This window comes from Lactuca serriola, chromosome 9, assembly GCF_051521515.1.
Source record: "Lactuca serriola cultivar US96UC23 chromosome 9, Lser_US96UC23_V15, whole genome shotgun sequence".
Classification (NCBI taxonomy): Eukaryota; Viridiplantae; Streptophyta; class Magnoliopsida; order Asterales; family Asteraceae; genus Lactuca; species Lactuca serriola.
The window spans coordinates 41,850,314-41,911,261 of record NC_136416.1 but is presented as its reverse complement, the minus strand read 5'-3'; the positions used below and the strand labels follow the sequence as shown (position 1 = coordinate 41,911,261).

Sequence of the window (60,948 nt, the reverse complement as noted above, 5' to 3'; positions counted from 1 at the left end):
AATAAAAATTGTATTGTGGTAGGTATCTCATGGTTAGTATGGGTATAACGAATGGTCTTAAGGGTAATGTTTGTTAGGTTCTTACGTGTGATTTTAAATGCCAAATTGGATAACGCAAGAAGACACTTTACAAAATGTAACCACTAAATTAAAATTATATTTGAATCGACTAATTAGAATTAGTCAATATCAAGAGTGCTTCATAGGTTTTTCATAACAGGACGAATAATTTCATTTTTATAAACTCATTAATATAAGAGAAAATTGCAAATATAACCAAATTCCTTCATTACTTTGTGGAAAATTGCAAAAAAAAAAAAAAAAAAAAAAACCCCTCAAATTACAAAAATAGCCGTCAAAATCTCAGATGGACTTAGTAGTCCATCTGTGATTTTACTTGTCCATCTGCGAACATAAAAGTCGCTAAGACACATTTGTACTTTAGCAACTTGTACGTTTGCAGATGGGCTCAGTGATTTCCCTTTTTTCAGGGATATAAAAACATAATTTTTTTTTTCTTTCATTTTTCAAACGTTCTTTTTGGAGGATTCTCTCTCTAGAGACATTATGGACGATTTCGTTTTTCAAATATTTTTCAAAGTTTTTGTTGGAGAATTCATTTTATTAAAAATGTTTTAAGCAAATATTCCAAATAAATTAGAATTAAATTGATATTTTTTGCAAAACTTTATATATAATAATGTTTTTTCGTAATTAAACTCTATCAATTTTATAGTAAAAAAAAAAAAAACACAAAATCACAAGTAGAATTAGAGGAAATCCCAAATGAACTTTATTCATCTGTGATTTCAGTCAAAAATATGGGTATTTATACGGAAAAATAGAAAAATAAAAAAACCACATACGAACGTACAAGTCGCTAAAGCACGACTGTGCCTTAGCGATTTGTACGTTTGCAGATGGAATGCTAAAATCAGAGATGGGCTTAATCCATCTGCGATTATGACTATATTTGTAATTTTTTTTTTTGGCTATTTTCCCAAAGTAGTTAAAGAATTTGGTTATATTTGCAATTTCTATTAATATAATGAGTAGAAAAATTACTTACTTGAGTTTTTTTTCATAAAAATAAACATTTTCAAATATTTTTTCAAAATTTATGATTATGCTTATTTTATAGATAAATTTAAAACTTTGTCTTTTTTAAGTTTTTTATACGTAAAAAAGATTATGATAAAAAAATTAATAAGAAAAAAAATCACAACCAATAATTCGGTGACACTTGATATATCAGAGTCGTGAGGGCACTTGGAACCGATTTTTCTTCTACTGTTCACACACATAAATACCCCTCTAATTTTACCAATTTTTACCTATATTTTATGATAGTTACACAAATGGTTTCTCGTTTATTAAGATAAAATAATTTCCGCCATTCAATTTCACAAATAAACAGCAAAAACTTATAATAAGGAATTTTATTGTTTTTCAAGTTATTATCCGAACATGTTAATTAAAATCGATGAAAATTTATAAAATCATATAAAAGCAAAACATATTTTATCTAATAAAAATTAAAAATAAGCTCAACGTGCAAGATCCAGCCGATCTGCTATTCTGTATCAATTTGGCGACGATAGATTTTTGATTCCTCAAAAATCACCACCACCATCCGTCCATCTCCGACCCTATTTTCGCCGCTTCCATCCCCGCAACCGCCTTCTTCTCCTCTCAACAGATCGATTCTGACTGCTATTCACATCAGAGGGATCTACAACGATGGGGTTTCTACTTACAACCCTGATTTTCGTTGTTATTGGAATCATCGCGTCTCTTTGCGCTCGAATCTGCTGCAACAAAGGGCCATCTGCTAATCTGTATGTTTCTCTGATATTATCCAATATCACTTACTCTCTGGAATCTGTTAATTTTATGCTACCTATAAGCCCGCTTTCATATCTGTCAATCCCTGTCCCGTAATATGATGTAGTCAATTGGTTTGTTCATCTTCAAAATCCATGATAGATCGTTGTCTGTACACTTAGAAATGTTTGGCTTCTGTAATCAACGTGTACTTATTTTAGGGATCGAGTATGTAGTTTATCAGATTGCTGCAAATAACTCATTCAACTTGTGCTATTAGTTTCGATTTGTATCTTCACAATACTTTACTCTTGATGTATTGATAAAATATTGGGTTTGCCACTAATATCAATTACATGTAATTATAACGCAGGTTCCACCTCACATTGGTGATCACTGCAACAGTATGCTGTTGGATGATGTAAGTTTAACACTTTCATTCTTTGTAGCAATTGGAAGTCTGTACATGTTAAGACATATATATATACATTACTAAGTACTAACAAATCAATTAATGGAATCAAGCATAATAATTTGGTTATCTTAATCCTTTTTTATATACATTTGTAACCATAAACCCTCCTTATCAGTTATCACATCCTTATCCTATAAAGAAAAACTGATCTTCATCCTAAAGCTATATAATATATCCAAATCCTAACATTATAGCATATGTAAATTTTTAATCATTGATTTGCTAAAATGTGTTTTTGTGCAGGTGGGCTATTGTATATCTTGCACAGATGAATCCTCTCATTGTCCCAATTCTGAGTGAAAGTGAATGAGGTTTTTTTAACCTCTTTGGTTTATAATTTTGTGAATTAAGGATTGAATGGAATAGGAAATATCAATAAGCCACACATTCTTCTCGGGATATACATTTGTTGTAAATTATGTTTGTATTTTATTTGATTTTGAAAAGTGACTGAATGTTTCTCTTAATGAAATAAGCGTCAAGCAATTGATTGTACTACTATTATAATTGCTGTAGGTTGTTTGTTTGGTTAATATTTTGTTGAATTATTTTGAATGAACTAACACATTATCCTCCTCATTTTTACACTTTCAATTCTTTTGCAATACGTGCTTCTGCTGTATGTATGTAAGAAATTATCTTTCTATATAAATATTTTGAGTGGTGATGATGGGATCTCTAACAGGAAAGGAAATGTTGGGTGGATTTGTCGCTGTGGTGTAGATATGGTGAGGGTTTACATATGTTTTTTTTGGGTTGATTTTTTTCGCATTTTTTTTTTGTGTAAAAATAAATTAAATAAAATAAAAATTAATTTAAAAGACTTCTAAGTATTAAATAATTCATTAGTTGATCAATAAAAAAGATTTATGAATTTTGATAATTTAATTAAACCTTAATTTGAAAATATAGAAATAAGGGTTAAAACGGCAATCAGCCGTACTTGTTTCCTTCTGTCTTAACTTGATCTAAGAACTAAAATGACAATAATTTTATGGAGAGGGGGTTAGTTTGAATCATAAGAGTGTTGATCAAACTTCTTTGTCAATTAAGGTTCCATTTAAGAGAATAAGTAGAGAAGAGACCTTAGTTGCCAAATTTCTCAAACTTTTAGAATGACTAGCCACTAACTCTTCCTCATTCATTAGACTGGTCGAAAGAAGAGAGGGATGAGAGGAAATGGTGATTTCATGAGTGATTAAGAGATTGAAGTTAAACCAAAGTGTTTTTGAAGGAAATTGAAGCTAGGTTTTCACCATTGAGGTAAGGTACAAAAAAAAAAAAAACTTCACCTCAACCTCTTAGATTGAATTTAAGGTTTGTAGCTCTATATAGATCTGAATTTTATGTGAAATTGGTCATTAAAATCGAATTTCTAACTCAATGTAAGCGTTAGTTCATGAATCTAAGCTCCGATCTAACTTTATGATTTGTTCAATTTATCATTAATAATTTATGATAAAAAAACTATTAAGATACAAGTTCATATAGTCAGAGTGGTCCTCTAAGCTACAATAAACTCATAGTTAGATAATAAAAATAGAAACTTTATTATATAAGTAAAACGATCAATCATACATAAATAATCTAACTTTACAAATCAATCTAACAAATCAACCCATAGTATCTAGGAATCATCTACGTCAAAGTTGAATTAAAAAGGGTTTAGCCCATAATCTCAACTGAAATACAGAAAAAAAATCATTGATTTATAGCTAAACATGATATCTAAGACAAATTGAATGATAAATTAACATTTCCTAACTTCGATCTTCAAAACGATGCTCCTATTGTGTTCTTCGGCCTTCAAATCGACCAAAAATGGTTCTTGGACAAATATTTATCGTACCAAAGGTTTCTCCTTTGCTTCACACTAAACTAGGGTCGTAAAATCGGATATTTATAGACTCTCGGACTTAGCAATGAGAAGAGTAAGAATTCGTGACGCTAACCTAATCTTCTTTCAACTTTGTCACGATCTTATTGATGTTCGAATCTTTTTCTAAATTTGGGCATGGCGCAACATGTATTTTAAAGGGTGCAACACATCTTTCCGATTTTCTGGCGCTTTTTCATTTTTCGTCTTTTTCAGATCCAATTTGTTCCTTTTGCTCCAACAACAAATTTTCCTATTTTTATTCAATTCAAAGCAGTTTAAGTATCTTTTATCTTTAAATATAACAATTAAACTCTAAAACCTAAGGTATTACTTGATGACATTCTAGTATGCATTCAAACTTGACTTTAAATACTTAATAAATTGAGACACTTATTAGGATATGAATTATTTTAATATAAATAATGATATTAAGACTTATTTTTATTATTAGTAATCACCGGTTAAGTTACAATTTATTATTTTATTTTTTTTTGGGGGGGGGGAGAGAGAGAGAGAGAGAGAGAGAGAGAGAGATCAAAGTATAAGCAGGCTCAAACCCAACGTAAATCCAACCCGGGCAGGTTTGGGTTCTGATCGAATCCCAAAAGTGTTGTAACTTGAATTTAGCCCATCCTTGAAGCCTTTGGTTGCTTCCATAGCTTTTGTATGAGCTTGAAAAGAATAGAAAATTTGCTAAATAAGTTAACCAACCTTGGAAAGATATTTTGGTTATTATATAACATTTTTATGTTATATAATAGATGAAGGGTAGAAGTACTATATCCTTAAAGGAGCAAGGAAGTTGGGTTTATTGCTTAAGGTAGGTTTATTGGGAGTACATGTCTATATAATTAATTTGATTTTGTTTGTCTTATTTTGATTTATATATGATTGTTTTGTTTCATATCATATAATATGATCTTTCTTGATATATGTGTGCCAATGGTATTTATTTTCATTCATAAACCCATTTTTGAGATATCTATAGTTTTGATAAATCTATGCATAGTTTTGAAATGGTTTTGAAGCATCCTATTTGTACATGTATATGGGATTAGGTTGAGTTGAGCGGCCACAAGACTTTAGGATCCCTTATTTTGAATAACCAAGATGTGGGTCGTGAGTATGATTCTAGAAAGCTCGCATGTGTACAAAAAATGTTCGCTACCTCGTGTGTTGCATTATTTGATGGTTCACCTTGCCTAGTTTGGTTTAGATGGACAAAACTTGAGGCTTTGTGCTTTGTGCTCACTATTCATCAGTCCAAAGTATTTAACAATCACTATTTTTAGGAGTTCGGACTTATAAGATTGACTCAGGTTAGGATAGATGCATATGCATTATTATTATTCGTTGTTTGTAGAATTATTCCATTTTAACCTATTGAGTTAATCGTTATGTTATACAAAAAGAAGTTGGAGGTGGTGCTAAATGCATACTTTCCATGAGTCCATATTTTGTTTGGTTTTGGAAAAAAGTTAAATATGATGTTTCCTGCATACTATTCATGAGTTTGAATATTAGTTTGTTTAGATTATGATTTTATTAAACTCTACGCCTAGGGTTATGTATTATTCAAGCTTTTGTTGGGAACTATGGGTTAATAAACCCTTTGATTTGGATTGTGGATTATTAAACCTTTTGTCTGGAGTTATGGCTTAATAAATCATTTGCTTTGAATTATAGAATATTAATTCCTTTTGTTATGGATTGTGGTTTATTCAAGCTCGATATTGGATTTTGGAGCTATTACATTTTTAGGTGTGAGTTATGAATTACTAAACTTTTGGATTCGGTTTATAGATATTATATCCTTGAATTTTGAATATGGGTTCTTATACCCCTTCTCTTTTGGATATTTGAGTCGTTAGCACTATACATATTGGTTTATTACGTATTATGGTATTTTCTTGGTTTTATATTGATTTCAGAGGTTTCATTCTAGTGTAATGATTGTGATCATTACTTAAAGTGAGTCAAAATTGGGTATTCTCACTATTCATTTTCATTGTCTAACTTATTTTGATTTGTGCTCAGATAGAATGTAACACCCATTTTCAGGTACTTCCATTTTCAACCCTAAAAATGAAATTTTGATGCAAAATAGGTCCTTACGATGGGCGTACATGAAGTGTATGTTGGGAGTAAGTCAATAAGGATCGTGAATTTTGTTGTGTACATTGGGGGTACACATTGAGTACGTTGGGCGTACGCATTAAGTACGTTAGGCGTACTCGTGTTGTTCCCAAAACCCTAAATTTTTATGGTTGTGTCCCCTATTCAAGCATCTTATTCCCCCTTGGACCTTCTTATGGATAGCATACATCCTTCATAGCTCTGATATCGGAACCCAAACTGTAACACCCTATTTCGAATCGTTTCCCATTTCGGGATGGTGATCAAGAATTGGATATTAGCAGACTTGAGACCCTTGAAGAATAGATATTTATAATCATTTGGGGTGGATGATGTAATTTGGATGATCCGAGTATTCAGTTTTTGCTTTGGAGCCAAAGGGTATTTTGGTAATATGTCAGTTCGGGCTTCTATGGAAAACAGAAGTTTGTTCGGGATATGGTAAGGCAGGTATGAGTTGATTGAAGTGTAGAGCTTCTCGTTACCTTTTCATGGATAAAAGGATCGTTGGAATCGGATTTATAACGAATAAGTTATGGCATTTGGAGTGTTTAAGGGTGTAAGGGGAAGCCCTGGTACGCGGGGCATACCTAGTCCTGGCAATCCTTCGGACCATGATGGGCAGAACCTGGTCCGCTGATCCTCCCCCTCTTATGTTGTAGAGGCTTCGGTCTCCATTGTAAGGTAAAGGCTGACCCTGCTCCTCGCTCCATCGGTTCAAGGTTATTGCCCACATGGGAGTGGGACCTTGAATTGTCGGACGGGGGTTGGGGTTTGGAGCTATAGGGGGTAGGTTGTTAACTTCTGGCTCAGAGATGGAGCTATCCGAGAAGCCTTCTGCATGGTGATCATCCAAAGGGATCGGGTGATCATCTTCTGGCTCTTTGTCGAGCCATCCTCCGTTTCCTTGGTTTGGATAATACGGATCGTCGGGGTAGTGGAAGCCAACCATGCTATCTACGCGAGAATGGGGAGAGAAAGGTCAATAGACGTACTTATCTAGGATACTTATGAGATGGATCGTTATTGGTCGACCCAATACTTGCGTAGTGCATACCAATTACATGTAACCGAAGCAAGATAGTCCTTCGAATAAGCAACCCTAACTTCAGATCCCCAATCAAACAAGAACAAGAAACGAAGCAAAGGTCACAGATTCTGAGTCTATAGCGCCCTAGTCACATGTAACCGTGGTGTATCCACTTGGAAACTATTGTCCTACCAGTAACGACCCTTTTTGTTATCACATATGTAGTTAGTAGAATGCAGAATACTTTTATAGTATTCTTGTTCTAACGTTCTTGTGGTAGTGTTGGTAAGTTTTTAGACTTGTTTCAACACCACAATCACTCTTAGGCACATGCTAGTCACTCCTGGAAAAATGTAGTTGATCAGGCTAGATCTACCTAGATGTGACTATATGTCTCTAAGCTTAATTGTGTTGTTCAACAATCTTAATACTTTTGTTCTGTTCTAGTATGATACAGACCCTTTTGTAGTGATGAATGAGTGTATATATATATATATATATATATATATATATATATATACTTAATTAAATATTTTAGTATTTATAAGTATATATTCTTGGTCAGAGTGTTTTAGTCCCGAAGTGTTTATAGTTCATATATCTTTTATAGGTTGATATACTTGATTCACTATAAACAAAGGCTCTGATACCAATCTGTCACACCCCAAAACCGATAACGGCGGGATACATTCTGGGGTGGAGGACGTCATGCACAGTATCATAACAATTGCATAATAGTAAAAACAAGTGACAACAACCGTTGCATTTATATAGTAAATTTAATTACAAACGTGTTCTATAATGTTTAATCGACACCAAAAGTATAACAAAATAAAAGATGGGTCTTGTATGTGCTCCATCTTCTCCAAAAGCTGCACCTGTACCTGTCGATCTTTGACCTGAGGATACAAGTTATTTTGAAAACGAGTACCAGCATAAAGCTGGTGAGTTCATAAGAATTTAGTGTCGTTTTTGTGTAATAGTGTTTACATACTTATAGTGTAAGAACTGAAATTTATGTTTATGAGTAGTAGAAATCCCTAGATAATCCTATATTTTCCAGAAAAGTACATTGTAAGTTAAATCCTTTGAGTTGTGTGTAAGTATTATCATTGAAAACCTTCAGTTGTAAAAGTATAATAAATTTCGTATGAGTAACATAGATGAAGAAAAGTTATGCCTGTTAACAGTAGTAGTGGTGCAAACTTCCATTAGTAATAGATAGTTACTTAGTTCGGGATGTTAGTTTAGACTTAAGTCTTATTGTATTAATTTGGATAAAGGTGTAACCCCTCATGTAACCAGACTGGATGATAATAGAGAACCCGATGACCTTCCTGGTCATGCATAGTGTAGTGATGTAGTGCCACCCCTGGGCCTAGTCGGCTCAGATTGTAGTTAGCAGTCGGGATGTAATAGTGTGCGCCCCGTATAGATCTATACATGTAGTGTTGCCGTCCTTCCGGAAAGCCCTGGTCACATGATGTAAGTGCGGTAGAGTGTCTTATAGAGGGATAGTGTGTTATAATCTGGATTAGTGTATTTTTTGTATTTTAGTATAGTAGTCTTTTTGTATAGTTCATAGAGTGTTCTCTTATACGTGTATTAACTTGTAATAATAGTAGTTATAGTGAGTATAGTAGTAGTAGAGGTAACGAGCAGTAGTCTTAACTATACCTATTATAGTTAACTAGAGTGTATGACTTCCTGCCTTTGAATAACAAAGGTATTGTATGAGATGAAGACATTCATATCTAACACAAATATATATGATATATAACTAAGAAATCAACGACAGTCGGACGGATAACAGATACCCTAAGACCACATCAGACAAGAACAGGAAATAAGGCGAGCTATCGGTCCTAAGTCCTTCAAGTCTTACTTATATAAATATATTAGTGTAGATATATTTTAAAAAGAAAAATGATTTAAACACAGTTTTGAAAGTAGTTTAACAACAATATAATCTTAAAAATGCATTTGATAATCAACTAAAACAGTTTTATTGGTAAACAGCTAAAAGTGTAGAAAAATCCCTTTTTGATGATAATTGGTGAATCACATATGATTTAAAAATAAAAACTTGTAGAATTTTACTTGTATCCCCCCCCCCCCCCCCTTAAAACATGCAAAAACATTTAAAAAAAGGTTCATTAAGGGGGTATGAACTCACAGTTTATTGTAGGGTTCGAGTATGCGATTCGTATGAGTGTCGAGTGTCAACGGATGCTCTAAACGTACGTAGCCCCTAGTAATTACATGGTGACACATATATAAGTTAGAGATAGGGTGTTTCATGACTAAACATGATGGGAATTCCCTCCTAAGGGCTTGGAATCACTAAGACTAAGTGTCCCATGTTCTATACCCAATGATCTATGCAAGTTTAAGGCCAAATATGAGTATTAGGCTGTGTGTATGGCCATAAAGGTGAGTGTGTGGTTGGGGTATACGGCCAGACTTGTGAGTGAGGCTGCACACTAGAGTGTGAGGCCGTACAAGGTGTGTGTGCGTCCGTACACTCCTTGCTTGAATCCCATGAGTCGATTATGTGGCCTTACTCTCAGTTTGGAGGGTATTATGAGTGTGTGTGGCTTCTTGATGAAGGTGTGCGGCCACACTCCTTCATAGGATGAAGAACATGAAGAACATTATGAGTTTGAGGCTTGGATTCAAGTGTTTTACCTCTATGACAAGCTAAATGATGGTGTTCTCCATGTTTTGGGAGCCTTCTAGGTGTTTTGGGGTGGTTTTCTAGAGAGAGAAAGTATAGAGAGAGAAAGGATGCAACCAAAAGTGAATGGAAGGGTGGCCTCCACTTTATATAGGGTTGAGTGTGAGGCTGGAGGGGTTTGCTGCTGGGTGTGCGGCTGGCTTGGCCGCACACACTAGTGTGTGGCCGCACACACCTCTCTTGGTGTGTTTGGCTGGATTTTGTGATGCAACACCCTTCCTAATCCTTCCTAAGGTCCATATCTATGATGTATTAATCCTAAAACACCAGCGCGGACTCAATATACTATTAAAAGATGCTAAATTCAAGTGAATTATAGATATATGGATCGGTTGCTCAGTGTAAAAGTGTCAGGTTGTCACATCCTTCCCCCGTTAGGGGAATATCGTCCCGAAATTATGGTTCAAGCAACTAAGCTATTACATATTAACTAAGGAAAAAGATGAGGATATTTAGGTTTCATTTGATCCTCGCGCTCCCAAGTGAACTCCGGTCCTCGCTTGACATTCCGACGAACCTTTACAATGGGGATGCGACTTTGCTTCGTTCGCTTGACTTCTCGATCCATAATTTGCACAGGTTCTTCCACGAAGTTGAGTCTCTCGTTGATTTCGATCTCGTCGAGTGGAATTACAAGAGTCTCATCGGATAGGCACTTTTTCAAGTTCGAGACGTGGAAGGTAGGATGTATGTTACTAAGCTCGTGGGGTAGGTTAAGTTTGTAAGCTACGGGACCTATTCTGGCGAGAATCTCGAAAGGCCCTACGTACCTTGGGTTCAGCTTTCCTCGCTTTCCAAAGCGTATCGTGCCCTTCCAGGGTGAGACTTTCAAAAGGACTCGGTCTCCCACCTGGAATTCCAAAGTTTTTCTTCGTTTGTCTGCGTAGCTTTTCTGTCGATCCCTAGCGGCTTTTAATCGTTCGCGAATCTGTACAATCTTCTCGGTCGTTTCTTGAATGATCTCCGGACCTGTGAGGGCGCTGTCAGGAACTCGTCCTTTGGCTAACTGAGTGTCACCCACCTCAGCCCAACACAGAGGGGATCTGCACTTCCGACCGTAGAGGGCTTCAAATGGAGCTGCCTTGATGGTCGTATGATAATTGTTGTTGTAGGAAAACTCCACAAGGGGTAAGTGTGTATCCCACGCTTTACCAAAGTCAATCACACAGTCTCACAGCATATCCTCTAAAGTTTGGATCGTCCTCTCACTTTGTCCGTCAGTCTGCGGGTGGTAGGTTGTGCTCATGTCCAGCCTCGTCCCTAATGCTTTTTGCAGTGATTGCCAAAATCTCGAAGTGAACCTACTATCTCTATCATAGATAATAGATACAGGTACACCATGCAGTCGTACTATTTCCTTAATGTAGGTTCTTGTGAGTTTCTCCATCTTGTCTGTTTCTTTGATGGGTAGGAAGTGTGCGGACTTGGCCAGTCTGTCGATGATGACCCATATAGTATCCAGCCCACCCATTGTCTTGGGTAGCTTAGTTATGAAATCCATAGTGATCCGCTCCCACTTCTATTCCGGTATCTCCGGTTGTTGGAGAAGACCTGATGGCTTCTGGTATTCGACCTTGACCTTTACGCAAGTAAGGCATTTACTCACAAAGGTAGCAATCTCTGCTTTCATGTTAGGCCACCAGTATAGCTTTTTGAGATCCAGATACATCTTATCTGAACCTGGGTGAACGGAGTATCGAGTGTTGTGTGCTTCCTTCATGACCAAGTCTCTGAAACCACCGTGGCGCGGAGTCCAGATTTGGTCCATGAGATAATAGGCTACGTCACCCTTGACCTCCAAGTTCTTATCCATTCCACGCAGGGATTCTCCCGCCATATTCTCAGGCTTTAAGGCTTCGAGTTGAGCCTCCTTAATCTGTGCAGATAGATGTGAATGGATAGTTATTGTTAATGACTTGACTCTTCGACCAGAATACTCTTTTCTGCTTAGAGCGTCTGCTACTACATTGTTTTTTCCCGGGTGATAACGAATCTCGCAGTCGTAATCATTGAGTAGTTCGACCCACTGTCGTTGTCTCATATTGAGCTCCTTCTGGTTCAGTATGTGTTGGAGACTTTTATTATCAGTGTATATTATGCTCTTCGTTCCATACAAGTAATGTCTCCAGATTTTCAGAGCGAATACAACCGCCCCTAACTCGAGGTCGTGAGTGGTGTAGTTAACCTCATGTGTCTTCAGGTGCCTTGAGGCATAGGCGATGACCTTACCTCGTTGCATCAAGACACAACCAAGCCCTTGATTCGATGCATCGCAGTATACCACAAAATCTTCTGTCCCTTCGGGAAGGGATAATACCGGTGCGGTGCATAGAGCTCGTTTCAGGGTCTGGAATGCCTTCTCCTGTTTTTCTTCCCAGTCAAATGTTACGCCCTTCTGTGTTAATGTGGTAAGAGGTTTTACAATCCGAGAGAAGTTCTGAATGAATCTGCAGTAGTAGCCAGCGAGGCCCAGAAATTGACGAATTTCTATGGGCGTCTTCGGTGCTGACCAGTTCTCGATAGCATTAATCTTGGATGGGTCCACGTGGATTCCTTCCTCACTAACCACGTGTCCTAAGAATTCAACTCTTCGGATCCAAAATTCGCACTTAGAGAACTTCGTGTATAACTTCTCCGATCGCAGGGTTTCTAGGACTCGTCGTAGATGATTCCTGTGTTCTTCCTCGCTCCAGGAGTAGACGAGTATATTATCAATAAAGACGATGACGAACTGATCTAAGTATGGACGACACACCCTATTCATCAAGTCAATGAACACTGCGGGTGCGTTAGTCAGTCCAAAGGGCATCACTACGAACTCGTAGTGCCCATAACGAGTTCGAAAGGCTGTCTTTGGAACATCCTCCTCAAGCACTCGTAACTAGTGATACCCGGACCTAAGATCAATCTGGGAAAAGTAACTCGCCCCTTGTAATTGGTCGAATAAGTCGTCTATACGGGGAAGAGGGTAACGATTTTTGACCGTGAGTTTGTTCAGCTCCCTATAATCGATGCACATACGGAACGATCCGTCTTTCTTCTTCACGAACAAGACCGGAGCTCCCCACAGTGAGAAGCTCAGTCTTATAAAGCCCTTGTTGAGCAGCTCGTTAAGTTGACCAGATAGTTCTTGCATCTCGGCAGGCGCTAAATGATAGGGCGACTTAGCTACGGGGGTAGCTCCTGGGACTAGGTCTATTCTGAATTCAACCTGACGTTTGGGAGGTAAACCTGGAAGGTCCTCTGGAAAGACGTCAGGGAAATCACATACAACAAGGATGTCTTTTGGATCTCTCGCTTTCTGGCTTGTGTCGACATCGTGTGCAAGGAAGGCGTGATATTCCTTGCGCAAGTCTTTTTGGGCTTGGATACTTGAGATGATACGAAGGTTCGTACTGGGTTTGTCTCCGTAGATCAACAGAGTTTCGTGATTTGGTGGATTCAGGCGAATGGCATTGTCGAAGCATAGAATATCAGCACGATGAAGACTCAACCATTCCATGCCAACAATGACATCGAAACTCTTGATCAAGACTGTTATGAGATCGATTGGGAATGAATGATCGTCTAATCTGAGGGTACAACCTATGTAAATTTCGTTAGAGCTTTCTGTCTTTCCGTTAGCCATTTCTACGTTGAATGTTTCTTTTAGTGGTTGTGGGGATTGTTTTAGTAAGTGTTTAAAGTTTTGGTTTATGAAGCTTCTTTCTACACCACTATCGAATAAGACACGGGCATAAGAGTTGTTGAGAAGGAACGTACCCGTGACCACTGCGGGATCCGCTACTGCTTCGTTGTGGCCAATAGCGAGTAGTCTTCCTGTTCCTCCCGCATTCCTAGCCTTCGGACAGTTCTTCTTGAAATGGCCCGCTTCACCGCAGCCATAGCAGGTCTGACTCACTCCCGAACCGGGGACTTGATAGATAGGTTTGGGTTGGGATCTGCAAAACCGGACGGTATGCCCTTTCCGGCCACAGTTGGTGCATTGCAATTCACGGCAGGGGCCGTTGTGATGAAAGGGGCAATTGGGGCACTTGGGCAGGTTCCCAACATAGGTTTTTGCTGGTGTAGGGGTAGCAGGAGTGGTGGCAGCATGGACAGCCACAATTTGTTTATGTATGGAGGAGGGTTGAGTTTTCTTGCCCTTCTTCTGATCCCAATGCTTCCTCTTTTTGTCGGTTGACTTGGGCGTTGCAGTGGCAGTTGTGGTTGTTGTAGCTGGAGTGGAAGGAGTTTCATGATCAATCAACCTGTGGGCAAACTCCTTGGCGCTATCAAAGGTTGCAGGATGGGAAGATAGAACATTTCCTTGATACGGGGGCACTAAACCCCAGATGTATCGCTCGATTTTCTTGCTCTCAGAAGGGATCGTGTTAGGGCACATAGCCACCAGGTCGCAGAACCTGGCCGTATAAGCCACTATGTCTGTTCCCTTCATTTTGAGGTTCCAGAGTTCCTCTTCAAGCTTCTGTACTTCTCCTCTAGGGCAATACTCCTTTTTCAGTAGGTCCTTTAGTGTGTCCCAGCCCATGGCATTAGCTGTTACTAGAGAGAGTGAACTGACGTGGCCATTCCACCATGTCAGGGCCCTTTCAGTGAAGGTGGCAGCAGCGAACTTGATTTTGCTTTCTTCGGGGCATGAGCACATTTCGAAAACAGCTTCGGCTCTTTCGATCCATTGGGACAAAGCAAGGATTCCTCTGGTCCCATTGAAAAATGTGGGCTTACAGTTCATGAAATCTTTATAAGTACACCCCTATGTACGAGAGGGAATTTCACCATGTCTGGAGTTGGTGCCCATTTCGGCTCCACTAGCATCGCCAGAATTCATTTGGGCCATGGCTTCCGTCACAGTTGCGGTCACAGTTGTTTGAAACAACACTGGATCGAACTGCGGAGGAGGAGGTGGTGGTGGTGGAGTTTGAGTTGCTGGTCTGCCTCTGTTTGGGCGCTTTCGAGGAGGCATCTTTCATTGAAAGTTAATAGGGATGATGACAATAGTAAGATTTTATTGCAAGTATGATAAGAGTGTTCCATGGACTAAATCAACATAGTCCGAAAATCAGAGAGAGAGTTATAGCAATAGAGTAGTTATCTGCAAATTACTGGTATTAATAATGTAATACAGGTTCGGGAAAAGTGACCTACAAAAGGTCTTACATCAAACCAAAAGGAAAATGTTGGCAGTCTAGAGGCCTAATTAGAGTGCTTTCAAAGTTAGGATTGTTTACAGACAAGTGCTCTACTGAGCATAGAAAGGAAAAGGCTAGTCCTTAAACGAAAGTGTGAGATACTTCGACATCTTCTACTGGCGACGGGTACTCATTGGGCGAACCCTCAGATCTGCTAGTTGGCGCATAACTTCCTGAAGATGTCGTTCATGAGTTCTCTGACGTGCTCGGAGTTCCCTAGATTCAGCTCGGGATGCAGCTAGCTGTTGCTGCAGAGCCTCGTTGGTCCTCCTTGTCCTATCCATAGCTTCTTCAAGTTGGCGGATGCGAACAGTGTTGAGATTGGAGTTGGTATCCACTTTTACAACTCGGCCAATGGCTGCTTGACCTTGCTCGACGTACCTGGCAATCCTTCGGACCATGATGGGCAGAAGCTGGTCCGCTAATCCTCCCCCTCTTATGTTGTAGAGGCTTCGGTCTCCATTGTAAGGTAAAGGCTGACCCTGCTCCTCGCTCCATCGGTTCAAGGTTATTGCCCACATGGGAGTGGGACCTTGAATTGTCGGACGGGGGTTGGGGTTTGGAGCTACAAGGGGTAGGTTGTTAACTTCTGGCTCGGAGATGGAGCTATCCGAGAAGCCTTCTGCATGGTGATCATCCAAAGGGATCGGGTGATCATCTTCTGGCTCTTCGTCGAGCCATCCTCCGTTGCCTTGGTTTGGATAATACGGATCATCGGGGTAGTGGAATCCAATCATGCGATCTACGCGAGAATGGGGAGAGAAAGGTTAATAGACGTACTTATCTAGGATACTTATGAGATGCATCGTTATTGGTCGACCCAATACTTGCGTAGTGCATACCAATTACATGTAACCGAAGCAAAATAGTCCTTCGAATAAGCAACCCTAACTTCAGATCCCCAATCAAACAAGAATAGGAAACGAAGCAAAGGCCACAGATTCTGAGTCTATAGCGCCCTAGTCACATGTAACCGTGGTGTATCCACTTGGAAACTATTGTCCTACCAGTAACGACCCTTTTTGTTATCACATATGTAGTTAGTAGAATGCAGAATACTTTTATAGTATTCTTGTTCTAACGTTCTTGTGGTAGTGTTGGTAAGTTTTTAGACTTGTTTCAACACCACAATCACTCTTAGGCGCATGCTAGTCACTCCTGGAAAAATGTAGTTGATCAGGCTACATCTATATAGATGTGAAAATATGTCTCTAAGCTTAATTGTGTTGTTCAACAATCTTAATACTTTTGCTCTGTTCTAGTATGATACTGACCCTTTTGTAGTGATGAATGTATATATATATATATATATATATACTTAATTAAATATTTTAGTATTTATAAGTATATATTCTTGGTCAGAGTGTTTTAGTCCCGAAGTGTTTATAGTTCATATATCTTTTATAGGTTGATATACTTGATTCACTATAAACAAAGGCTCTGATACCAATCTGTCACACCCCAAAACCGATAACGGTGGAATACATTCTGGGGTGGAGGACGTCATGCACAGTATCATAACAACTGCATGATAGTAAAAATAAGTGACAACAACCATTGCATTTATATAGTAAATTTAATTACAAACGTGTTTTATAATGTTTAATCGACACCAAAAGTATAACAAAATAAAAGATGGGTCTTGTATGTGCTCCATCTTCTCCAAAAGCTGCACCTGTACCTGTCTATCTTTGACCTGATGATACAAGTTATTTTGAAAACGAGTATCAGCATAAAGCTGGTGAGTTCATAAGAATTTAGTGTCGTTTTTGTGTAATAGTGTTTACATACTTATAGTGTAAGAACTAAAATTTATGTTTCTGAGTAGTAGAAATCCCTAGAAAATCCTATATTTTCTAGAAAAGTACATTGTAAGTTAAATCCTTTGAGTTGTGTGTAAGTATTATCATTGAAAACCTTCAGTTGTAAAAGTACGATAATAAATTTCGTATGAGTAACATAGATGAAGAAAAGTTATGCCTGTTGACAGTAGTAGTGGTGCAAACTTCCATTAGTAATAGATAGTTACTTACTTCGGGATGTTAGTTTAGACTTAAGTCTTAGTGTATTAATTTGGATAAAGGTGTAACCCCTCATGTAACCAGACTAGATGATAATAGAGAACCCGATGACCTTCCTGGTCATGCATAGTGTAGTGATGTAGTGCCACCCCTGGGCCTAGTCGGCTCAGATTGTAGTTAGCAGTCGGGATGTAATAGTGTGCGCCCCGTATAGATCTATACATGTAGTGTTGCCTTCCTTCCGGAAAGCCCTGGTCACATGATGTAAGCGCGATAGAGTGTCTTATAGAGGGATAGTGTGTTATACTCTGGATTAATGTATTCTTTTGTATTTTAGTATAGTAGTCTTTTTGTATAGTTCATAGAGTGTTCTCTTATACGTGTATTAAATTGTAATAATAGCAGTTATAGTGAGTATAGTAGTAGTAGAGGTAACGAGCAGTAGTCTTAACTATACCTATTATAGTTAACTAGAGTGTATGACTTCCTGCCTTTGAATAACAAAGGTATTGTATGAGATGAAGACTTTCATATCTAACACAAATATATATGATATATAACTAAGAAATCAACGACAGTCGGACGGATAACAGATACCCTAAGACCACATCAAACAAGAACAGGAAATAAGGCGAGCTATCGGTCTTAAGTCCTTCAAGTCTTACTTATATAAATATATTAGTGTAGATATATTTTAAAAAGAAAAATGATTTAAACACAGTTTTGAAAATAGTTTAACAACAATATAATCTTAAAAATGCATTTGATAATCAACTAAAACAGTTTTATTGGTAAACAGCTAAAAGTGTAGAAAAATCCCTTTTTGATGATAATTGGTGAATCACATATGATTTAAAAATAAAAACTTGTAGGATTTTACTTGTATCCCCCCCCCCCCTAAAACATGCAAAAACATTTAAAAAAAGGTTCATTAAGGGGGTATGAACTCACAGTTTATTGTAGGGTTCGAGTATGCGATTCGTATGAGTGTCGAGTGTCAACAGATGCACTAAACGTACGTAGCCCCTAGTAATTACATGGTGACACATATATAAGTTAGACATAGGGTGTTTCATGACTAAACATGATGGGAATTCCCTCCTAAGGGCTTGGAATCACTAAGACTAAGTGTCCCATGTTCTATACCCAATGATCTATGCAAGTTTAAGGCCAAATATGAGTATTAGGGTGTGTGTATGGCCATAAAGGTGAGTGTGTGGCTGGGGTATGCGGCCAGACTTGTGAGTGAGGCTGCACACTAGAGTGTGCGGGCATACAGGGTGTGTGTGCGTCCGTACACTCCTTGCTTGAATCCCATGAGTCGATTATGTGGCCTTACTCTCACTTTGGAGGGTATTCTGAGTGTATGCGGCTTCCTGATGAAGGTGTGCGGCCGCACTCCTTCATAGGATGAAGAACATGAAGAACATTATGAGTTTGAGGCTTGGATTCAAGTGTTTTACCTCTATGACAAGCTAAATGATGGTGTTCTCCACATTTTGGGAGCGTTCTAGGTGTTTTTGGGTGGTTTTCTAGAGAGAGAAAGTATAGATAGAGAAAGGATGCAGCCAAAAGTGAATGGAAGGGGGGCCTCCACTTTATCTAGGGTTGAGTGTGAGGCTGGAGGGGTTTGCTGCTAGGTGTGCGGCTGGCTTGGCCGCACACACCTCTCTTGGTATGTTTGGCTGGATTTTGTGATGCAACACCCTTCCTAATCCTTCCTAAGGTCCATATCTATGATATATTAAGCCTAAAACACCAGCGCGGACTCAATATACTATTAAAAGATGCTAAATTCAAGTGAATTATAGATATATGGATCGGTTGCTCAGTGTAAAAGTGTCAGGTTGTCACACCAGTCCCGTAGCTCGTTGGACCCTGTGGTCCGGTCATAGCTCGTCGGACCCTTCAGTCCAATCTGTATCGTTGGACCCTTCAGTCCGCTCTATATCGTTGGACCCTCCGGTCCGGTCTATACGACATATGGCATACATATAACAAAATGCACATAATCTCATACTTACACATAGTAGACAAGACCCTCCGGTCTACACATAAATACCACTTTAGGTAATGTATAGTGAGAAGACTCACCTCGGGTATCTCGGATAATCTCGCACACGAAAACACTGATCTAGCCCCCGCCTAATCACATAAACAGTACTCTCAAGTAAATAATGGATCTCAAAGGCTTGATTAAATCCATCCCTACAATCCCACAGAAGGGTAAAAGACCATTTTACCCCCCCCCCCCGACCCAAAAGTCCAAATGTTGACCAAAACCCTAAAAGTCAACGAAAGTCAACAGGAGGCAGTACGCAGCGCGTACCATCTCTGTACGCGGGGCGTACGCCGGCGATCCATAATCGGGGTCTCAACTCCTTATGTTGCGCGTACTGAGAGTTACGCCCAACGTAAGTCTCAGTTTCAGCCTTTTCTTGCATTTTGGTCTTAAACGGTTAAGACACTCATTCAACTTTCAGATCTGACTTTCCCTAAGCCTCTTATTCCATAAAGTCAGAACCTTTAAGCCTTTGCATGGCTGTAAAGGTCCCTAATCACTCTAACACCTTTCCTTCTTCCTCATAAGGTCTAGATCTCATGCATGGCTCAATATTAACGTCCAAGATTGGATTTTTATGAACATACAACTCATATAACCTTGAAATATGGCAGATCTAGGCCAATGGAGACTATTTGCTCATAAAGTCTCCACCTTGGGACCAAAAACCCTAAAAATTGGTCCAAGAAGCACAAATCACAAATGAAAAGGAAAGTTTTGAGCTTTTTACCTCATAAAGAAGGTCCAACCCCTGAAGAACTCGGATCTACTCTTGTTAACCAACTTCTAGCTCCTAAAATGGCCTCCTCTTCTCTTTCACCACCTTGAAATGGCACTTTGAAGCTCAGAACACAAACACACAAGCTAGGAACGAAGGATAACTCTCTATTAGGGTTTCACTCGCTGAAATGGTGGTCGAGGATAAGGCCTTAGCATTCCTTTTATAGTGCACAAGTCACAAATTAGGGTTTACATTTGGGCCCGCTACGCCCAACGTAACCCTGGGTATGCCCAGCGTACCTAGGCGAGTCCGCGTCCAACTTAAGCGCATGAGTACGTGCAACGTACTCCTTAGTACGCCCAACGTACTCATTTGACTTAACATTTCATTTAAAGGTTTAACTTGACAAGTTGGAAAATGAGAAGAGTTTAAGAGACGCACCTGAATTTCGGGATGTTACATGGTGCAAGGTTGTGGATAAAGGAAGAGCTTATGGATCTTGATTATGTGCTTCATTTCTAGCTTGTTTGAGGTAAAAAAAAATATTTGATCTTTTCATTCTTGGCTTAGATCTATGTTGTATGAGTTTTGGTTCTTTTTTAGCTTCAAGAATGAGATCTATTGGTTTGGTACCACTCCAGGAGCTATGAGTTGCCACTCTTGGTGTTTCTGAGGTTCTAGATGCATAAAGTTGCCTCCTTTAGGGTTTGGAATCCCCCATGCTTGAGATGGTGTCCATTTGGTGAAAGTATAACGCTTAATCTTGAAGATTGGTTCTTTGGGGGCATGCAAAGTCACCAAGTCAGTGACTTTGTGGTTCTAGACACTTGTGTGGACTCACATTTGTGTTTTGGACTTCTGGAATTAAGCATTAAGAGCTTAATATCGATTTTGGCTTAAAGGATTTTGTAACGCCCGTAGATCCGGGCTAGTCAATTAGAGGCAATAGGAGTCGAAAAACGACTTTTCAAGAAAATAATCTCGTTATAGCTGTTCTTGATGATCTAGTCATCTAGCGGAGTATAGATGACGACCACGGACTATTCTAGACAGTCCAGTGGAACACTAGCAGGCTCGCAACATGTAGGTGTTTATTCGAACTGTGTGTTTAACCGAACTGTGTGTTTATTCGAACTGTGTGTTTATTCGAACTGTATGAACTGTGTGCTCACCAGATATACTCCATCCCAATGATAGTCCTTTGACTAGGTCACTTGTGTTAGATGTTTTAGGGACGTAATGTGAGGATAACGGGAATGGGTAATTGGGTTGATTGTTTGATGTTTAAAAATAATAATTATATTATTGTGGGTTGAAAACCCTATGTGCTCACCAGGTTTCCCAACCTGACCCACTCAGTTTATTTATATCACAGGTGTTGATATGAAGTGACACTACACTGAGAGATTTAAAGAGATGTAGATCACTAGTGTAAATAATTGTAAGTTCTGTTTATGCTTATGTTTCTGTATTAACGATGACATCCCAAACGTTTTAAAATGAAATAAATACGTTTCTTCGAAAATGTTTTAATAACGTATTTACCATGTTTTTCTGGGAACAAATTCCGCAACATTTTTATGAAATGAAGTACTCTGATTTTTATAAAGCATAAACAAACCGGTCTTTTTTGGTCGTGATTTTGGGGATGTCACAGATTTGTATGCTATCAGTACAAGTCTGTACGCGCAGCGTACAAGCCAAATAGCGAGTACGCCCCGCGCACTCAGTTAGGTGGATTTTTGCATTTGGGCTCTAATGTGTGTAAAACCCACTAGTTTTAAACCTACTTTTAATTATCAAATAACACACAAAAGGCAGTGAACCTATCAATTGTGGTATAGCTAAATAAGCAGGGTATCGAACACAGGGAACGACAAATTAAACTAAAAACTAATTTAATCTAAGTTAATTAAAAAGCAGGGGTTGTTCTCTAGTTTTACAAGACTAGAAACTTACTAATTATTACTAATTTAAAGCTAGAAAATAACGATTTAACTAGATTCAATAATTGGAAAGGAACTTCTGTTTAGTTCAACTCGGTTAACTCTATGGTTGACTTTCAAGGTAATAGTGCAATGGATTAATTCTTTCGTTGGTTACCGATTCAAGTGATTAGGTTCATGTTCACTACCCTAATCCTTAGCAAATAAACTAACTCAAACAGTGGCCAATTGTCTAATTTAATTATATTTACTAGATTAATTATTCGGGTTAAGTTAGACTTGCAATAGTTAACTAATTTAGTCTTTTTAATTAACCTCTTGTTTGATAGTCATCTTACAAGCTTGCACATGAATTTACTCAATTTTCTTATTAATTCTAGTTTCATATTCATTAATCCTAGACATATAACTATGTGGTCACAATATATCATATGAGGGCAATAATCAATAGATGTTCATGCTAATCAATTATCTTCCTATTAACAGAAAATTAATTATTATTCACACACAAGGTTCTTTAGCAAGCTAAAATAACAAAAATTCACCAACTTAGAATTAATCCTACCAATCAATCAAACCATATTGTCAACTTTGTATCCCCAAACAGAAGTCTAAAGGTTTTAGCTCATAATTAAAGTAAATAACAGCAAACAATCAAAGTCAAATTGCTTAGTCATGATGAATAAACAAAAGAATAAATGGAATGATGAAATTTTTCCTTAATTACTCTCCGGAATCGAATTCTAGCTTCCTTTGTCGTCTTCTAGGGTTTTTCAGGCTTCTCAATCGTAGCAAGATACTTCTGAATCGTCCCAGAACTCCCCCCTCTCGATCTGTGGAGTTATCTTTAAATAAGCGATCCGACTCGTCGAGTCAAGTGGTGACTCGTCGAGTCCCTCTCATATTCCCCGTATTGCGATAACTATCTGCGATCCCGAGTCATTATCCTTCTGATTCCTCGACCGGACTCGTCGAGTCGCTATCTGACTCGACGAGTAGAAGCTTTTTTTTAGTGTTTTTCCTTCTTCATTCCACTCTCGAGCTCCTAACTGCTTCTCTTGCTTCCTTTTGCTTCCGAGCTTCATATTTGGACTGAAAAACATAATTTAACACTTTTAAGTACCTTTTGTCCATAATATGCGATAATTTAGCTAATATATGAATAAAAAACTATACTAAATACACACTAAATATGCACATATCAAAATACCCCACACTTGTCTTTTGCTTGCCCTCAAGCAAAACTGAATTTTAACACATTAGAATTATGTATAACAACTCCAATCTAACCCAGCCATTATGCCAAGACCGCAACGCATGCATTTGTGTCTAAAAATTTTCCTAAAAACCTCCCATACTCTAAATACTCACAATCCTCATAAACATTCGCCCACTCACCCCGAACTATGCTCATTTTATGCAACCCTCCGAATCCATCCTCAAAAAACCTCTTTACCCTCAAGGTATTTTTAATTGAGCAACCCAAGCATACATATTCTAGAAAATTACAATTTTTCGATACCACTATGAAATTTTTTTTTTGAATTCTTCACTTCCTTGATAATTTGATCTTTGATATCTTTGAATTCACCAACTTGTATTGACTTTTGGCATCTTCAACTTTTTTGGATTTCTTCGAATTTTGATCTTTTGATCTTCACTTTATTTGCTCCAAAATTCTTCAAACTTTTCTTGTAATTCTCTCTTTTTTTTTACATGTATACCTCACTTTTTCTTTCACTCAAAACCCTACATGCTTAAGCAGGGGCGCTCAATCTCAACCTTTATTGGCTAATGATAAAAATTTTCCTGGATACATTTCAGGTTTAGGCTGCTAAACATATTGCATCCCTCAAGCTGAGCAAGGTCGTGTTTTTGTCTCATGATTTCACTAGAATAAGGAAGCCACAAATGCACTAGAACGTATATAGACTCAACTAAACATTTGGGTTATCATGCAATTATTAACACAATCCTAACATCGAATCCTAAATTTTTTTTTTACCAAAGTTTTCTAATTAAGTCCTAAATAATACTTTTGGTATGCAAAATTTTTTAAAATTGACTATTATGTAACCAACCCCCTACCCCACACTTATGTGATGCAATGCCCTCATTGCACATGATGCATAAAAACATAAAAAGAAACTAAAGAGGGAATTGGAACAAAATCCCCTGGGATAGCAGTGGATAGGTTGATCACTCTCATTTAAGCTCCAACTTCAATCAACTTTAGACATGGTAACATCTCATCCATGCCTTGGGTGTCTCGTCTCGTGTGGGTCGCTCCAAATACGCGGAAATCAGTGTAAGATCTTGAAGAATGGATATGGAAGAATAAGTGAGCAAGTGGGACAAGTAGCAGCATCAAATCAGCAATCCGTCGGTATAAAAATTGAACGACTCGTCGAGTCTTATGGTGGACTCGTCGAGTACCAGCGCGCCTTCTGAGAATATGTAGAAATACAAGGCGACTCGTCGAGTCAGCTTAGTGCACTCGTCGAGTAGGCCACTGAACGAAAAAAACTTGGTATTTTGCAACTGTTTTAGCCTCTAAAAACGTCTCTAACTCTTCCCCATGTTTAGACTCAATTACCCATACCCCCTAAGGACCGGACTCGACACTTTGACGTTAAAGTTCCACTTCCTTGACTCGCTTTCACTCGTGATAACATCCAAGCTATAACTCTAAACCATCCTAAGCAAGCAATCCTAATCCAATCCTGAAAAATAACTAAAGCATACAATCATTAAACATAATAAAATCTCAAACAAGTCATACACACCAAATAAGAATAAAAACAAAATAAAAATTGTTTAATTAAAACACAAAAATCAATCTTTGTCCTCCTCATCATCATTGGCGGCTCCACTTCCTCCGGCTCCACTTCGTCTCGCAGCAATCACCTCATCCCAAGATGGAATAAAGGGGTAATTTCCACCATCAATATGTGGGATATTGAAGTGGTCAAAAAGTCGTATATGGGATTGGTTGCAAAAGTTCAGCCCCCTCGCCATTTGATCCTGCATCCGCCTCATCTCCACATTGTATCAATCCATTGGTACGTCTTCATTTTCGACCGGAATCACTGGCGGCTCGTCCTCCACATCCCGCTCTCTTCTTGATCTTACCCTCCTTCCCGGTGCTTCGGGACCAACAACGGGGTCATCATTTGGGATGGCATAATGGCCACCACCATAGTCTTCAATAATTCGTGCTCTTCGGAAAAGAATGGGATTAAACGGAGGTGTCGGGATCAATGTCATGAAGTTCCATGCACCGCGGTTCATCAACCCGAATGAGTTAGCCAATCGGGTGACAAACATCCCACCATTAATACGGGAGGTTTTGCGATCCTTGACCGCACCCTCCGAAAGGTATGAAGCTATACACCAAGGGATGTTGCAAAAAACGCCGGGTGTAATTATACTCCATAAATAGAAGACGTCAAGATTGGAAACCTTGTCATCATCTTTTCTTTGATTGATGGTGGAGGAAATAAGGCGGTGAATGAGGTGGTGAGTTGGGGATCGGATGCTCCCTTCCTGTGCAGACTTCGGGATGTAAACTTTATTTCCAATGGTATTCCACCAACCCGAGCTTGTAACTCCATCGGGAAATGCCATATGTGCTTGTGCTAAAAAGGCCCGAAAGATGTTTGTTGAAACCAAGGGCTGATCGTAGATCCCTAGTCGGCAAGCAAGATCCACTACCGAGCATTGACAAAATTCTCCCCCAAGGCAAAAACTAAAGCTTGTTGGGTGAAAGACATCCACTCCCCCGGTGAAAGACACCGTGGAGAAAAATTCCAAACAAAGCTCTTAATAGACCAGCTCTTGTATACGGAAGACCCGGCTCCACCCGTCGCAGATCATTGTTTGGCCTTCATGTTGGAACTCCTTTAAAAGGTAAGGAGCTAATTCCTCCTCATATCGAACACTTTGCAGCCACTCCCAATCAATCCTGTTTGGCACATAAACCTCCTTCTTCTTAATATCAGATAGCTTCTTCTTCCATTTCCTAATTGTTGAGGCGGACTCAATTTGCAGGAAGTTTAGCCATGGAAACTCCCCTTGGTTGCCACTTGAAGTTTGTCCCCTTCTAAACATGATGTCTGCAAAATAAACACACAATACCCAGAAAACACAGAATATAATTAAAAAAAATGTCTGCTTTCTGTAACTCGACTGGACTCGTCGAGTCCAGGCCCGACTCGGCGAGTCGCGCAACCTGCACGAGTCGGTCGACGGGTCACTACAAATTGGACCATAAAACCTGTAAATTTTTTCAAGGGTTTTGTCTCAACACTTAGTATTGATGTATTAAGGCCAAAATAGACATTCAAAACAACTTAATTCATGAAAAATCAAAAACCTAGAAATTTAATACTTCTCAAAAACGGGTTTTTCATGCAATTACTACCATGGATGGCCTTATAATCATGCTCTTAACAGAAAATAGGAAGAAATTTGTTACCTTTTTGGATTGGGCTTGAGAAATTTGAAAGAACTTGAAGAAGAATGATGAATGCTTGAGAGAGAATGAAAATAGCGGCACCCGACGAGTGTGGTTTGTGAAAACTGATTCTTAGGGTTAAAACCCTACTTACCCAATGTAAAAGTAATTTCAAAATATTTTTTTTCTGTAAATAATACCGACTCGTCGAGTCGTGGTCAGACTCGGCGAGTCTGGTCGCGAAGTCAATTCTTTTCTGAAATCCATGCGGACTCGTCGAGTCGTGGTCAGACTCGGCGAGTCGCGTAAAAAAATGCATAATTTTCAAAATTTTGTTATGTATTGTAAATCATTTCACCCCACACTTAGCTTATGCACACTCTCAAGCAGACATGCCCAATGATTTGGAAGATTAAGATTTAAAAAAAAACGAAGGGAAAATAAAAAGAAAACTAAAACGTAAAAGAAAGCAAACTCTATATAACGGGTTGCCTCCCGCCAAGCGCTTCTTTTTGAGGAGTCATTAGCTAGACTCCTTCCCATCTACGTTTTGTCATCTTCGAGCATCGGGAATGCACGCCTAACGTTTTGTGATTTGTACTTGGTCTTGTAAGCGTGGATCTTTTTCTTGTAAGCCCTTTTTAATGCATCCCTTTTTCTTTTCATTGCCTCATCTTCAACTGCTTGGGCTTCCCTTTTTCTCTTTTTCTTCTTTACCCCCTTCTTTTTCACCAACTCTTGAACCTCCTTCTCTTTAAATTTAATAACTTCATATTTCATAATGGTCCGTGCTCTAGGTTTAGTGGTGAATAGGTGATCAGCTTCCTCCTTCCTTTCCTTTATCTCTTCGTTCGTTCCGGTGCTTAACCCATCTTCAAGATGAACCGGATGAAGACATGCTACATCGGCGTATTGGACTCTCCTTTCCTTTCCTCTTTCTACTGTTTGTTCTTCTAAAGAATCCTGTATATTATTGAAATCCAAGGTATGTGAAGGACTAGTAACAAGCAGATCTAAGTCGGCCAAGTGTTTGGCCAAATCGACTGGACTCGTCGAGTCCATTAAAGTGACTCGGCGAGTCGGTACGAATTCCATAAATTCTTGGGTTTTTTCTGAGTGGGCTCCTTCCAGTAGCTTTTCTAATTCATCCAAGTCCTTGTTAACATCTCCTTCTTCTTCAGAGTGTATCACAAACTTGCTTGGGTCTTCTTTCATCAAACGTGCAAGCTCTTGTTTTAATATCTCATCATCCAATTGGATCATTGAGACTTCATCAATCTTTTCCTCTTCTTGCTTGATTTCTGGAATAGCTTTAAACGTCACAGCCTCATCACCCACTCTCAATGTCAATGTAGACTCACTTATATCAATTAAAGCACACGCGGTGTTCAAGAAAGATCTCCCCAAAATAATTGGAATTTCGGGGTCTTCTTCCATATCAACAACCACGAAGTCTACTGGAAAAATAAACTTGTCAACTTTTATAAGGAGATCTTCACAAACGCCTTTTGGATGGATTGTTGTCTTGTCCGCCAAATGGATCTTCATATTCACTGGTTTTGGTTCTGGTAGATTCAACTTCTTATAGAATGACAAAGGCATCATATTGATGCTTGCCCCTGAGTCAACTAATGCTCGTGTGAAGACTTTATTACCAAATTGGCACGGAAGCACAATATTTCCTGGGTCACCCTTCTTTTTAGGCAGTTCACTCATCAAGACTTCTGCAACTTCTGCCAAATCCTTCCTAGGTGCAAAAAGGCCCTTAAGCAAGTTGAAGTATTTAGGCGTTTGAAGTATTGTTTCCACAAATGGCACATTAACTTGTAAAGTGTTAACATGATTCATGAAGGTTCTGTATGCTTCAACTTTTTCTGCAGGCATGGCTTTGGTTAGGTATGGCAGTGGAGGCTTATAAGGTTTCGAAGAACTGATAGGTTTCTCAATTTCGCATGGACTCGTCGAGTCCATAGGAGTGACTCGGCGAGTCGGGTCGGGTTTGGCTGGCTCCGATTCTTCTACCTTTTCTTCCTTCCTCTTGGAGATCCTTAGTGCTTCTGTAAGTTTTTCTTCACTGCTGGAGGTTATTACGCTCACGTTCTCCATTCTTGGATTGGGTTCGGTATTGCTCAGAAGTTGACCCGGTCTTCTTTCATTCACTTGATGTGCAAGCTGTTCCAGCTGTTTCTCAATGTTGAGAATGGAAGCTTGCTGATTCCTCAACATGTTTCTGGTTTCTTGCATTGCTACATCGTGATCATTATGTCTTTTCTCGGACGCGGTTATGAACCTTGTGAGTAGATCTTCTAAATTTGCCTTCTTTTCCGTCACCGGCTCTTCCTTTTGATAGAATCCCCTCTCCCTCTGTTTGTATTTCTCCTCCTTAGCCTTTTTATATTCTTCGTATGGGAGCCATTCCTTCTTCGGTTTCCTCCAGTCTTCATCGTATCTATCGCCACTGGAATAGAATACTTGAGCCTTTCTATTTCCATTCTCGTCTCAATCACAATCCTTGGTAAGATGGGGGCCGCCACAATTTTCGCATCCTACCCTAATAGCATGGATCGTTCGATCCATTTTCGTCATTCTTCGGTCTAGGCTATCGAGTTTAGCTATTACCGCCGCCATGCCATCGTTCACCGAGTTTACTGCTCCACGACTCACTTCATTCCTCGGATTGTGGTATTCTCTAGAATGCTTAGAGAATTCTTCAATTAATTCCTTTATTTCTGGAGGTGGCTTTCGGGTGAGCGGGCCTTGTGAATCGAGTAGTTGCCTTGTGGTGACATTAACTCCATCATAAAAGATGGAGACCTCTTGTTGGCTATTAAGATCATGGTGTGGGCAATTTCTAAGTAGGCTCTTGTACCTTTCCCAAGCTTCATAAAGAGATTCACCAGGTTGTTGCTCGAAGTTGGCAATGGCTTTATTTAGCTTGGCTATCTTGGAAGGTGGGCAGAAATGGTCAATGAACTCTTCTTTCACATTGGCCCATGTGGTGACCGATCCGGGAGGAAGTGATTTTAACCAATCTTTTGCAGTGCCTTTAAACGTGACAGGAAGCATTCGAAGAAGCTGGGTCTCGCGTGGAACATTAGGCATGTTGAAGTAATCGACCACATCATTTACTTCGTCCAAATGCTTGTAAGCGTCTTCATGATCTCTCCCGTAAAAAGGGATCTCCTTGAGTTGAGCGAGAATATGGCCTTTTAGCTCAAACGTAGCGGTTGCGGGAATTGCGGGTTGCACAAGTCCCGGCCCGGTGTCATCACACATCCTTTTCTTCCACTCCCCCATGGGGACTTCATCGATGTTAGCCATAGTGATAGCTAACTCTTCTTCGGAATCGGTTTCGTGCTCGGAAATATGCTCTTCTTTTTCCTCGGTCTCGTACTCGATATCTTCGTGAATTGGTTCTTCAATTGTTAACGAGGCACTGGATGCTCCTGATTTGCTGCCTTTCTTCTTGCTGAAAACGGATTTCAAGTTCTTGAGTGGTGAGTTCTTTGAAGTTGCGGTTTCTCCTACGGCTTTTCCTTTGCTTCTCTTTAGTGCGGATTCCGGGTTTTCCAAAGGTGGTACTAGAGGTGTGTCCGATCCTCGGGTCATGAAACGCACCTGAATTTCGGGATGTTACATGGTGCAAGGTTGTGGATAAAGGAAGAGCTTATGGATCTTGATTATGTGCTTCATTTCTAGCTTGTTTGAGGTAAAAAAAATATTTGATCTTTTCATTCTTGGCTTAGATCTATGTTGTATGAGTTTTGGTTCTTTTTTAGCTTCAAGAATGAGATCTATTGGTTTGGTACCACTCCAGGAGCTATGAGTTGCCACTCTTGGTGTTTCTGAGGTTCTAGATGCATAAAGTTGCCTCCTTTAGGGTTTGGAATCCCCCATGCTTGAGATGGTGTCCATTTGGTGAAAGTATAACGCTTAATCTTGAAGATTGGTTCTTTGGGGGCATGCAAAGTCACCAAGTCAGTGACTTTGTGGTTCTAGACACTTGTGTGGACTCACATTTGTGTTTTGGACTTCTGGAATTAAGCATTAAGAGCTTAATATCGATTTTGGCTTAAAGGATTTTGTAACGCCCGTAGATCCGGGCTAGTCAATTAGAGGCAATAGGAGTCGAAAACGACTTTTCAAGAAAAGATTATTTAGAATAAATAATCTTAACCAAGTTGTATAGCATGCTACAAGGTTTCCGTACATATAAAGAACGCCGAAATCCGAGTTATAACGAAGAAGTTATGACCCGTCGAAGTTTCGCGACAGAATCGACACGATACCGGAAAGCGTGAATAGTGAATTTATGATAGAGTGATATTTAGCCTTAGCGATCTAAACGAAAGTCGTAGAATATGTTAAACTAAGAACATCGATAAAAAGAACGCCCAAATCTGACTTCGTATGAAGAAGTTATGATTTTTCGAAGTTTCGGACTAGCAGTGTACAGCCCGAAATTCGAATATTAGATTGAGCGGTTTTTAGCCGACACGACCTAATGAGAATCGAAGATCTCGTTGAGAGTAGCGTAACGAGAAAAAGATGGGCGAAAACGGATGTCGGATGAAGAAGTTATGAGGATTTAACGGACCAATCATGTCCCGGCCCGTTAATAATATAAAATTTAAAATCGAGCCAAAATTAGCCGACGAAGTCTAAACGAAAGTTGTAGAGTACATTCCCACCTTCGCGTGGACATAAAGAACGTCGAAAACGGAGCTCGTATGCGAAAGTTATGATTTTTAGAAGTCGGGAGTGGAAATTGCGAAATCTGATGCGAGAGGGATGACATGGCTGCATCTGGGCCGTCGCTTGTTGATCAAGGATTCGCTTCGGATTGTGACATGCCACCCTCGCAGTATGCCCCGCGTAGGTCCTATCTGATCCATCCGATGGGTGCGAGACAGTTGGGTCCGAGCTGGTGATCCTATCCGAGGAGTACGCCCAGCGTAATTCCGAGCTTCGGTCCCTATAAATACCATGCGAATTCTTCCGGATTTTTCACACATTTTCACTTCTCTCTCTAAACTACTTTCTCTCTCTAACCCTTTTGGAGTCCCCTAAAACCTAGTTAAACCCTTAGCACCCTAGGGAAGCCCCGAGGCTCCCGGAGTCCCGAGAAAAAGGAGTTTTTCGGTTTCAAAACGCTGCTCCAATTAAGTTCCGGTTTTCGATAAAATTCGTTGTAAGTATGCTACGCTTACGCAATTTTTAATATAGCTTTCAAATAATTATAGGAATGTTATTAGGTCCTTAAAATAATTATTTGGGCTATTATTATGAGTTATATTGAGCGTTATTAACGCTTAATAATAGTCAGACTAATTAATTTGTCGCGGTTATCGTTAAACTAAACCCTAGTGGTATCGGTACTAGGTTTTATCGAAGGAATATCGTTTTGAGAGTATCGAAGCGCTGTCCGAGTGCTGAGTCACCACCTACTCAGGTGAGTGCATAGTCCCTTTCAGCTTACACATAGATATGAAGTATTTTATATAAATTACGTGCTGTGTGTGTATATTATCTGTATACTTGCTATCTATGTTGGATGAACGTTTTATACATGTTTTCAATGATTTAAACTGTATATGTATTTTATATCTACAAAATGTGTTGGGTAAAACATGGGTAGATGTAATAGTTGCTGTGTGACAAAATAAAATAATGAGAGGCCTCGTTATAGCTGTTCTTGATGATCTAGTCATCTAGCGGAGTATAGATGACGACCACGGACTATTCTAGACAGTCCAGTGGAACACTAGCAGGCTCGCAACATGTAGGTGTTTATTCGAACTGTGTGTTTAACCGAACTGTGTGTTTATTCGAACTGTATGAACTGTGTGCTCACCAGATATACTCCATCCCAATGATAGTCCTTTGACTAGGTCACTTGTGTTAGATGTTTTAGGGACGTAATGTGAGGATAACGGGAATGGGTAATTGGGTTGATTGTTTGATGTTTAAAAATAATAATTATATTATTGTGGGTTGAAAACCCTATGTGCTCACCAGGTTTCCCAACCTGACCCACTCAGTTTATTTATATCACAGGTGTTGATATGAAGTGACACTACACTGAGAGATTTAAAGAGATGTAGATCACTAGTGTAAATAATTGTAAGTTCTGTTTATGCTTATGTTTCTGTATTAACGATGACATCCCAAACGTTTTAAAATGAAATAAATACGTTTCTTCGAAAATGTTTTAATAACGTATTTACCATGTTTTTCTGGGAACAAATTCCGCAACATTTTTATGAAATGAAGTACTCTGATTTTTATAAAGCATAAACAAACCGGTCTTTTTTGGTCGTGATTTTGGGGATGTCACAGATTTGTATGCTATCAGTACAAGTCTGTACGCGCAGCGTACAAGCCAAATAGCGAGTACGCCCCGTGCACTCAGTTAGGTGGATTTTTGCATTTGGGCTCTAATGTGTGTAAAACCCACTAGTTTTAAACCTACTTTTAATTATCAAATAACACACAAAAGGCAGTGAACCTATCAATTGTGGTATAGCTAAATAAGCAGGGTATCGAACACAGGGAACGACAAATTAAACTAAAAACTAATTTAATCTAAGTTAATTAAAAAGCAGGGGTTGTTCTCTAGTTTTACAAGACTAGAAACTTACTAATTATTACTAATTTAAAGCTAGAAAATAACGATTTAACTAGATTCAATAATTGGAAAGGAACTTCTGTTTAGTTCAACTCGGTTAACTCTATGGTTGACTTTCAAGGTAATAGTGCAATGGATTAATTCTTTCGTTGGTTACCGATTCAAGTGATTAGGTTCATGTTCACTACCCTAATCCTTAGCAAATAAACTAACTCAAACAGTGGCCAATTGTCTAATTTAATTATATTTACTAGATTAATTATTCGGGTTAAGTTAGACTTGCAATAGTTAACTAATTTAGTCTTTTTAATTAACCTCTTGTTTGATAGTCATCTTACAAGCTTGCACATGAATTTACTCAATTTTCTTATTAATTCTAGTTTCATATTCATTAATCCTAGACATATAACTATGTGGTCACAATATATCATATGAGGGCAATAATCAATAGATGTTCATGCTAATCAATTATCTTCCTATTAACAGAAAATTAATTATTATTCACACACAAGGTTCTTTAGCAAGCTAAAATAACAAAAATTCACCAACTTAGAATTAATCCTACCAATCAATCAAACCATATTGTCAACTTTGTATCCCCAAACAGAAGTCTAAAGGTTTTAGCTCATAATTAAAGTAAATAACAGCAAACAATCAAAGTCAAATTGCTTAGTCATGATGAATAAACAAAAGAATAAATGGAATGATGAAATTTTTCCTTAATTACTCTCCGGAATCGAATTCTAGCTTCCTTTGTCGTCTTCTAGGGTTTTTCAGGCTTCTCAATCGTAGCAAGATACTTCTGAATCGTCCCAGAACTCCCCCCTCTCGATCTGTGGAGTTATCTTTAAATAAGCGATCCGACTCGTCGAGTCAAGTGGTGACTCGTCGAGTCCCTCTCATATTCCCCGTATTGCGATAACTATCTGCGATCCCGAGTCATTATCCTTCTGATTCCTCGACCGGACTCGTCGAGTCGCTATCTGACTCGACGAGTAGAAGCTTTTTTTTAGTGTTTTTCCTTCTTCATTCCACTCTCGAGCTCCTAACTGCTTCTCTTGCTTCCTTTTGCTTCCGAGCTTCATATTTGGACTGAAAAACATAATTTAACACTTTTAAGTACCTTTTGTCCATAATATGCGATAATTTAGCTAATATATGAATAAAAAACTATACTAAATACACACTAAATATGCACATATCAAAATACCCCACACTTGTCTTTTGCTTGCCCTCAAGCAAAACTGAATTTTAACACATTAGAATTATGTATAACAACTCCAATCTAACCCAGCCATTATGCCAAGACCGCAACGCATGCATTTGTGTCTAAAAATTTTCCTAAAAACCTCCCATACTCTAAATACTCACAATCCTCATAAACATTCGCCCACTCACCCCGAACTATGCTCATTTTATGCAACCCTCCGAATCCATCCTCAAAAAACCTCTTTACCCTCAAGGTATTTTTAATTGAGCAACCCAAGCATACATATTCTAGAAAATTACAATTTTTCGATACCACTATGAAATTTTTTTTTTGAATTCTTCACTTCCTTGATAATTTGATCTTTGATATCTTTGAATTCACCAACTTGTATTGACTTTTGGCATCTTCAACTTTTTTGGATTTCTTCGAATTTTGATCTTTTGATCTTCACTTTATTTGCTCCAAAATTCTTCAAACTTTTCTTGTAATTCTCTCTTTTTTTTTACATGTATACCTCACTTTTTCTTTCACTCAAAACCCTACATGCTTAAGCAGGGGCGCTCAATCTCAACCTTTATTGGCTAATGATAAAAATTTTCCTGGATACATTTCAGGTTTAGGCTGCTAAACATATTGCATCCCTCAAGCTGAGCAAGGTCGTGTTTTTGTCTCATGATTTCACTAGAATAAGGAAGCCACAAATGCACTAGAACGTATATAGACTCAACTAAACATTTGGGTTATCATGCAATTATTAACACAATCCTAACATCGAATCCTAAATTTTTTTTTTACCAAAGTTTTCTAATTAAGTCCTAAATAATACTTTTGGTATGCAAAATTTTTTAAAATTGACTATTATGTAACCAACCCCCTACCCCACACTTATGTGATGCAATGCCCTCATTGCACATGATGCATAAAAACATAAAAAGAAACTAAAGAGGGAATTGGAACAAAATCCCCTGGGATAGCAGTGGATAGGTTGATCACTCTCATTTAAGCTCCAACTTCAATCAACTTTAGACATGGTAACATCTCATCCATGCCTTGGGTGTCTCGTCTCGTGTGGGTCGCTCCAAATACGCGGAAATCAGTGTAAGATCTTGAAGAATGGATATGGAAGAATAAGTGAGCAAGTGGGACAAGTAGCAGCATCAAATCAGCAATCCGTCGGTATAAAAATTGAACGACTCGTCGAGTCTTATGGTGGACTCGTCGAGTACCAGCGCGCCTTCTGAGAATATGTAGAAATACAAGGCGACTCGTCGAGTCAGCTTAGTGCACTCGTCGAGTAGGCCACTGAACGAAAAAAACTTGGTATTTTGCAACTGTTTTAGCCTCTAAAAACGTCTCTAACTCTTCCCCATGTTTAGACTCAATTACCCATACCCCCTAAGGACCGGACTCGACACTTTGACGTTAAAGTTCCACTTCCTTGACTCGCTTTCACTCGTGATAACATCCAAGCTATAACTCTAAAACATCCTAAGCAAGCAATCCTAATCCAATCCTGAAAAATAACTAAAGCATACAATCATTAAACATAATAAAATCTCAAACAAGTCATACACACCAAATAAGAATAAAAACAAAATAAAAATTGTTTAATTAAAACACAAAAATCAATCTTTGTCCTCCTCATCATCATTGGCGGCTCCACTTCCTCCGGCTCCACTTCGTCTCGCAGCAATCACCTCATCCCAAGATGGAATAAAGGGGTAATTTCCACCATCAATATGTGGGATATTGAAGTGGTCAAAAAGTCGTATATGGGATTGGTTGCAAAAGTTCAGCCCCCTCGCCATTTGATCCTGCATCCGCCTCATCTCCACATTGTATCAATCCATTGGTACGTCTTCATTTTCGACCGGAATCACTGGCGGCTCGTCCTCCACATCCCGCTCTCTTCTTGATCTTACCCTCCTTCCCGGTGCTTCGGGACCAACAACGGGGTCATCATTTGGGATGGCATAATGGCCACCACCATAGTCTTCAATAATTCGTGCTCTTCGGAAAAGAATGGGATTAAACGGAGGTGTCGGGATCAATGTCATGAAGTTCCATGCACCGCGGTTCATCAACCCGAATGAGTTAGCCAATCGGGTGACAAACATCCCACCATTAATACGGGAGGTTTTGCGATCCTTGACCGCACCCTCCGAAAGGTATGAAGCTATACACCAAGGGATGTTGCAAAAAACGCCGGGTGTAATTATACTCCATAAATAGAAGACGTCAAGATTGGAAACCTTGTCATCATCTTTTCTTTGATTGATGGTGGAGGAAATAAGGCGGTGAATGAGGTGGTGAGTTGGGGATCGGATGCTCCCTTCCTGTGCAGACTTCGGGATGTAAACTTTATTTCCAATGGTATTCCACCAACCCGAGCTTGTAACTCCATCGGGAAATGCCATATGTGCTTGTGCTAAAAAGGCCCGAAAGATGTTTGTTGAAACCAAGGGCTGATCGTAGATCCCTAGTCGGCAAGCAAGATCCACTACCGAGCATTGACAAAATTCTCCCCCAAGGCAAAAACTAAAGCTTGTTGGGTGAAAGACATCCACTCCCCCGGTGAAAGACACCGTGGAGAAAAATTCCAAACAAAGCTCTTAATAGACCAGCTCTTGTATACGGAAGACCCGGCTCCACCCGTCGCAGATCATTGTTTGGCCTTCATGTTGGAACTCCTTTAAAAGGTAAGGAGCTAATTCCTCCTCATATCGAACACTTTGCAGCCACTCCCAATCAATCCTGTTTGGCACATAAACCTCCTTCTTCTTAATATCAGATAGCTTCTTCTTCCATTTCCTAATTGTTGAGGCGGACTCAATTTGCGGGAAGTTTAGCCATGGAAACTCCCCTTGGTTGCCACTTGAAGTTTGTCCCCTTCTAAACATGATGTCTGCAAAATAAACACACAATACCCAGAAAACACAGAATATAATTAAAAAAAATGTCTGCTTTCTGTAACTCGACTGGACTCGTCGAGTCCAGGCCCGACTCGGCGAGTCGCGCAACCTGCACGAGTCGGTCGACGGGTCACTACAAATTGGACCATAAAACCTGTAAATTTTTTCAAGGGTTTTGTCTCAACACTTAGTATTGATGTATTAAGGCCAAAATAGACATTCAAAACAACTTAATTCATGAAAAATCAAAAACCTAGAAATTTAATACTTCTCAAAAACGGGTTTTTCATGCAATTACTACCATGGATGGCCTTATAATCATGCTCTTAACAGAAAATAGGAAGAAATTTGTTACCTTTTTGGATTGGGCTTGAGAAATTTGAAAGAACTTGAAGAAGAATGATGAATGCTTGAGAGAGAATGAAAATAGCGGCACCCGACGAGTGTGGTTTGTGAAAACTGATTCTTAGGGTTAAAACCCTACTTACCCAATGTAAAAGTAATTTCAAAATATTTTTTTTCTGTAAATAATACCGACTCGTCGAGTCGTGGTCAGACTCGGCGAGTCTGGTCGCGAAGTCAATTCTTTTCTGAAATCCATGCGGACTCGTCGAGTCGTGGTCAGACTCGGCGAGTCGCGTAAAAAAATGCATAATTTTCAAAATTTTGTTATGTATTGTAAATCATTTCACCCCACACTTAGCTTATGCACACTCTCAAGCAGACATGCCCAATGATTTGGAAGATTAAGATTTAAAAAAAAACGAAGGGAAAATAAAAAGAAAACTAAAACGTAAAAGAAAGCAAACTCTATATAACGGGTTGCCTCCCGCCAAGCGCTTCTTTTTGAGGAGTCATTAGCTAGACTCCTTCCCATCTACGTTTTGTCATCTTCGAGCATCGGGAATGCACGCCTAACGTTTTGTGATTTGTACTTGGTCTTGTAAGCGTGGATCTTTTTCTTGTAAGCCCTTTTTAATGCATCCCTTTTTCTTTTCATTGCCTCATCTTCAACTGCTTGGGCTTCCCTTTTTCTCTTTTTCTTCTTTACCCCCTTCTTTTTCACCAACTCTTGAACCTCCTTCTCTTTAAATTTAATAACTTCATATTTCATAATGGTCCGTGCTCTAGGTTTAGTGGTGAATAGGTGATCAGCTTCCTCCTTCCTTTCCTTTATCTCTTCGTTCGTTCCGGTGCTTAACCCATCTTCAAGATGAACCGGATGAAGACATGCTACATCGGCGTATTGGACTCTCCTTTCCTTTCCTCTTTCTACTGTTTGTTCTTCTAAAGAATCCTGTATATTATTGAAATCCAAGGTATGTGAAGGACTAGTAACAAGCAGATCTAAGTCGGCCAAGTGTTTGGCCAAATCGACTGGACTCGTCGAGTCCATTAAAGTGACTCGGCGAGTCGGTACGAATTCCATAAATTCTTGGGTTTTTTCTGAGTGGGCTCCTTCCAGTAGCTTTTCTAATTCATTCAAGTCCTTGTTAACATCTCCTTCTTCCTGGTTTTACTTTTACATTGGGTAAGTAGGGTTTTAACCCTAAGAATCAGTTAACCCATGTAAAGCATGAGTCCAAGTGAAAAACTATACAAATAAATAACATATATTAACAACTAGTTGTGAGACTCATATATTACATGGGTTAACTTAAAAAATAAATAAATATAAAGTTCTCAAATATTTAGACCTTTATATTTATTTATTTTTTAAGTTAACCCATGTAATATATGAGTCTCACAACTAGTTGTTAATATATGTTATTTATTTGTATAGTTTTTCACTTGGACTCATGCTTTACACGTATGTGTTTGGAAAATTATCGATTTTATGAATTGTACAGGGTACACAATTGTAAAAATGAATTTCGGCACTTGAGTCGTTTAAATTGTGGGATTAATATTAAATGAATCACTAAACAATTTTCAAAAAGAGAAAGCCGATCACCAAGTCGAAGTCGTTAGTGTCTCTTTACGAATAAGACCATAAAGTGTCCACTATACCACATACCATAATATGCAGTAAACACTGCACCGATCCTTCCAAAAAAAAATACGGTATGCATACATGGTGTTACAAATTTACCGGGAAATAAGACAATCCTTCAAATGTTGTACTTATGCATAAAAATATGCATTGTGATAGGTGTAGTAAGGTGTTGTATAACACCGATTAGTTTTGTAGAATGAGGCAAAAAAAAAAAAAAATGACTTTATATAATTGATACGGCTGCCTTCGTAGAATAAGATGCTTAAATTGTGGGATGTAATATTATTGATTGTTCAGTTTTGATGCTTTTAAACCCGTGAAACATGGAGATGTGACTTTTATGTTTGAAAGCGAAAACAATCCCGAACATATCACATTAATGAAAAAGAAGAAAAAGAAAGATGGTAATATAAGGCTGAATCTTGTCACATTATTTTGCATAGAAAGGATAAATCTTGATTCTTGAACCCTGTGGATCTGGACAGTTCTTCTTTCTATTTAGTACTACTTCCTATATTAAAACTTTAATAAAGATATTTATAGTGTTCGAAATTTAAAATGATATAATTTTATTAAAAAACACGTTACTTCTAAAGGCTATATTTCACAAGTTATTTAACTAGTAATGTCTGGAAAGCTAAAAAAAAGAGTTTATAAAATAATTTATAACTTAATTTCTTTAAAAGCTATATAATTTTTTCTAAACTAACTTATAACGTTTTCTTTATTCTTTCAAATATAGATTTTATTAATTATAATAAATATATATTTTTTTAAATATATTTATATGTTGATTTATATTTTTCAGACGTCAGCTAAATTTATTAAACATCATTTTTATCGACTAACTATCGGTAGCCAGTTAACTTTTCAGCTACTCTGTTAAACATAAAAACTGTATTTTCATTAATCTATTAGTTAACATAATATATCTCTTAGGCTGTGTTTGGCACGCCACAACTAGCTGATAAGCTAGCTTATTTTTTGAGCTTTTTTAAGTTGTCATGTTTGGCAAACTAAAAAATAGCTTATCAGCTAGCTTTTTGAAAAGCTACTTAGAGGGTGTTTGGCTTAGCTTTTGTGGGGAAAAAGTCCTTTTTGTAAAATGACTTTTTGTAAAAGGACATTTTATAAAAGTTGTTTTTTAAAATGTGTTTGGATTAATTTTTCAAAGGAAAAAAATCAAAAGTTAAAGTGTTTGGTTTAATTTTTACATGCAAAATGACATGTTTACATATTTATTGGGGTAAATGAAGATATAAAAGTAATTTTAATGTTTAACACTCTTGAAAAGTTGGAAAAGTCATGATTTCGTGACTTTTCAAAAAGACCAAATTTACTCTATTGGAAAAATCATTTTCAAAAGTCCTTCTCATCTTCCCAAATATCTTTTTGATTTTTTCTAAAAGAAAAAGTCAAAAGTCATTTTAGAAGTTAAACCAAACACCCTCTTAAAGTAGCTTTTTAGAAGCTTTTTTAAAATTTTCAAAATATACCTCTTAATTAATTATAGAAACACACTCTTTTAAATACCCTTTTATGTCATTTTATATCTTTCGGCTAGCTTTTCAGTTAATTTTATCAAATGTCATTTTTCATCGGCTAGCTTTTCATCTGTCAGCTAGCTTTTTATTTAACAGCTAGCTTTTCAGCTAGTACGCCAAACATAACTTTAATTTATATAAAACAACTTAACATTTTTTATAAATAATTCCAGAAAATGGTAAACAATAATAAAGAATGACAAAACAGTAAGAAATTGTTATATTAAATGAACGACAATAGTTTTTTTTTTTTCCATTAAATGGTTATAGAAACAATATCACATGAATTAACTCAATACTAAAAATATGGTATATGTTTTTCAAATTAACCCACGAGACATGACTTTGTAATATTTCACAGCACTAAACAACAAAAGGGTTGGTGTAACAAAATCACCAAAAAAGACTTTGGGGGTGGGGTACCTTTGAATTTTAATTATTTTAAAATTGTGTACATACCATGCTCTATAGCTCAATAATCACCTACCCAAAATCACTCTTGATAATAAGACCCAATATATGACATTTTATGGTTTGTATTTTAGGCTTGTATATGTAAAGTTTTTCAACATACAACCAAATTTCACACTTTATAGCGTATGTACGTATAAAGGATCTCATTCCAAACATCAGGAACTCCCGGAAGACACCAATGTATACAATCGGAATTAGCGATAGGATTCGCCAATTCTGATTCCGTTGGTGGTACCCAATGCCTTTTGTAAATAGTAGGGTGTCCGTCATTCCGATACTGTGAAAGTTGTGTTATATTCAAAAGCTCAATCTTCAACCCTTTCTTTTCAAGATCTTGTACTACTGATTGTGCTGTTCTCATCAAATCATTATCCGTTCCCTTTGACCAATACCCTTGTTCCATTATCGGCTCCGTTTTATTATAGCATGTTTCACCCATCGGATCTCCATACCTAGAAGTAGTTGTAACAAAGGAGTGATATATGATTAATTATATGGTAATTGACATGTATTATGTATAGTTTTTAATAAATTAAGGATTGATTATAATGCATACTCTTTGTGATCGGGGGAGAGGCTTGTGAAGAACATTCTAGTCTTGGTGCGGTTAAGGTGAGTTTCCAACCAATTCGACCATGTTTTTAAAGCCATCTCGTAACGCCTTACCCTTCCGGATTCTATTAAAGTTCTATTAGGATTTTCAAATGATCCCCACCTACAAATACCAAGTTTTGGCCCCATTTATGCAAAATAAAATATGACAAAACAAGTTGTACTGTGTTATAAGAAATCAGACGGATAGTAATGGGACAAACATTTACATTTTTGTCCCATTCAAATATGTTGAACAAAGTGGGACATACTTTTGCTCGATCTCTTGTATGGTATTGTCTGTGCAAAAGATATAAATGTCTTTCTCATCCTGATCATCGAATATAGTCAGGCAAAGCTTATTCAGTCCAGTCCAGTCTAATCCAGTCTAGTCTGTCAGTCTTTATGCTCGAAGAAGGCTTACAAGAGTGTCATATTAGGCACAAGCCACCACGTATACGAGTCAAAAACTAGCATGTCAGCATCAATCCATTGTTTGGCATGTTTTTCGATGCTCTCAATCTTCATGATCCGATCATGTACACGATGATGAACAGGATCATCGCAGTTTGATTCCACCAACAATGGTTCCCAATAAAAATCAATGGAGGCATTGAATTCCTTCCATGCCACAGTTGAATCTCAGTCAAATATATAAAAATAAATAAATGTCTTACATTTATGTATTGATAATATATAAAAAAAAAAGAAAGCGACCAGATCCCTTACAGATGCTCTAAACGTAATCAATGAGCCATGCCATTCTGCAACCTTATGAGATGGATCAGGGATCCATGAGTCAATAAGACAAAGGAGCGACACCCAATGGTTCTTCCCTACTGAATCTCCAACAAAAACAACCCTCTTGTCTCTTAGCTTCTCCAATAGTGCTGTTCCATTGAATCTAAAAATTTATCCATGAAATTGGTGAATTGTACAATTCGAGATGAAAATGTACAATTTTTAAAGCACAATGTACACCTCGCGTTCTCCTTTGACTAAATCCTTAATGGGGTGTACTTAACTACTTATAGACTTGTATTTTACAACTAACAAATACATAGTGTCCACTTCTTGGAGTTTTATAAGCTTTTATATGTTTGAGTACTCACATCACATAGTACAAGTTTTATATGCACTGTCATTTTTCTTGAGCTCCCAAACACACACCACAGAGAACGTACAACCCCTTAATGCATCGAGTCAACTTCTTTTGCAGTTTTCTTAGGTAAGCATTGCAATAGTATGGGTGCTAGTATGCTACAACAAAACACAGTACAACTCCTAATGCATATATGTCAACTATATACCGAGAGAGAGAGAGAGAGAGAGAGAGAGAGAGAGAACCTGGGAAGGTCACAGCCATGGGGCTGCCATCTCCAGAACTGATACTCGAAATCTTTTCTTCCAAATTTATGACAAGCATAATCATCCGCCATGAAAGAACACTCTTGCTCATTGTACAAAGGTCTCGATTTGTTATCATAAACCCAACTCCCGTTGAACAAATCACAGCCTTCAAACGAATAATCCTTCGCTATATTCGCTTCTCCGATAAGATTAAACCCTATTACATTGTTATGATCTAAACAAAAGTAAACAACTCCCATGGTTACTCCCATTACAAGCATGAACCCTACTGAACGATACCCAGGAACCAATCTTTGTAGCTTTTCCATTCCCTTCTTTTCTTCTTCAAATCTTTTGAAACTTTCTCCTATCCTCTTGATGATCTTCTTAATTGAATTTGAGATAAAAGAAAAAATTGAAATTGAAGTTGTTCGCAAAAGAGTGTGGTAAAAGAAGAAATGAAAGATTTTGTTGCATATTTGGTATTTAACTCAGTTTGGTAGTTGATGTGTCCAAAAATATTCCATCATTTATTGGGCCATTTCACAAAATGGATCCTGTCTTTTAACAAATTACAAAAATACCAGGAACGGTCCTTGTACTCCATAAAATTTCAGAAATGATTCTTGTGTTTCATAAAATTTTATTATGGTCCCTGAGTTTCATAAATATACAAAAATGGATCCTATCTAATAACAAAATTATATAAATAAAATTTGTCTTTCATAAAACTTAAAAAATAATCCCTTCCTAATAGCGGAATAAATTGCTTCCTTATTATCATTTTTTAACGTTCTCGGTCTATGAATATATTGCGGTTTACATCCCTATATGTAACGTCCCATTTTCAAAACAAGTTTTTCATTTTTATTTAAGGTTAAATATTGTTTTCCCAAAAACCAAGTCAAAGAAACATAAGTATCAAATAAAATCATACTAAAATATCATAGTATAAAGTATGTAGAATCACATAAACTGCAGATGGATGTGTACAATCAATCATTCGTCTTTTTGTTATCATCTAAAGTATCTGAAACACAATAAATCAACAGCTGTAAACCCAAAGATTAGTGAGTTCCATATATATATATATATATATATATATATATATATATATATATATATATATATATATATATATATATATATATATATATATCAGTGTTGTAAAAATCGGCCTAGTTAGCCGCCTAAGCGCTTGGCGGAGGTAAACTGTATAGGATTTTTGATAGGCGTTGCAATTAATTGGAATTGGTCAATGACAGTCAAAGGCGGAAAATGACGGTCTAGGCGGTCACAATAGGTCAACAGAAGTCGATTGAAAAAAGTCAAAATTGAAACTTTTTTTCTTAACCTAATCGACTAAAAAGAAGTATAGCGTCTTCATTCTTCTTCGTTTTTTTTGCGCCCCCTTCATCCCGTTCTCTTCTCCTCCAACGATCGATTGTGACAACTTCATTATCGTTGCAGCTTCTTCTGACCACACCACTAATGTTATTAAACTCCGGCGACAAGCGTTATTCGACTCCAGCTATAGCTTTCTCCATCAGACGTCGACACATGGGATGACGACGCATCACATGTATGTGACTTATGTCCTGTGATCATCGTTATTCAACACTTGTGATCGTCGTGATTTCTACACATATGCACATCCTCATATTTTTTATTTTTGCGATTTATTGGTTATTCGACTTATGTCCTGATAAATGTGTTGTATCAGTATGATCATCGTGATTTCTAATCATCACTACAGCTTCTTCTGACCACACCTTCGAGTCCGAACATTTCATTCCGTCAATTCCGACTGTCACTCAGTTATTTCTTTCTCCAATCGACCTAGACCAACTGTCATCGGTAAGTTTTGCTCCTGGTTTGGATTTTCATTCTTGTTTTGGTTTGCTAACGAACATACGCACATACAAGTTGCACATGCTAACGAACATACAAGCTGCATAATGGTCCAACTGTTTTGATTTGGGTTTTTATTCCTGTTTTTTGCCCCTGTTTCATAACGATCATACAAGTTGGACCATTTTGCCTCTGTTTCATTCCAGTTTTTTGCCCATGTTTCATTCCAGTTTTAAGTCATTAACCCTTTTTTAAACTAAATATATTATGAGATACATAATTGTTGTTCAGATTACTAGAACAATTTATTTCAAAACAAATTACACTCCTTTACACCGATTGTTGGACTCATGACCGTTTCTTTCAGATTTTCACTGATCAAAGGGTGTTAATGGCATTTAAAACTTCAGCTACACAATCAGTGGATTTAACAACTACTGGTTTTAAGAGGAATTCAAACGATATTGCTTGGGAATTTGCTATTTTCCCAGATCCTACAAACTTGGATAAATTAAAGTGTACATTATGTGGAAGTGTTTACTTGTTTTGCACTTGTATGATGTTTGATGACTAGAATATGTAAACGTTTATGGATATTTACATATTTTGTTTGGATATAGTCATATAGGGAGTATTAAAGTTTTTTTTTTACAATTAAGGATCCCCGTCTAGGTGCCGATTAATCCCCGTCTAGACCGATTAATCGTTTGACCCCAGTCAACTGCCGAGGTACGGCCGAGCAATATTTACAGCACACACACAAATATATATATATATATATATATATATATATATATATATATATATATATATATATATAACAACACGTAGTAGTATCAGGTCCGTAACAACCTCGGATCCGTATCAACTCCGAGTCCATAATGAATCCAAGCCCAGATCAACTCTATTGGGTCCGTATCAACCCCGAATCCGTAGTGACTCCGAGCCCAGATCGGCTCCATGCATACAAGATACAATTATACCAGCAATACTCACACAGACACATGCATCTACATATATAATTTAGTAGCCCGACATCAGTGCCTTCCACCCACGAGTATAGTGAGAAGACTCACCTCACAGATAGTAGCTAAATCACGACAGTTATCACACGGTGAAGATTGGTACTATAAAACACTTAAACGCAATAAAGAAGCACCCACTGTGTCTACACCCTAAAAACTCTAAATTAACTAAGGGTCAGCTATAGTAAAAAAGTCAACGGTCAAAGCAAACAGTAAACTAATCCATTGACTGACCCTCACCTCGTGACCAGCCCTTAGTCACGTCATGAGAAATCGAGTTTAGCCTTGTCACTAACTCAGTTCCAATTCAACTCGATCATCCCCAAACCAATCGTCCCGTCATGACAGAGTTTATTTCACATCGTGAGAACCACAAGACAAAAGACTTGGGATACCCAATCTACCCTCACGCCGTGATGGCTAACCCTTCACATCGTGAGAACCGTTATTTCCTCCTAATTGCATTAAGTCCTTAATCGATCCAGCCATTCATTTTCATACTTTTCTAGTAGCTTTCCTACTCCAAATAGAACATAAAAATCAGTGCTTTATGGGTATGCATGTCCCTTTTATTCTACGTCACAAGATGGAAGGAAATGGACCCCAAGGATCCATAAAGTTGCCAACTTTATGGAACCTTGTCACTCAAAACTTCACAAACATGGGGAAAGGGGATAGGGGAATAGATCTAGAAGTATCAACCATATCTTGAATCTTGATGACTCATAAAAATCTAGAAGGCGAGCAGTGTTGAGGAGAGGAGAGTAACTTGCAAGATCTTAACACCAAGGCTTCTTCTTCTTTTAACACCAATATGGAACAAACAACACTCAAAGGATCAAAAAGTGGTTAGGGTTTATCAGGGAGGTGAAAGGGAGGTGATGGAGACTGAGGGTGTGCAAACCCTAGCCCTCACTTCCCTTATATAAGGCTTAACCCCGTAAATCTAGGGTTTTCATGCAGGAGTTGGTACGTTGTAACATATACCCTATCACATCGTGAGCTCCTTTAAAATGTGAATTTCCTTCCGGCCATCATCACGTCGTGACAAGTCAAAATCAAATTTAGGGATTGAAAGGTTAAAATAACAAGTAAGGCAAAATTACCTATAATAGGGTGTTAGAGTTCTCCCCACTAGAATCAGACTTCACCCTCGAAGTCCTCGGTATCAAATAAAGTAGGGTATTGGTTGCACATATTTTCCTCGGGTTCCGATGTCCATTCAGAACCCTTTTGGTGCAGCCACTGCACCTTCACCAATCGCACTACCTTGTTACGCAAGACCTTGGTCTTCCTAAGGATTGCGATTGGCCACTCTATATAATTTAGGTGATTATCGTCATGAATATATCCCAAAGGAACCAAAACTGTCTCGTCGGCCACACACTTTCATAGCTGAGAAAAATGGAAGGTGTCATGAATCTGACTAAGCTTCTCATAGCCTCAACGTGCGCTTCCCGAATCTGCTCCAGAAGCGGAGTAGTCATAGTCATCCTCAGAGATACATCCCTGATCGGGGCGGTAGCCGCCTTGCGGCTGAGAGCATCGGCCACCGCATTGGCCTTCCCCGGGTGGTAAATGATCTCACAATCATAATCTTTCACCACATACAACCACCTACGCTGCCTCATGTTCAGACTCGGCTGATCCATCAGGTACCTTAAACTGTTATGATCCGTGTAAATGGTACAACAAACTCCATAAAGGTAATGTTGCCAAATCTTGAGGGCGAAAGCCACAACCCCCAATTCTAAATCATGCATAGGGTAGTTCACTTCATGAAGATTCAGCTGACTCGAAGCGTATGCAATCACATGACCACGCTACATCAAGACTGCACCCAAAACCGTGATTGAAACATCACAGTATACCACAAAGTCCTCAACACCCTCTGGCACGGTCATGATTGGTGCCTCACACAACCTCTGTCTTAGAGTCTCAAAATTTGCCTGATGCTCAGGCCCCCAATGAAAGGTGACGATCTTCTTCATCAACGGGGTCAAAGGAACCACTATCTTGGAAAAATCTTGAATGAATCTCCGATAATAACCCGCCAACCCAAATGAAACTCCAAATCTATGATGGAGATCTCGGAACCTCCCACCTCATCACTACCTCAACCTTGGCCAGATCGACAAGGATACCATTCTGGTTGACAAGGTGCCCAAAAACCGCACCTCACACAACCAAAACTCACACTGAGAGAGCTTCTCATACAACTTCACCTTCCTCAAAGTCTCCAAAACCTCTCTCATATGCTCCTCATGTTCTTGAGTCTTGGAATAGACCATGATGTCATCAATAAACACAATCACAGAGCGATCCAGCATAAGCCTACATACGTGGTTCATGAGATATATGAATGTTGTTGGAGCCTTTGTGAGCCCGAAAGGCATAACCATGAACTCGTAACAACTGTAATGAGTTTAGAAGGCCGTATTTTGCGTATCCTCCTCCCTAACCCTCATACGATGATAACCTGAATGCAGATCAATCTTGGAAAACCAAGATGCACCCTGAAGTTGGTCAAATAAATCGTTGATCCTCAGGAGTGGATACCAGTTCTTCACCGTTAACTTATTTAGATCCTGATTATCGATACATATCTGATGCAACCTATCATTTTTTTCACAAACAAGATTGGCGCTCCCCATGGTGGACAACTTGGCGCTCCCTATGGTGGACAACTCAGCCGAATAAATCCCTCGTTTAAATGCTCCTGCAGCTATGTAGACAACTCCTACATCTTTGAAGGTACTAACCGATAAGGTGATTTGGCTATCGAAGCCGCACTGTGACATCCCCATTTTCACAGCCAGAAAAGACCGATTTGTTTATGCTTTGTTTTATAAAATCAGAGTAATTCTTTGATTAAAAGTGTTGCGGAATTTGTTCCCAAAATATGATAAAGATCTATCAAAGCATTTCCGTAGAAATGTATTTCATTAAAAGGATTCAGGATGTCATGTTCGATACAGACCAAAAGCATAAACAGAACAAAATAGACCTTACAACAGTAATTTATAACTACTGGCGTATAATCCAAAATCTCTCGTTATGCCAGCCAACTTATGCTCTCGTGCCATAACCTGTAATACAAATAAAACTAAGTGGGTCAGGCTTGAAAGCCTGGTGAGCATATAGGGTTTTCAACCCACAATTATATATATATATATATATATATATATATATATATATATATTATAATTCGCAAACTCATACAATTTCACCATATACAAGCAACTCTTACCCCACCCCGTCGATCCTCACGACGACACGATCTATACTCTTGTATCTAAAATTTATCTCTTTACATAATCCGTACACACATATCTAAAACCAACCTCTCTACTAATCCATACTCCCGGATCGGGTATATCTGATCCATACTCCCGGATCAATAACTGGGCCTATTCCATACTCTCGGACTAGGGACAATTAACTATGTCTTAATCTATACTCCCAGATTAATAACAAGTTTATCTCGTTTATTAACAATATATTTTTCGAGACCCCTCTCTCAGTACATGCCAATGGGTTTTTAGAGTACACCAGTGAACATCAAGTTCACAACACCTACAAGTTGCGAGCTTGCTAGTGTCCTAATGGTCTGTCTAGAATAGTCTGTGGTTGTCATCCCTACTCTGCTGAATGATGGGGGCCATCTCTTGGGTAAAGGTGTCACTCATTTTTCACCTGTCACCCTCGTCCGAAGATCTATATCACCTCTTTGTCTCATCATCCAACTCATCTTTTATCACACACCAATTATTTCATCTACCCATGTTCTACCCAACATATTTGTAGATATAAAAATACATATACAGTTTAACTCATTTGAAAACTATATAAAACATCCATTCCACACTCCTCTCCAATAAACAAACAATATATAAACACATAGCACGTATTTCATAGCAAATACTTCATATTTATGTGTTAGAAGAAAGTAACTACACACTCACTTGATAAGACGATGATCGGACAACACCTCGTCTCCTAAAATAATCTTTTCCGATAAAACCAGGACGTTTTCTCCAAAACTGGGCTTCACGCGGACAAAGTTTCGGCTCGAAAACTATTTTTCTCAGGATCTTCAGGGCTTCGGGACTTACTTCGGGTGTCGGGATGAATACCGGGGCTTCGGGGGTATTTCTTGCCAAGTAGAAGAAAGATAAAGGGGAGAGAAGTGAGAAAGGTGCAAGAAATCCGGCTGCCTTCGCAAGGTATTTATAGTGCCACCTCGGACGTACGATGGGCGTAGTCCTCGGCTACACGGCATGTTCGTCGGATAAGATGAGCAACTGGCAAGACACGTGGCGCGGTTCCGGTGGTGGAGCGTGGCCTCTTCTCGGACTACATAAGACCGAGGTACGCTGGCCGTACCCGACCTTGGACGCGGGGTGTAATTTGCGAGGCGATGTTTTGCAATCCGAAGCGAGCTCATCGTACAGCTGTGGTTTGGCCACGTCATCGGTCTTGCAACAGATTTCACAATTTCACCTTCCGACTTCTAAAAATCATAAATCTCGCATACAAGATTCGTTTGCAGCATTCTTTATATCCACGCGTAAGCGGGAACGTACTCTACAACTTTCGTTTAGATTCCGTCGGCTAATTTTGACTCTATTTTAAAAGTGATATTTTTAACAGGCCGGGACAGGAAAAGTCCGTTAAAATTCATAACTTCTTCATCCGATGTCCTTTTTCGTCTGTCTTTTTACCGCTGGACTACTATCGATGAGATATCCGATTCTCGTTTAGATTGTTTCAACTAGAAACCACTCGATCTCATATTCGAACTTTGGGGTGCGTACCGTTAAGTCGAAACTTCGAAAATCATAACTTCCTCATACAAAGTCAGATTTAGACGGTCTTTTTATGCACATTATCGGTTTAACGTATTCTATGACTTCCATTTAGATCGCTAAGGCCAAATATCGCTCTATCATAAATTCACTATTTACGCTTCCCGGTGCCGTGTCGGTTCCGCCGCGAAACTTCGACAGGTCATAACTTCTTCGTTATAACTCGGATTTCGGCGTTCTTTATATGTACAGAATCCTTTTAACATATACTACAACTTAGTTAACATTACTCCTTCTAAATAATCTTCCATCCAAAAGTCATTTTTGACGCTTATCGTCTCTAAATTGACTAGCCCGGATCTACGGGCGTTACAGTTATCTCCCCCTTAGGATGATTACGTCCCGGAATCCTCATGAAACATCTTCATAAATATGGAAGTGAAATGAACATCCCAGTCTAAAACGATAGATCTAGGTATACTATGTCGAGCAACCACCTCTCAAACATAGATCTTCACCAACTTCTCAATAGAAGAGCTCTGACGAATGGCCAAAAAGTAAGCACTCTTTGTCAAATGATCCACAATCACCCATATGATATCAAAACCATTTGTAGTCTTCGGTAACTTCATGATGAAATCCGTGGTGATCTGCTCCTATTTGCACAATGAGACCTCCAAGGGTTGCAATTTTCTATAAGGGCGCTGATGCTTGACCTTGATTTTCCGGCAGGTCAAGCACCGCTCCACAAACCAAGCTATATCTCTCTTCATATAGGACCACCGGTAACTATGTATCAGATCGAGATACATCTTCATCGCACCCGGGTGAATGGAAAATCTCGATTTGTGTTCCTCGTCCATCAAAATATGTCGGGTCCCACCCGAATAAGGCACCAAAATCCTGCAATGCAACGTCAAAATTTCCGACTATCATAATTAAAAGTTGGTATCTGACCGACCACTCGTTCTCTCTTCTGATTCTCCTCCTTGATGGCCTCCGATTGTGCAACCCTAATCATCTCCAAAACTGGAGTCACAACTATCATCCTCAAACATACATCCTAAATCATAGTACTAAATGTATGTGATGCAGTGCATCGACCACCACATAAGCCTTACCCATATGGTACAAAGTCTCACAGTCGTAGTCCTTCACTACATCAAGCCACCTTCATTGCCTCATATTCAAGTTGAGTTGATCCATCTGATATCTCAGACTCTTGTGGTCCATGTAAACAGTACACCGGACCCCATACAGGTAGTAGGGCTAAATCTTGACAGTGAAAACTACTGCCCCCAACTCCAGATCATGAGTAGGATAACTCGCCTCATGAAGCTTCAGCTGCCTAGAAGTGTAAGTGATCACATTCCCCCTCTGCATCAGTACTACACCTAAACCTATGATCGATGTGTCACATTATACAACAAAATCTTCAACTCCTCCAGGGAGGGTAAGCATTGGCGCCTCATAGAGCTTTTGCCAAAGAGTCTCAAACGATGCCTGCTGCTCAAGCCCCCAACAGAAGGTGGCATCCTTCCTGGTCAGTCTAGTGAGAGGAACTGCAATCTTGGAGAAATCTATAATGAATCTTCGATAGTAACCTGCTAACCCTAGGAAACTACGAATCTTAGATGGAGACCTCGGAACCTCCCACTGCATAACTACGTTGATCTTGGTCGTGTCAACCAAAATACCATCCTGGTTGGCGAGGTGTCCAAGAAACTGAACCTCACGCAACCATAACTCATACTTGGAGAACTTGACGTACAATCTCTCCACCCGCAGAACCCTAAGAATCTCACATAAATGCTCCTCATGATGCTCATTGGTCATAAAATATACCAATGTATCATTACTAAAAACTATCATTGACCAATCTAGCATCAGCTTGCACACCCGATTCATGAGGTCCATGAATGATGTATGTGTGTTGGTGAGCTCAAAAGGAATTACCACGAACTTGTAATGTTTGCATCAAGTTCGGAAGGCCATATTATGTATATCCTCCTCTCTAACCCTCATCTGATGGTAACCAAACCTCAAATCGATCTTGGAAAACCAAGATGCTCTCTATAATTGACCAAAGAGACCATTAATCCTCGGCAGCGGGTAATAGTTCTTCATCGTCAATTTGTTCAACTCCCGGTAATCAATGCACATTCGATGTGAACCATCATTCTCCTTAAAAAAGGATAGGTGCTCCCCATAGTGAACTACTCGGCCGTATAAACTCCTTTCCAAACAACTTCTGAAGCTGAGAGGATAACTCCTGCATCTCGTGTGGCGCAAGGCGATAAGGCGCCTTTGCTATCGGGGTAGCACCAGGGATCAAATCGATCTTGAACTCAACTTGCCTTTTGAGAGGCACACCAGGTAGATCATCTGGAAAAAACATCGGAAAAATCCCTCATAATCGGAAAATCAGAGACCGGATTCTTCCTCTTGGCCCACGTGTTGACCATTTACGCAAGATAACCCAAACGCCCATGTTGAAGACACTGCCTCGCCCTGGCGGAAGAATAAAAAGCAAAACACACTCTAGTATCCTTGCGATAAATTGATATTATTCCCCCATTGGGGTCTCTAACCGTCACCAACTGTCGCTCATAATCAATCAGTCCTCCATGCAAACTTAACCAATCCATACCCATAATAATAGATACATTACTGTCGTGATAGGAATAAGATCGATCAAAAACTCGACACCAAAAATCTCTAATACACAACCCCGGTAAACACCAAAGGCCGAAATCATGTGCTCTTCCAGAATAGCTACTCTCAAAGATCGATCCAAAGGCTCACGAGGAACACTAAAGCCTCTATCGAAAGATGTTGAAACAAATGATCGACTTGCACCCGAGTCGAATAGCAATAAAGCAGGTACATAATTCACAAGAAACATACCTAACAAAATCACAACCATAAGCATGCATAAAGTAAGACAATATAAAAATAAAAGAACACATACCAGCAACGACATTCGACGCCGACCTGGCCTCCTCCGTTGTCAACTGAAAAGCTCTCCCTTGGGCCTTTAGGGCCTCGGCCTTCCCCTAATCACCATTAGTAATGTGAAGGGCCGTAGGAGCAGGAGTCACAAGGGCTATGAGACCCGGTGTAGTAATTTGGAAGCCCGTTTGAATGTGCCTCAATGTAAGTAGCAGACAATCAGCCTTCACATGGCCCATTTGGTTGCAGATGTAGCAAAATCGAAGACCCAACGGACAATCCCTCACAAAGTGTCCCTCCTTCCACACTTGTAGCATACTGCCCTTGCCCGACAGGGACCCTCATGACCGCTACCACACTTGTTGCAAGTGCGGGTCCTATGACCTCCTGATGTCGAATCAGTGAGATTGAACCACTTAGTCATCGACTGCAACTGTATTTTCCTTCTGTCTCTCCATTGCGTCTCCACCTCAGCCTCTCTCACCTGTTTCTCCAGCGGGTCTGTAGCTTAGCCAATAACTGATATTGGGTATTTATCACGAAATCTTGAATATCCTTCTTAAATATTCTCAATAATCGGTTCATCCGCACCTGCTCATAGGATGCGTACTTAGGGCAGAACATGCCCTCTCGTAAAACATCCTAGTGATTTCATTCACTGTCTCTATCGTCTGCCTGAGCGACAGGAACTCCTGGGTCAGTCTCTCCCTCTCCACCAATGGCACAATGGAGTGCTCCACTGGAGAATAATCTGTTGTCACAAACTTCCACCAGTCCTTCGCCCCCATGCGAAGAAGGTTCAGCGCGAAACGGACCTTCAAGTTCTTCGAACACAAAAAAGTGTAGAAGCATCCCTCAACATCAGATACCAATCTCATTGCAATAATAGGGTCCTTGAAACCTATCGAACTCATGAGGATTAGTGTTGTTGAACTCCCGATACAACATTGAATCACCCAAACACGATCTAGTAGCAGCAACAGCTGAAGTGGCTGTGACAACAACAAACTTAGTGATGGAAACATAGCGCTCATAAAACAGCTTAATCATAGCGGTCTTGATAGACCCAAACATGTAACGACCCAAAATTTCCAACCAATTTAAACTTTTCAAAAACAACTCGATTTCATTAAATTATTACAAAAAGGTTTTCAATAAAATTAATTTAGAGTATTCCCAGAATCACATCACATAAGGAGCGGTACGATTACGCCTTCGCCTTGCCACGGTCTCCTGAAGAACCTGAAAAACATTAAACCACAACTGTAAGCCCAAAAAGTTTAGTGAGATATCCCCAAAATACCAACCACATATACCATACACGCATAACATGCCATATCATATCCGATCACAGAACAGCCATGCACTTCGGGTCTACTGTGTGACTGGTCCGCTGCACCGGCCAACAGTCCACCTGGTCCACCCTCCGAGTCTAGCCATATACATCGAGTCTGCAGTGTGATTGGTCCGCCCGCACCAGGCCTTCAATCCACCTGGTCCACTCTCTGAGTCTACAGTATGACTATGACTGGTCCGCCCGCACCGGGCCTTCAGTCGGCCTAGTCCACTCTCCGAGCCTCGGCACGTCTGGTCCGCCCTCTTGGGGCCTACAGCCTATCCGGACCGCTCGTTGGGCCTTCGAGACAGCCGGTCCGCCCTAGGTATCTTGGCCTACAACACAAAGCAGGAACCGCCTCAACCCAAATCCAGTCCAAACAACCATGTGCATATAAACATACAATCATATAACAATTCACAGTCAACAAGCCGATCAAACAGATCACATAACATATCATCATCCTAACCAGGATACCGACCTAACCGGTCACTAGCATAGCATCACCCTACATATCAGGATACCGACCTCAACCAGGTCTCTAACATATACCATCCTAGCTACCAGGATGCAAACATATCAAAGCAATATCATAACAACAAATACCCGGATCTCAATCTGATAAAGGGCCGACCTTGGTGCCTTAGACCCTGTTGATATAGTGAGGATAACTCACCTCGCACTGCCGAAACTCTGAACTGAAGAAGCAGATTCTTGAATCACCGACTCACCGAAAATCCCAAACTAGCCAACATAGCACAAATAATCATTAGGCTAAGCACAATACCCTTCTAAGGGTAAATTGACCATTTTACCCTTAACTCAATCCAGCCCAACACTAGGTAAGCTCTCAAGCCCACCAATGGCCCAAAGTCCAAAAGTCCGAAGCAAAGCCCACTATTGGCCCAATTTACTAAATTGGGCCCACCTCACCAAATGGGCCTAGACCCATGATCCATAACAACCAATGGGCCCACAATACTCTATCCATAATGTCCAGACACAGCCCAAAATCCAGCAGCCCAAATAACAGCCCAAAATGAAAAACCCAACAGAGGGAGTACGCTGGGCGTACCCTCCGTGGTACGCTTGGCGTACTCGCTGATTCGCAACTAGGGATCAGGGCACTGACCCGCTACGCGGGGTGTACTCCTATGTTACGCGGGGCGTAACTTCGCTACTCATTAAGTCCTCATAACTACTTAATGGCTTAAGCTCTTAAGCCCAAACTTCAGATCCCTAGGCCAAATATGCCTAAGATTCATAAAGTCTCAAACTTTATCACTTGGGACGTCCATAAAGCTCTTAATCCAAGGTCTTAATCCATTAAGACCTACATATCTCACACATGGAACAACCACAGCCCTTCGGACCTCATTTTTCTCACTCAAGACCTCTCCAAAGGTCTGAAAGGACAAATAATCTCGACCAACTCAAAACATGCATCAAGATGAGGACTTTTGGGACAAGAATGATGTCAAAACTTCATAACACTTAGATCTATGCAATATAAATGACAAGAAAGAAGCTTTATACCTCAAATAGGCTCCAAAGGATGATATCCTTCCAGATCTACAAGCTCCAGCCACTCAACTCCTTCCTTGACAACTTCCTCTTTCTTCTTCTAGCCTCTCCTTTGCCAAAATAAGCTTTTCAAAGCCAAACACACCCAACAATGGAGGTGGAACGGATCTCTAGGGTTTCTGAGGTTAAGGGAGAGCTTAGGGAGGCTAGGGTATGAACCAACATGTTCCTTATATAGTGGCTGACCCTAATTTTAGGGTTTTAGAACTCTGAGAGTACGCTGGGCATACCTCTAGTACGCTGGGCGTACTCACCCTTGCACCCGCATCCACTTACGCCCTTACGCTGGGCGTAATCCCAGCTTACGCTGGGCGTACTCGGCTTGTCCCCAAATTTCATATTTGGCCCTCTTTATTCCACTTTTCCCACAAGATGACCAAAATAATTTTCCTCTTAAATCCCGGGGACTCACAATTAAGTACTCTTAGGAATGGGGCGTTACAAAACATCTCTGGAATAGTCTCCCTAATTGCCATAGCCACCTCAGCGGCAACGATCCTACGAATCTCATCATCACTGGTACCCGCCCCTCCGGTTCGCTATAACATGAACCTAGGGTAGTCATCTCCATACTGAAACATACAAAAGGAAGAGGTAAATAACCAGACTAAATAATACACATACATAATATACACTCTCACAACCCCTTAGAACTCCAAGGTTCTTCCCAAATCGCATATGGATCCTGTATTTTAAGTAGTATGGGCCTATACTACCTTTCGTACCTATCCATAGTTGATTCAGCCTGTCCTCCCAAAGTCCTAAGTTGCTAACTCTCTCTAAGTTAGGTGTATCAACACAAGTACACCTAAGGGTCCTACAAGATCACTACTAAGCACCTAGCTACTCATATTAGGTTCCTTCTCGACCACTGCTCCACTTCTCAAGAATCTCTACTAAACTCGCCAATTGCTTTACGTGTACATAATCTAGGACTCGATTGATGGTCGAATCAATGATTCTGCCTCAAGTCCACAACCAAACAAGGAATAGGAAGTAAGGCTAAACCAAACATTCAAAGGCTATAAAACCCTAAATATGTACAACCCGAAAGCATACACAAAGTAATTAACAATCTTATTTTCCATTTTAACAAAGAAACACAAGTAATCACCAAGGAACAAGGCATCACAATTCAGACAACTCCATTATGCAGAGGGACCCTAAGCCTATCTCTATCATGAATTTCTATCACTCCATGCAATAAGTCAAATACAACAAAACCCAAGTATGTGTAGTTTGGGAGATCACTTTCGAGCTCCGACTGATTATACACATTGCTTCCTCCTTTCTTCCCCTTAAAATTCTTTACTAGTAAAAAGGTTTTTATGAAAAATATTCTCATATCCTAGTTTGAGTCTGGAATCTCATGAGTGTTCATCCAAATCCCTAAAACTAGGGCTCTAATACCAATTTGTAACATCCCATTTTCAAAACAAAAATTTCATTTTTCTTTAAGGTTAAAATATTGCTTTCCCAAAAATCAAGTCAAAGAAACATAAGTATCAAATACAATCATCCCAAAATATCAGAGTATAAAACATACGAAATCAATAAACTACATATGGATGTGTACAATCAAGCTTTCTCCTTTTCGTGATCATATGAAGTGTACCTGTAACACAATAAATCAACAACTGTAATCATGAAGCATAGTAAGTTCCCCCAAAATACAACACATACACACACACACACACACACACACATATATATATATATATATATAAATAGATAGTTGTCTCGGGTCTGTATCAACCCCGAGTCCATAATGTTTTTGAATCGGCTCCATCGGGTCTGTATCAACCCCGAGTTTGTAGTGACTCCGAGCCCAGATCGTGTAGCATCCATAAACTTCACGAAAAAATTTAACTTTTTAAACAACCCATACATTATCATTATTTACAAAATAGTTTTCAAAACATGTTTAATATCAGAGTTTTCCCAAAATCATAGAACAAAACACGAGAAGGTGCACGATTACGCCTTTGCCTTCCCGTGATCATCTGAGGTACCTGAAACATAACCCAAAACTGTAAGCCCAATGCTTAGTGAGTTCTCCCAAAATACCAACACACATCAAATATCACATATATAATAACAACATACTATGGGTCCAATCAACCATCGGGTTGGAATACCTTAGATCCTCAACCATTGGGTTGGAATGCCACATACTACGGGTCCAATCAACCATTAGGTTGGAATATGCTAGGCCCTCATCCATCAGGTTGGAATGGCAACATACTATGGGTCTAATCATCCTTGGGATGGAATACCATATGCCCTTAACCATCGGGTCGAATGCCCCAGCCTGTCGGCTTACGCACAAAGCAGTGAAGCCTCAGCCACCGACCAAACATGTGCACATATAATAGATAAGCATACAAATAACCGGTCAGTAAACAAACAGATAGATCTTACAGATCACTAAGCATAATATCATCCTATCTACCAGGATACAGATCTAACATATCACTACAACACACAATCATACGATAAACCAAGATAACAATCCAAAGGGTCGGCCTTGGTGCCTAAAACCCATAAGTATAGTGAGGAAACTCACCTCATAAACTGAACAGAATTGATGGGACCCGACTCCGAATCTCAGCTCCCTACACAATACCTACATCCACCAAGTGACTAATTCCATCAAGATCCCAAAATACCCAAAATACCCTTAAGGTCTAACTTGGTCAAAGTCAACGGTCAAGGTCAACAATCCATGTTGACCCAACACACCATGTTCCCCTTGGCCACTCCGTGTTCCGCGAGCATCCAAACAGTCGGGAAAACGTCATCCAACATGCCATGTTTTCCTGAGTTCCAACAACTTAATACATTCAGCTGGATTTTCGACTTCAAGAGCTCTAAAGCTCAGATCTATACCAAAATGTGATTAAGAAGGTTAAAGTTTCCAACTTTATCCATTGCGGCTACCAAAAAGGTCCAAAAACTCAAATCACAAGCTTGATAATGCAAGGGCTTAACCAAAATTCCCATAATCCTTAAGATCTGAAGTCCATCCTTTCTAGAAGTGATTCTAACACCTAAACCATCCCAAAGGTTGGTGCTTTTTAGATATACATGTCCAATGTATCTCTTGAACCCATATTACGTCAAAATGAGGATTTATGACCTAATCTCTATGCATGGCATCAAAACTTGATTATAGATCAGATCCAAGACACTACTAGGTCACCTTCACCTGGAGATTCATAAATTTGCAAACTTTATGAGATCCAAGCATTGAAACATTCAAGAACAAGGAGAAAAAGGGACAAAACTCAAGATCTAACAACTTTGAACGATAAAAATCGGGTCTTGGACACTTACAAAGGTTCAGAAGAGTGCCAAACTAAAGAATGGGGCTTGCTTGTTGGATCTTTGCTTCCTTCTTCCACCTTCTTCTTTCTTTAGCTTCAAAACACCAAACTAGTTTCACAAATGGGAGAGAAAATGATTAGGATTTCTTTCAGGGCTTGAGGGGTTGATGGGGGCTGAGGGTGAACAAACCCTAGCCTCCACAAACCTTTAAATAGGGAGAAAAACCCAGAAGAATAGGGTTTCTTTCCAGCCGTCAACACGTCGTGTTCCAAGAGGGAACACACTGTGTTGCCCAAGATGAAACCCATGCCTTCTCAAATCTAGACATGCTGTGTTGGTGCCTCCATCACGCCGTGTCCAAACCTCAATTATACCCAAGGGTGCTACCACTTGACCAATTGACATGAAAAAGAATTATAAGGATGAATTTAGAATTACCTGAAAATCGGGATGTTATAATTCTCCCCCGCTTGAACTAGACTTCGTCCTTGAAGTCTGTTGCGGTGAACAAATCCGGATAATGCTCCCGCATCTCATCCTCCGGCTCCCAGGTCCACTCAGATCCCCTCTGGTGTTGTCACCGTACGTTTACCAAAGGTACTTCCTTGCTACGCAAAACCTTCATCTTCCTATCCAGGACAGCTACCGGCCACTCAACATAGTTTAGGCGCTCATCGAACTGAATATCATCCAAGAAAACCACAACATCCTCATCCAATACACACTTTTGCAGCTATGAAACATGGAAAGTGCTGTGAATCTGACTAAGCTCCTCATGAAGATCCAATCTATAAGCAACAACCCTGGCAATCACCTGAAAAGGCCCAATATACCGTGGATTTAATTTTCCCCTCTTCCTGAAGCGTATGACACCTTTTCCA

The 60,948-nt window shown here is 39.2% G+C and overlaps 2 protein-coding genes, 1 long non-coding RNA gene and 1 other non-coding gene across 4 annotated transcripts; 3 read left to right on the top strand and 1 right to left on the bottom strand.

Moving 5' to 3' along the window:
- Positions 1-1,587: 1,587 nt before the first annotated feature.
- Positions 1,588-2,797, top strand: LOC145076863 (V-type proton ATPase subunit e1). The gene is made up of 3 exons (XM_079022668.1): positions 1,588-1,838; positions 2,198-2,245; positions 2,543-2,797. Exons 1-3 carry the CDS (start codon positions 1,741-1,743, stop codon positions 2,607-2,609), a joined length of 213 nt encoding a protein of 70 aa, XP_078878794.1. The 5' UTR covers positions 1,588-1,740; the 3' UTR covers positions 2,610-2,797.
- Positions 2,798-29,309: 26,512 nt separating this feature from the next.
- LOC145077303 (small nucleolar RNA R71) lies at positions 29,310-29,416 on the top strand. The gene has a single exon (XR_013693085.1). It is a non-coding gene; the product is annotated as a small nucleolar RNA R71 (small nucleolar RNA).
- Positions 29,417-41,052: 11,636 nt separating this feature from the next.
- Positions 41,053-43,665, bottom strand: LOC145076008 (protein trichome birefringence-like 34). The gene is made up of 5 exons (XM_079022040.1): positions 43,182-43,665; positions 42,564-42,738; positions 42,259-42,455; positions 41,800-41,958; positions 41,053-41,695 (listed from the first exon to the last, which is right to left on the bottom strand). Exons 1-5 carry the CDS (start codon positions 43,511-43,513, stop codon positions 41,353-41,355), a joined length of 1,206 nt encoding a protein of 401 aa, XP_078878166.1. The 5' UTR covers positions 43,514-43,665; the 3' UTR covers positions 41,053-41,352.
- Positions 43,666-44,552: 887 nt separating this feature from the next.
- Positions 44,553-45,784, top strand: LOC145074518 (uncharacterized). Its single transcript, XR_013691879.1, has 3 exons — positions 44,553-44,766; positions 44,908-45,041; positions 45,403-45,784. It is a non-coding gene; the product is annotated as an uncharacterized LOC145074518 (long non-coding RNA).
- Positions 45,785-60,948: the final 15,164 nt, after the last annotated feature.

Bases quoted from the DNA above. Each gene is read 5' to 3' on its own strand.
- LOC145076008 (XM_079022040.1), bottom strand. From the start codon at position 43,513: ATGGAAAAGCTACAAAGATTGGTTCCTGGGTATCGTTCAGTAGGGTTC. The intron at 42,456-42,563 runs GTAAGGGATCTG...GTGGCATGGAAG, and splicing joins TGATTACGTTTAGAGCATCT to GAATTCAATGCCTCCATTGA. The intron at 41,696-41,799 runs GTATGCATTATA...AACTACTTCTAG, and splicing joins CTCTCCCCCGATCACAAAGA to GTATGGAGATCCGATGGGTG.
- LOC145076863 (XM_079022668.1), top strand. From the start codon at position 1,741: ATGGGGTTTCTACTTACAACCCTGATTTTCGTTGTTATTGGAATCATC. The intron at 1,839-2,197 runs GTATGTTTCTCT...ATTATAACGCAG, and splicing joins AAAGGGCCATCTGCTAATCT to GTTCCACCTCACATTGGTGA. The intron at 2,246-2,542 runs GTAAGTTTAACA...GTTTTTGTGCAG, and splicing joins ACAGTATGCTGTTGGATGAT to GTGGGCTATTGTATATCTTG.